Here is a 72,089-nt window from a genome sequence, read left to right as displayed (position 1 = left end):
TGCTAATAATTTTTTCTAAGTTTGAACTTTTAGATAATGGAGCATATTTATATTTTTATTATTTATTACCTATACATGAGATATTTTTATTTTTAACTGTAAATCAGATTTCTTCTTAACTATTATTTATATTATGATTTATTTAAAGTTGGCTACTTTTTACCACATACTTTTTTGTCAAGGTTTTAATAATTTTTCCTTTGTAAGTTTAAAGCTATATTTAAATATAATCTATTGTTTCTGTCAGAACTTTGTATTTTCTCATTTTCAATAACAATCACAATAACAACAACAATAAAAATATCACCAGGATTTTGATTAGGCTTCCTAGAATATGCACATCAATTTGAGAAGAATTAAAAACTTGATAATATTGAGTCCTCTGATATATTAGCATTTTCTCCATTTATTTAGCACTATGAAATTTTTTCCAGCAGTATTTTATAGTTTTCAGTGTAGAGGTCTTACACATATTTGATAAACTTGTTCTTAAGCTTTGTGATTTCTAATTTAAATTATATATATATATATATATATAATGTATTATAATATATATTTAAATTTCTATTTGTTTCTTGCAACTATGTAGCAATGGAATTGCTTTTTAGTATTGACATTGTTTCCTGTGACTTTACTAAACACAGTTATTGATGCCAGTATTATTATTTTTTTACCTTTGGAATTGTCTAGATAATCATGGCATTTGGAAATATATAGCTTTATTTATATCATTTTATCTGTATGCTTTTTATTTTCTTTTTTTGGTAACTTAGATGTGATCAACAAATTCTTTTAAAGGCAACCTACCAAACACACTCAAAATGAACTGGCTAACCTGAATAGTTTTATATTTATTCCAAAATTAAGTTCATAGTTAATTTTCTTCTTTTTATTTTTAATCTAGGACCTCCAGTACAATGTTGATAGAAGAAGTGAGAGCAGTCATCTTATTTTTGTCCTTAGGAAGGATGTTAGGAAGAGACAGTCTTTTACCACTAAGTATCATATTAGTGGTAGGCTTGTTCCTGATGACCTTTATGAGAATAAGAATATTTTAATTTATTCTTAGTTTGCATAGAGGGTTTAATTTTTTTTTTAATTTTTTATGATGAATGAATGTTGAATTGAGTAAAATGCTGTTTCTAAGTCTATTGAGATTATTTTTCAATCTGCTGGTGTGGTAAAACAATTACTTATTTCCAAATGTTGAACTAACCTTGCATTCCTGGGTTAAATTCCATTTGTTTATGATGTATTATATTTTTATATTTATATATTTTTAAATATTTCTGTATTTTACTTAATATGCTGCTAAGGTTGTTTGAGCCAATGTTCCTGAGCGATATTTTATTTATTTATTTATTTATTTATTTATTTATTTATTTATTTATTTATTTGCATTACCTTTGTGTGATTATGGTAACAGGTTAATGTTGTCCTCCACAACACAACATGGCAGTTTCCTTCATTTTTGAGTCCAGCAGAAGAGTGTCACTCTGATGCCTCATCTTTTTAAAAGGACTCAACAGCCTGAGTCAGACATATCCATCAGAATTTCCCTTTTCATTAACTCCAAGTCAATGATTAACACTTTAAATAGGGGAGCAATATTCCTCCACATTCTCATGTCCCACATACACTCAAGGGGAAAAGATTACAAAGGGTATATGTCCAACAGGGGGCAGGTCTTGGGAAGGCATCAGAGATTTCTACCCACAGCATAGATATTCCCATCTACTATAGAAGATATATTTTATTTTCTCATTAATCATATTATTTAACTTTCACATTGATCATGTTATGAGTGGAAGAGAGGACAGCTATTATTTTCAAACTAGAAATAGGGAATATCTTTTAGACACAATGTTTATGGAGGATGACTCTATAAAGTTTACGCATACTTGGAAAATAATAAAAAAAAAGCAGTCAGCTATTTGAAATGCAGGACATAGAGAATTTAAAGATTTAGCAGAGTATGCTAAGGTCCTGAGATGAGAAAGAACGTGGTGTATTTAAGCAGAGACCGTATTTAAGTTTAGGAGTGAGTCATGTGCCATTGCTAGGGAAGACCTTTCCAAAGAGAGTGAGTAAGTCTAAGATGGGAACAGCTTAAGGTATTCAAAGAATATTCAATAAGAATATTCAATAAGACTAATATTCCTAGAGCAAAACTGGCTAAGGGAAGGAGAGTGGCAGGGGAAGAAATCAGAATGGTCTGTGGGAACAATTTCATGAAGGATATTGTGACTATGGTTTGGAATTACAAATTATTTCAAAAGGTAATTGTAAGCAATTAAAATTTTTAAGCTGGGGGAAGTAGTGTGAACAAGTTAATGTGTTTCAAAGATTGCTTTGGCTGATATGTTAATAATGAATTAATTACAAAGAAGCAAGAGTGGAAGCTACTATAAGAGTTAACAGGCTATTTTTGTAGTGCAGGAGAGAGAAAAATCATGATTAAGACTATGGTGGAAATTAAGGGATATAGACAAACATGATGTGTGATTTTTGGCTTTAAAAATCTTTTCAATTCTTGTCTACTTTTTACCTTGAGTATTTATTTTTTAAATCTTCTAATTGGTAAGATTTAAAAAATATATTTAAATATATATGTCATATATTTATAGATATTTTTGCCTGTTTGCTACTTGATTTTGGAATTTATTCATGGTACTTTTGATAATGTCAAATCAACACTCTTCTTGGTATTAAGTTTTTATTGTTTAGCAATTGTACACCACGCATGTAGTCTGTGATATAAATTAAGTCATGTACTTAAAGGTACTATAATAAAATTATACAATATACTATAATATACGTTGTATCTAAGTGAGTTATAAACAAATACAAATATATGATATAATATTACATTGTAAGAAAAGCAAAAAACCTTATTTTTTTTGTCCTAAGAATTTTCACTGATGCAGAATCATCTTGCTTGAGTGGTTTTTTTTTTTTAGTTTTACTTTTGCTCATGAGAATAAAGTTAAACTTTTGTGGAATAATTTTATTGAACTATGCAATACATGCACACATACTTCCTTTGATTTTTAAATATGTGTATATTTGAAAATGTGAACTTTATTGATTAACAGTAGATGACAAAGTAAAGAAAAATCTCAGTTTATATTACATGTGTTTCTGGTGCCTCGGAACTCACAAATTAAAGGTTACTATGATCTTCAGCATGGTGACCTTTACAAAGAACTGAATAGACTCATCTTTTCATTTAGGGCTTCCCTTGGCAAATCCATAAAGATGGTCTAAGGTCAGGCTCAGAATCCTCCTCCCAGGAAGGAAGAAAATATATTTCCAATATTAACTGTAGTAGTCTTTAAAAGTTATAAAATGAGCTTAGTTACTATGAATGTGATAAATATGCCTGGGCATTTTTATCTTGGGGAAGTTATTAACTTTGGGTCCTAACACCCATGGGCAGCATATGTAGGGATGCTCCTCTTCTCAAGTTCTTTGTTTGGTTGGGCCCATTGGTAGAAATTTCTCCTTTGGATTGAGGTACTATTTAAAATAACATTTCCAATTTCTCTGCCGCATCCATCTCATTTTTCTTTCCAAAAGAATAGCAACTAATCCATTGCTAGAAAGTTTACCATCTTCAGATTATTGCAGTAGGAGCAGTTATGAACCTGTCCCTTGCATATTGTCTCTATCAATGACAGGGAGAAAGGGAGTGTTACCTTTCTCTCATTTATAGAGATCTCACTTGTTGAAATCACCTTGTGACAGACTCTACTATGTAGCTGGAGAGAGTAAATTATGCCTGAGAGTTCCCATTTGTCCTTCCGGATTAATTTTCAACCCTTCTCTGTCCTGCTCACTATCCCAAATTACATCATGGTTCCCATACCCTTTGGCTTACTGTTGGGTTTGACCAAAGGGCCACCCCTGCAGGATATTTAAAAGGAGTCAGGAGAATGAAGTCCCAACATTTATTTCCTTATCCCCCTCTGTACAAAATTGTACTGCTATCCTTACATTGAAGTTTACTGTTTCTCTCAGCGTTTCTTAACCTACATGATACTGTTCTGGTTTCTATTAATCCCTCTCTCTTTTTGCCCTTTGGGCCTGGGATGCTGATAGAAAATGCTAGCATGCCTAGGGCTATTTCATCATGGACCTTAATCTATACATTTTAGTTAGTCTCTTTTAAAATAAAACCTCCTTGACTGCCATATTTTGAATGTGGCATTATTTCTAATTGTTTTCTAAAACCAAGAAAGGGTGATTGCCCTTTTGAATCTAACTGCTGCCAACACTAAGATTCTTTTTGCTCATCAACACAGAGGATCCAAATTTTGTTTAAGGTAGGAGCTGGCTTATTAATATATTTGTTTTAAGAAAAACATTTGCAATGAAGCCTTCCTCTCCCAAAGTTGTCATTAAATAGTGAATAAAAGTGGAAACCCATTGTATCTTTGGGCTCTATTTCCAAACTTTCCCCTCTGCCAGTAAGTCTACTTATCAAAGCAAGGACTAAATAGACAATGCAAGGCTACAAGCCAGAATTGTAAGGTTGGATGTAAGGCTACACATAGTAGGAAAACAGATTATCTCTTTAAAAAAAAATACAATCCAGACCCTCTCTACTGGTAAACAAAGGAGAATCTCCATGTTGATCGGAAACCCTGGTCTCAAATTCCTCACTCTGTTCCCCTAAGGACTGGCTTCACTACCTTACTGCCCTGGGCTTGGGACAAGGGGTGGCTCTGCTGCTGGCTAGAGGCTTGGTCCAAGCTGGAGCTCACACCACTTCTAATTTCTAGAGTACAGCTGAGGATAGGTTAGTCCATCTTAATTCTAGTCAATTTACAAGGAATACTAAAAAAATAATGATAGCATAAAACTAAGTAAATATGTCATAAAACACTTCTCTTTAACTAAGGGAAACTTTAGAAAATTTTCTTGACTACTTATCAACATGTGGAAGAGGACTTATGTTTTTATAAATGTTGGGATGACTATCAAGCATATCCAGAAATTTAAAAATATATATTCTGGAAAGGTACACTCAGAGAGATTAAGATATTTTTTATCCCTAGTTTAAGGTCTACCTTTTACCCAATTTAGAATCTCAAAAATAGGAACCCCCTTCCAGCTTAAGTCCCAGGCCACTTCATTCACTAATGTCACACACCAGCTGACATTTTCTCAAATACATCAAGCATTCTCTCATCATGAGAACTTCGCCCTTAGTACTACCTCAGCCTGGAACTCTTTTTCACAAAAGATGTCCTCAGGGCTGACACCTTCACCTCAAAATAACACTTGCTTAGCTTTTGAGTAATCAAGAAAAGTTTCCCTGAGACACTCTCTAAATGAATACTCTCTTTCAGTTGTTCTCAGGCTGTTTCCTGTTCTTTATTTCTTTTCCTTTTTATTTTATTTTTTTGTTTTTGTCTTTACTTGTTTTGTTTCTTTTTGTTATTTTCCTGTCCTTGATTTTTCTTCATACCACTTTATCATATTGTTTATTTATTGGCATAGTATCTGTCTCCTCCACTAGAATGTAAGCCTCATTGGACTGAGACTCTTTTGTATTCCAAACTAGTCTCTGGTACATAATAAATCTTCAGCAAATAGTTGCAGCAGGAATGAATGATCTAAGTTGAGATACATACTGCCCATAGAAAAATGGTGATTTTATAATAATATTAAAGACTGAGAGGTAGCGGGATAGATGTGTTAATCTGAGTTCTCCAAAGAAACAAAACCGACATGGTGTGTGTGTGTGTGTGTGTGTGTGTGTGTGTGTGTGTGTGTGTGTGTGTGTAGAGACAGAGAGGAGTGTAGGGGGGGAGGGAGATGGAGGGAGAGAGGGAAGGAGGGAAAGAGAGAGATAGTTTTGTTTTGTTTTTAAGTAATTGGTTCATGAGATTAGGAAAGGTCCGTCTTTGTTTTATTAATACCTTCAACTAATTTCGATAAGACCCATCCATGTTATGGAGGGTAATCTGTTTTACTCTAAATCTACCAATTTAAATGTTAATGGCAGATAAAAACACCTTTACAGAAACATTGACAATTATATTTGACCAAATATGTGGGCTCTGTGGTCTCAGCCAAGTTGACACATAAAACTAACCATCATAGTAGACCTGAAGAAGTAGCCACAATGAAGTTGTTAAGGAAGAACCAATAATATGGAATCAGATAAGTTTTTAATACACAGATGTCTATGGTTTGGCAAAGCAAGCAGTAGGAAAACGTAATCCAATAATATAATGCTATAGTTACATAGGTTTAAGTAAAAATTCAGCTGCTATAACAAATACACATATGTTCTTAAAATGGATGGTGAATACACAATGCAATATATAGATGATGCATTATAGAAATGTATACTTGAAACCTACATAATTTTACTAATCAATGTCACCTCAATAAATTTAAAGATTAATAAAAAAATGTAAAAAGTCTGAAGACCTCTAAAAAAAGATAGTGGCTTAAATAAAATGAGAATTTTATTCAGGGGACGTAGGCAGAGTCTGCTCTCAATACTTATTTGGGAACCCAGGCTGATAGGTTGACATGCAGAACTTCCATTGTCAACATGCAGTTTCCATTGCTGGCCTTGAGGTTGCTCATCTACTTGTACTGATTAAATGTTAAAAAGGAAGCTCAGCAATACCATGTTCATGTTCCAGCACATGGGACGGGAGCAGAAAGAAACAGGATCAGAAGCTTCATCTTTAAAATAACCTGGAAATTGAACACATAACTTCCATTTAAATCCCCTTTGTCTGAACTTAGTAATAGGATTACACCTAGCTTCAAGGAAGGCTGGGAAATACAGTCTCAGGTTGAACACAGACTCATAGGTGGTCAGCTAGAAATCAGTGTGTGTTGGTGCCGGGGGTTGGAGGGAGGGAAGGGTTTGCAATTTCCACACTCAGGTTTCTTTGGTCTTAAAGGTGTCCATGTTAGCTGTTTTTTTCCTACATGAGATCACTCTCACTAAGGAAGAGTGGTACATGATAAATGCAAAAATATCTTTTCATTTGGACAGGAGAAACATAGGACACAGGGCAGTTACTAGTTCATATCAATGATGAAATCCTGCTGAACAGAAATTACACTAAGTTTCTGCCCTGGTAGAATACACACACACACACACACACACACACACACACACACACACATATACATACACACACATACATACCTACATACATATATTTAAATCAGATATCAGTTCTGTATTTTTGGAAAGTGAGTACTTGGTCCATTGTTCTCCGTAACCCCGGTCTTGGCCCTTTTTGATAGGTCTTCCTTGTTCATTATCTTCTGTGAACGTATTGGAGTGGGTATCACTGAATTGCCCAGCTTTTTCAGTCCACTCCCTGCTGATGCAGATTTGAAAATTCAGAAATAACTTTAGGACTCAAATAGTCATATGGGTTTTAAAGGCTTGGCTGACTCTTTCTTTGTCAATATGATTTCTTTTAAAACTTTTGACTTCAGGTTAATTTACTTTTAATAGTTTTATGTACCATCAACCATACCAAAGTCAACTTTTGGACTTATTTCTCTAAACCTATATGAAATCCTGGCTTTTATTCCAGGACCATCCCCTTTCTCCTCCATTTTAGTGGTTATAATCTGAAAAAAATTAATAGGATAATAGAATAAGATTTCATTAATCTCATCTTTATCATTAGCTTATTTTCCATTTTTCTAGTTGAGAAGTCATATTGAGAGCTATTTGAGAAATGTCTGGAGCATTATTTTCTACTATTTGAGTTAAATAAGCAGTTGACATTTTTACCCTGCCTACTATAATAAATGGACTGTCTAACTGAGGCCAAAGGTACATAAAGATCTCCCTTATAGTCTATCTCATCTGTGCATGCAAAAAGTTTTTGACTGGGCTTATCTTTTTCTTATACCTTGCCAAAAGCATTAAAGAACAGTCAACACACTATAGCATTCTACCTATTTTCATTTCCAAGCCCTGGAATTACATTCTCTTTAAGACGTGTAATCTGCTTTCCAAGTTATTGTAGATGACAGTTTAAGTGTTTGGCTATGACATAATAAGACCCATAGCTTTCCAGTTTGCAATATACATTTTCTTACTACCCACTGAGCCAAAGCCCTATATTTTAATAATTTTTGTAATTGTAACATGCTATTTCTTTTGCTTAGAGTTCCTAGAGGTCTAGAATGGGAAATGCAACAGAATAAAACCAGAAGATAACTGAGCAGAGACCATTGGATTTGACAGAGAAACGCCTACAGATGGCAGCTGAGAAAGAAATTTCAATACAATGACAGAGGTGTACGCAGAATACCAGGGATCACAGAGAGAGGCTGTGAGTAGAGGCAGTTTTTCAGGAAATCTGATTTTCAAAAAAAGAGAGAGTGAAGATGGCTCATCATTTGAAGGGGATCCAGTTTTGGTGTGTTTGTTTTGTGTTGTCTCTGTTCAAGTTAAGCAAACCCAAATGGAAAAAGGCAGTAGTCATTTCAAATTTGTCACTTCCCAAAGCTCCTGCCATAGTTATGCACAAGATGGATTTAAAGATTTTAATTTTCTCTCTAATGTGTTTTTTTTCAAGTCTTTTTATTCATGTGCTGATCTATGAAGTTATCCAGAGACAAAGAGTAGAAATAAGGAGGAGAATCCAAAGGCCTAAGTAATTCACAATTTGGAACACAGGATCCTGAGAATTGTATCCATGGTTTCAGAGCATTGAAAAAGAATCATGGCTGTCTTTTCTGAGGAGTGAAGTCACCTAAAATAAAGTTATACAATGTTGGGCCTACATATATGAACATAACGAATATTTCCTTCCTTCCTTCCTTCCTTCCTCCCTTCCTTCCTTCCTTCCTTCCTTCCTTCCTTCCTTCCTTCCTTCCTTCCTCCCTTCCTTCCTTCCTTCCTTCCTTCTTTCCTTCCTTTTTTCATAATAAGCAAATAGATATGCTGGTTCAAAACAAATAGATATGCTGAATTGGATGACACATTATATATCTATATCTATTTATCATCTATCATCTATTATCTATTATCTAGCTAAACAAGCATATAATTATGTGGTATGTGAAGGTTTATACATTATATACATATATATATATATATATATATGTATATAATGTATATATGTATAGAAAAACGGAGAGGTAGGGACAGAAACTTTTATAACTATCACCGTATTTTAAAGTTTGTATTCAACTGATGACTGACAGAATAATAGCAGAAAAGTAAAAGAAGACATATAGAAAAGTAATTTACTGAATGTGCCTGATGAAGATACCATAAAAGTGTCAATCATTCTAATATTGCAGTGTTACTTTTTTGTCATTACTTTAGATTGGAATGCCTATTTGAAACCTAGGATCAGCATAAAAATGGTAAATTATGACATTTTTATGAGCAATGCAAACTTAGTGTCACCACTTTTTTTTTGGTGAATAGAGAGATATCGGGCTATTTTAGGCTAATTTGCAGTCTCATAAGAGCATTTAGGGTAGGATGGGACATGGCAAATTGAACATTTATTATGCTCTACTTAAATAGCATTTCTTGGTTGGTGTTGAGCTATAACAGTGACTCAGTTTAATACATCATCAAGAATTTTTTTGCTGTCAGATCAACATCTTTGCAGAGTTTTATTATTTATTTTGTCAAAGAGGACCTGGAAGTTGAAAACTCTTAGCGAGCAGATATTTTGTCTCATGTTTCTTTGTTTTCTCCCAAATTGTCGAGTGCACAGCTTTGCCCATAAGAGTTATATAACAGAAGCTTATTTATTGATGGATGAATAAATAGAAATATTCCCTTATAAAGTCCCAAGGTAAAATAAAGAACAATTTAAAATCTTTAAAAAAAGCAAGCTAGTGATTAAATTTACATAGCTTCTTTGGTCAACTCTATGCACTTCTCTCTGGTTGATTCATGGATAGAAAATGTTATGAATTTATGACAAAGTTTTACACTGTGTGACTAATTAAATAGCAAGTCAGAACTATCACTCCTCTAAATTTTTATTTGTGCCACTTATACTAAGACAAAACTTTACCTATCACATTACCACCTGGGTGACTCTCAGAAAGAATTCTCAATAAAAACCTTCAATAGCATTGGTTTCTGTATTTCTAAAGTTACTCATTTCATCAACATTTGTGAAATAGTTGCTTATTTTCCCACAATTCAATACAAAACTGTACAAAGACAGGAAAATGTCTGATTCCTGTGGACATCCTCTGTAGTACTTCGCATTGAACAAAATATTTATCTGCTCATTTAGTCCATCCATTCAATCTTGTATCAGCTATGGATGGTTTACAATTTCCTAGTTTTTGCCCTAAATACTGGATTTAGATAGGGTATTTAATTGGAAGTTTCAGTATTTTATCTAGCTTGATCTCAAAGCCTTCTCACCATAAAATGCAGTATAGCACTTTCTCTTTTAAATAGAAGATCCTAAAACTCCCTTTTGACAAGTTATAAACAAATGTCATTAGTCCTTTTGAATTAACTGGGGATACCCTACCACATGCACTAAATCAGAGTTGACACTGGCTCATGTAGGATATTTCTATTCTAGTTTCTTTTGCTGTGGAGAAAGGGCTAGATTCAGGCAGTGATTTTCAACAGGGGTGCCACAGGTATTTTTGTTAGGACAATTCACAATTTAACTGGAGACTTTAAGTGCCCCTGCCCTTTCAAATGCCCTTAATGGGTTGAATTTCTTGAGGCGGGAAACCATTTAGCTAAAGTTTGATTATGGGGTAATATTGACAATGAAATGTTTGACTGAACTATATTTTAAACAGTTGGTGATGGATTATGGTTGTGCTTCAAATTCTCTGTTCAATTTTTGTGCTGCTCAGATGCCTCCAGGGTAAGAGACTTTAAAAATAATGACAAAATTTCAACATATTAAAGTTATTGCTAATATAACTTTATTTCTTTCTCACAATGTCAGTATACAGTGGGGGGTTGCAAACCTAAGTCTAGGTACTGGTTCCGTTGGAGACATATTCATTTAATTGATAGGAATAAATACTTTAATAATATCCAAATCCAGAGAGTATGCCAGGAGAAATTCTCATAGCATTTTAGAGCACTTGAATGATTTTTAGAAAATATCGGGGAACATTCAAGGCCCCAGGATGTCCAATATCAAATAAAATATATATGCATTTTAAAAATTATGGTTGTTTCCTTTTCTTTTATAAGCCTATTTTGGCTTAGAAAATAATTTTATTTATCCAATGTACCTGTTTGAGTACTTGCATATTATGAGCTTTCTTTTCATCAAAAGTTTGCTACTTTATTTCTCCCTGAGTAAAAATGAGTCACTCTTTTTTCTTGTCTTGTACCTCCTTTAATATGTGCCTGTAGACTGTGAGTGCCTAGGTTGACTTTTCTCTCTCTCCTATAGGGACATCACAGTCAATAACTTTAATGAGAACATTCGACGCATAAATATTACAAATCTGAGATCTAAGTGATGAGATGGTGGAAAAAGAAATAAATTGTGTAATTAAAGGAAGTGGGATGTTAATGGAACAGCAGGAGCTGCTATCCAGTTAGGGAAGAGAGTGGTCTGATGAAACTTTAGTTTTCCTGATCAAAATGGAAGCTTTTCAAGGACAGAAACCGTTTCCTGTAGCACATAAATAAAGTTGCTGTTTCATAAATACTCTTTGATTTGATTATTTGATATTTTTCTATTAAGAATCAAAGCAGTCTGAAAGAGGAATTAAAAAGTAAAGAGGCATCAACAATTTAAAACAATTATAAAATAGAAACTAGCACACACATTTTACATTTAACTTGACTGACTTTTTAAACAATATGTAGACCAAAAAAGAAAATAGAGCTTCCAACTGTGTTGGAACACATTTGATCCACATTTCTCCTTTAGTGAGTACAAAATATATAAACTAATGTGGGTAGACTTTCTTGGAAGTAAGCCCTTTTCTACTACATTATGTGTAATGTTTTTGCACCTGTTTTTTGCTGCAATTTTACCAACAAGGGGTCTAGGGAAGCACTGCTTTATACTTGGCCTACAGCCAAACCAATAAACAAAAATGTCATTAATCACTGTCACTTGTCAATTCTCCATTTAAGAAATTGTCTCTTTTCATTGTTGCTATAAAAACACAAGGAAGATTGATAAATTTTGTTTTGGAGAACTGAGGCTCAGTTTTCAAAAGTGAAATGTTTTTTTTTCAAAGGGAAAATATGGCATTTAAAGGTAGGTTACTACTGAGACTGAGCATATCTGTGAGAGTAAAACCTTGCATGTATGTGTTCTGGTCATCCAAGAGATTGTGCTGGAAGGAATTTGCATTTGAACAGAGTGTTGTTTCTGCAGCCATTTCTCTAGGCGTTGGTTGAAAGATCAGATATGGTGTAGGACAGCACTGTACTCATGCACCCCCACCTGGCCTCCTACATTAAACAATATAAAGGGATTACAAGCCAAGAGCAGAATGATCCTAAGGACTTCACAGTTTCTACTACAGAGTTTAGATCAACAGTCCTTGCCCCACTGTAATCAGAATAGTCCCATTATCATATGTGCAAATATCTTAATCTATTTAAAAACAAAAGCATAGACCAAACAAGGACTATATTCTCCACATTATCATTTTGTTCATCTGACAGGAATTACGTGACTTCAAAAGATGTTAAGAAGAAATATTCAAGCATTAGCCCATATTTCATTGTGTAAGTTTCAAATAACTTCGTAATGGTTTAGAATTGTGCTCCAATAGTGATGGAAGTGAAATGAAAAATGAAGAGGAAATAGGCATAGTGTCTGCAGACAGGATGATGAAGTGACTGAGAGTGTGGGCTCTAAAATCAAACCTGTCTGAGTTTGAATCCTGGTTCCACCACCTGAGTGCTTTGTCACTTTGGGCTGGTTACTAAATTTCTGTGTTTTAATCATTAATTAATGCTTTGCATACACACACACACACACACACACACACACACACATATATATATATATATATATATATATATATATATATACATACATACACACACACATAACTCATATAGCACATTGGTCAATAGTAAGTGTTCCGTAATAGTGCATCCATAAATACTACACAAATACGCACACATGCATATGTGCACGCAAGCACACACATGCGTGCACGCACACACACACACACACTCATATATTAGTTTCTTTAAGTATAAGGACCATAAGATTGGGGGTTAAAATTTCATTCTTGCATTTATTAGTGTCTATAAGCATCAGTTTGTTCAGCTGTAAAATGGTGATAATGACAACACACTTAGGAATTTTTGTAAGGATGAAGTGAAATAAATAATTTAATGTCTGGACCTAGCTCAGTATCTTGCACACAGATTTTGTTCAATGTTAGTTGAATCTGGATTTGACAGAGTCTATGAATAATGCATCTTTATCATGTGCACCACAAGCTGCTAGGCTCTTTGGGACACAAAAGCTAATATGTTAAAAATAAGTTGATTATGGATTACTTTGTCCTGGTGACATCTAATAGGATTTCAGTACTTGGATACTGTGAAACACCCAGTTCATCACACCTGACATCCTTGTCAGTTAAGAATCTGGAAACTGTGAGTGCACCACAATGTAGAAGCTAAGAGCTCCTTAAATTTGCAAAGTATGATAAAAAATACAACCCAGAGATCTAACTTGTCCATGATGGTACAGTTTTTGCCCTTCTCAGGGTACTGGAAACCATGATCATCATGGATCTGTAATGAGTGGTAATCACATTCACGTTTTGGTAGCTAGATGGGCTAATTAAACACAGTGGGAGAGAAAGTCAATGAGTCTTTAGTAGGAAGGAGCTCAAAAAGACTATATACTTTATTTTTGTAATAACCACCCATTGATAGAATCATAAAATTCTATATTTTAAACTGAAGTCTTATTGTAAGTCTTGAAAAGACAGGACAATGGTAAAAAAAAATTTACAGGCTTTTTTTTTTTTACTTTAAAATATCTTTTGAATTTAATTTTTTTCAAATTAAAAATATGCATCTTACCCCATTATGAGTCCTATCGAAAGCAACTTCATAACATGAGTTATTTGGAACATAGTTCATTTATCTTTAAAAAATAGAAGATGGAATTGATACTGGGATTTGGATTTGGATGTCTTTCTAGGAAATGAGGTAATCTAATTTTGATCATTAAGCCACCCCCAATAGCTCTTGGCTCCATTTCTATTGCTCTGTCATGTTTGGGTTTTGTTTGTTTGTTTTTGTTTTTTTTTAAATTATGATTGAACTCATCAGCTAAGCTATGCTGCTACTGGAGGTGGGGAGAATGAATATATTAGTAAAGTACTAAGAATAGTTTTTTATATTAAACTCATTTTTAATGAAGTGTGTACACATGACAATTTTGCCCAAAAAACTGCAATTGACTATATTTTCATGGTATTTATCTTACAGTGAAATGTTCCCTTTGAGCTCATTTCAATCTCTTTCCAGTACTTCTATTTTGGTGCCAGGATATTGATGTCCATTCGCTAGTCGGGTAAATCGCCAGTGTAAACACGTTAGAAATATTCCCAAAGGCCATAGTACCCTGATTTTTTTTTGAGATGCAAGGATGACAGTCAGTTCTTTGGAGAAGCCAGCTATTAACTACCTGCTGAGTTTATTTGCACATGTCCTTCTCTGTTATATTCAGGCATCTAGAAATTAATTTGTTGCTAGATTACATTTTTTGTATATATGATTATATTGAATAATATGAGATTTTGACAAAAAAAAAGGCAGGGCAATTCTAAAGCATTATTTTAGGTCATTCAGTCTCTAATCTTTCCCAGGGCTCTTTTGCATGTAAAGTGTCTTTTTATTAAGTTATGGAAATTGGAACTCATTTCCTAGTTTCTAAAAACAATTATTATTTGTGTGTGTACCAGAGGTGTTTATGTTTTCTCCTTTTCTATTATGATGCCTTTCTTATTATCATATTGTATGTTCTGCTCTCTGACTGAAAATATCTGTTTTTCAGATCTTGCTTTTATTTTTGTATTCTTTCATTTTCTCAGGTGCTTATGCTTTAATAAGGTTCCCCTGATTTGTGCTGCCTCAGTTAAAAGATTTTTCCTGCTTACCTCTTTGAGAATGGCTCTTTCATGAAAGATAATACATAGTACATTAACATATTTACTTTGACCCTCATAAATATTTTTATTTTGCAACTTTTCAAATATATACCATTTTACAATTTTATATTATAAAACACTATTTAGGAAATACTGGATGTTGGTAAATGCACTGAATGGCAATTGGAATTTTCTCCATCTGCCCATAACCGTGATACACACACACACACAAATTCTTTCATTTGGCTAGACTAAGAAGTAAGATCTTCTGTGTTTGAGATCTAAGTCTATGAACAGAAGAGACCCATTTTTCCCTTTTTGGTGTGACAACAGTGCCTCTGAGAAAATTAAGGGAGCACTATGGCTGTGATATCTTTCCTTTGATTTTGTTATTTCTTGCTATTACCCTGAAATAGGCATTCACCCTTTTGTTACTTAACTATTGAACCAGATTTCTCAATAATTACTCTGCTTTTTTATCTTTTCCAAATTCAGTCAATTCTATATACCGCTATTATATTATTTATTCTAAAACACTCTTTTGTGCAAGCTCTTCTCTGGTCTAGTCTTCATTGACTCCTCATTGCTTGGAGAAAAATATTCAAAATACTTAGCCTGGCATTCAGAAGTGAGCAAAATGTCTCTCCAGCCTTCCTCCCCTCCCTAAATGATACACATGCCCACCTGAGGGAATTAGCAGAGTGTTAAAAACAGTGGCTCTCGAGACCATCTTGTCTCAAAGGCTGCAAGAATATGGGCAAGTTATTTCTCTTTCTAAGCTTCCTTCTCCTCAGAGCTAGGATGGAGATAATGAATATTTATCTCATAGGATTGTTAGGCATTAAATGCGTTAATACATGTAAAGTTCCTAGAACAGAATAGGCACAAGAGCTTAGTGTGGGTTAGTTTTTAAAATGTTTTATTATTTATTTGGCTCAAGGTTTCTTCCCTACATTGTATGTCTTTATTCCCAAATTATCCTATGTCGGGTCCTACCCAAGTGAAATGCATTTCTGTTGCATAAGATGGTGATCCCTTCCTCCTGTGAACTTGGAACAGTTATAAATTTGTGCTAGCTATTTGATTTTTAATACTATGTCCCCTTTAATTGCTAATACAATATTAAGATATGTATTTTTTTTCTTTCTCCAAGCTACCCTTATTATTACAATAGTTACTAGGGTGTTTGCATGCAGTATACGCTCAACAAATGATTTTTGTTGAGGATAACCATTACAAAAGTAGCCAAGAAAAGCTGCAATAGAGTTATTATGTAATAAAATGTCCCATAACCCTGTTGTCCTCATTCCCCTGATTATCCCTCTGCATAGAGCTTTCTTGAAATAAGAGACAAATATATAAAACATGTTTGATGTTTTGTTCAAAAAGTATGTGTGTGCATCTGTATACCTTTACATAAAAGCCAGAAAAGATATACACCAAGTAGAAAATAATAATTAGCTCTGAGTAGGGTGGAGTGGAAATGTCAGCGGGTGGAATAGACAGAAACACTCCATTCTTATTCTATATAATTGAGACAAAATAGGGATGGAATTATACTTGAATATTACTTTTATATTGTATAAAATTTTTAAATAAAACAAGTATGAAGTGAATGTTTGTATAGGAAAGTTAGTTGTCTGTCATAAGTATAAAACACACTGTTAAAAATAACAGTTAGGATTTCCAACAAGTAAAGAGTTTGGAGGTCATCTGTCCTAATTTCACAATAAGAAAAAGTTGAACAAGCTGAAAATCAATGACTCTTATTAGATCTACCAGACAATTGCAGTCAGGGACAAGCTACCACCTTAAAACTTAGAGAGACAGGTGAAGACAGAATTACAGCCAAGATTAACTTACTTGGAAAAGACATTTTGGACCCAGAAACTGGCAAGAATATTTAAATGTTCTTGTTACCAAATACATCACGTAATCACCAGCTTGCAACAAAAAATTACAAAAAATCATGAAAGCACAATCTGAAGAGACAAAGCAGACATCAAGACCAGATTTGGATATGGCACACATTTTGGAATTATCAGATAGAAAATTTAAAATAGCTATGACTAATATGTTATGGCATTAATGTAAAATATATACAACATGTAAGAACAGATGGATGATGTAAGCAGAAAGAGGAAAACTATAACAATGGATCAAAAGGAAATTTTAGAAAAAAAATATAACAAAAGGGAGATTACCTTTGGTAGACTCATCAGTAGGCTGAACATGACCGAGGGAAGAATCAGTTAACTTAAGGATGTGCCAATAGAAGTTCCTGAAAAGAGAAAAAAGAATGAACAATATGGAACAGGATATCCAAGAACAGTGATATGATTGCAAAATGTGAGATATACATGTAATGGGAATATTAGAGGGGAAAGAAAAAGAGAAAGGAGCAGAAGAAATATTTGAAGTAATAATTGCTAAGAATTTTCCAAAATTAGTGACAGATACAAAACTACAGATCCAGGAGGCTTAGAGAACACCATAAAGAATATATATTTAAAAAAATATATACCTAGAACTATCATGTTCAAATGGCAGAAAACCAAATGCAAAGAGAAAATTTTGAAATAGCCAGAGGAAGAGAAAAAACACCTTACCTATAGAGAAACAAGTATAAGAATTACATAGGACTTCTTTTTGACATTATACAAGAATGAAGAGAGTGGAGTGAAACATACACTATTAAAAAAATTGCAACCTAGAATGCTGTACAGTGAAATAATTTTTCAAAAGTGAAGGAGACACCTCTACTAAAGTGACTACTATAGAAACAAAACAAAACAAAACAAAAACAAAGACAAGGGAAAACCCCTAAAAATAACAAGTGGGCACAAGGATGTGGAGAAATTTTTTTTCTTGTTCTTTTGTTGTTTTCAGTTTTATATACCACATATCCGTGAAATCATATGGTTCTCTACTTTTTCTGCCTGACTAATTTCGCTTAGCATTATAATCTCAAGATGTCGAGAAATTGAAACACTCGTGCACTGTTGATGGGATTGTAAAATTGTACAACCACTACAGAAAACAGTACGGAGTTTCCTCAAAAAAGTAAAAATAGAACTGCCGTATGATCCAGCAATCCCACTTCTGGGTATGCATCCAGAAGAATTGAAAGCAAGGCATCAAAGATATATTTGCACACCCATGTTCACAGCAGCACTATTCTCAATAGCTGTGAAATACACTAATACTTCTGTGTACTTCCGATGTTTCAGCCCATTTTCCCAACCTCCTGACTCATAAACTTAGAAATACCATATATTAAATTTATTAAAAGGGGACTGCTGATGGGTTTAAACTATGTCTTTGTTTTCTATGTTTCATAATACTACAGTATATTTTACTCTGCCTTTTAGAAGTTTTTTCCTAGTGCCTTAGCCCCTGGTGGAGGCCAAAATTAAGAAAATACCTAGCAGGGAAACCAGCCATGCATTTGAATCCTCTTAAGTTTCCAATTTATTCACCAACACCTCATAAGAGGTAAAGTGCTGTTGGTTATTCACTCAATAGGTTCTTTTTTACTAAAGCAAATCTGATCTTCAGTCATACCCAGAATTACCAAATAAATAAAACAAACAAACAAACAAAAAAGAAACTGCAACATATTATCATCTTATTTCAGAAAGTCCCTACTATTAAATTTGAGTTTTCTATTCTTTGGTTGGTGCTTCAAAAGATCTTGGGTTTCTTTAATATATGTTTAAAAATTTTATTCAACCTTTTCTCATTGTTGAAATCTGAGACTTAGCTTACCATCACACATTTAACTCTTTCTCTAAAGCAATGTCTTTATTATTAGTAACATTGAGCATTTTTTTATGTGTCTGTTGGCCATCTGTATGTCCTCTTTGGAGAAATGTCTATTCAGGTCCTATGCCCATTTTTTAATCTGATTGTTTGCCTTTTGGATTGTTAAATTATATGAGTTTCTTATGTATTTTGATATTAATCACTCATTGGATGGATGTATCATTGGCAAATATCTTCCTCCCTTTAGCAGATTGTCTTTTCGTTTCGTTGATGGTTTCCTTCACCATGCAACAACTCTTTAGTTTGATGAAGTCCCATTTGTTTATTTTTTCTTTTGTTTTCCTTGCCTGAGGAGACCTATCCAAAAAAATATTACTAAGAGCAATGTCAAAGAGGTTACTACCTGCTTTCTTTTAGAAATTTTATGATTTCTGGTCTTACATCTAAGCTTTAAATCCATTTTGAGTTTACTCTTATATGTGGTGTAAGAAAGTAATCTAGTTTCATTCTTTTGCATGTGTCTGTCCAGTTTTTCCTACATCATTTATTGAAGAGACTGTCTTTCTTTTCTTGGGTTTCATTAGGCAAAGTCTGTTTTTTGTGTTTTTTTTTCTGTGAAAATGATGGAAAGCCTAATGGTTTGTTAATAGTATAATTCTGTGTCTCATACTTTATAAAATTCAAACTTCCAAAATGTCTTTTGTCAAAGAAACATGTTATATAAAAAATGCAAAGAAATAAATTTAAAATTATAACACAAAACTAAATCTAGATATTTGTATATTTGTAGAATGTTATCATCAATAAAAATTTTGAGAACCACTTTTTGATTCTTAGACTTGGGTGTGAAATTTCTTATTGGAGAATCAATAAAGAATTTCTTAATATGTTTTAATATATGTATTTTAATACAGTACAGTTTACTGACCCATTTAATTTATTTATAACAGGTATGAATATTTATATTACTATACTGTGTTTTATATTAAGAATTGTGGGTTTGAAAAAAATTCTCAACCTTCTGTCATTTTTGTAATGATCAAAATACATATTTTGAAATACATTTTATATGCATAAATTAAATAATGAAATAATTTGTGGGAGTGAGTAGAAAACTTAGGAAGCTTCTGTTAGAGTAAGAATTCTATTTTTTAACTATATGGTTAATCAAAATAGCTAACTTTCATATAGCACTTATAATATGCCAGAAACTATACTATTTGTTCAATGTAATAAATGGTGACATTTAATCTTTATAATAATCAAAGATGGCAGAAATAATTATTGTAACTGTTTTAAATATGAGGAAAATGAGGCCTAACAAGTTAAAATAACTATTCCAAAATTACATAGCTAATAAGATAGGTGAGGTTGCTTTGGTAAATCATGAAATTATTTTAAAAGTATGTAGTTAGTTTCTTCCCTTTTTCTTTCTACTTTGGTTCAGTAAACTGAAGTCTTTGATATATATTATTCTGATAATGATGGATTTCACAGAATAATTTCCAATAAACAGATGGACTGATTTTCCCTTTCTCATTATAATCAGATGGAATAAAGAATTGGAAAAATGTGAAAATGGTTAATTAAAACTCTCAACCTTTGTCAGAAGTTTGGAAATTTGGGGCTGGACCCAGAGACCATATATCACTGCAGTGTAATCTGTTTTGCAAGGAGGATCAAAAGTATCAGGCAATGTTAGAAATCTAGCTTGACAATTGAAGAACAATTCTACTTTTAGCTAACTATATAAATAATATTCTATACTAGTTTGCAAATAGAATCATACATATACATTATTTATCTGTAATCTTTTAAAACTACAGGGTAGGTAAGTGTTATTATCTTCATTGTACAGAGAGAGTCACAGTTGAAGCTTGAGAAAGCTGCAAGTTAAATACTTTATGAGAAATCATTAGGAATGTATCTCTGAGTAAGTTCAAACCTCATAACAATTTGGTTATAACAAACAAATACTTGAAGGGATCAAAGTAATCTTATTAAAGGGAAGAGAGAAAGCAGCAAGTTGGCCATATCTACCAAAACAATTTCCAATCCTCCATTTTAACGACAGGCCTGAAACCTTATTCAATTGGTATTTAATATTTTTCCCTCTTCTGAAGGAAAAGCTAGGGAGGCAGGAGGAGGGACAAAGACCTCTCTTTATCTATGCTTTCATTGCCCAAGAAAATTAAAATGAATTCCTATCTGGAAATTGGGATCATTTCTTGTACCTAAATTATCTACCTATGTATCTATCTATCATCTACCTATCTACCATCTATCATGCACATACACACAAGCAAATCTTAAATCAATAAATAAACAGATGAAAGAAAGAATGAATAAATAAATAATGCCCATGTGCCATCCCGAAGCATAAAGTGGGATAGAGGTTCAGAGGTAGAGGATAGATCCGGGAAATCATTTTTTATAACAAGCTTTCCAAGTAATTCTTAAAATCATGCATGTTTGGGAACACCAGCTCATATTTCATAGTGCAGTAAATAACTGGCAGTAATAATACCTGAGTATATAGATCAATTAGTATCAGGTAATTGCTGTCTCCTAGCTTTCATTTCAGAACTAGCTATCTCTAACTCCTCTCTGTGTACACCTCTGTTTCTCTCTCTGTGTCTCTTCAAGTATTTCTCTTTCTAACGTCAATTTCTGTGCACTCTTCTTATATCTTCCATTCCCAGAGTAGTCTCTTATGTTATATTTACTTTTTTAATTTAAGATGGTAGTTTTTCACTTAACAATGTTCAGAAACCATTTTTTATTTTTTTCTAATCAGACACACCGATAAAATAGCCAAATGAAGCTTATACATAAAAATCAAGTGTGAGCCCCACGTTAATGAATACATAGTTTTAGAAGCATTGTACATTTTTTCCTCTCCCTTTCCCTCAGATTTCTTTTGCTCAGATGTTGTCCCTCCTGACTCTCCTTATATCTCTAGAACTCATTTACAGGCTTATGAACTTTGTGAACTTCCAAGGTAGTTATTTCTTTTGAGATAGAGGTAGAGAGAGAAATGCATTGGCCAGGCAGTCATCTCTCCTATTCTTTAAATTTGTAGTGAATGATATTATTGCAGGGGCAGTAGGAATTCTTTCTCTTGGTGCTGCATATATATTATTTGATCTGGTAATAAATGTAAAATATAGTCTTACATAAACATACATACAAGCTAACAATTGATGGTGGCAAATGAATTATAGAATACAAAACTAGTCCCTGGTAGCCCGACTGCCCTGTGTGTATAAAATTTCATACTATGTGAACAGAGCTTCTTTAAAAGACTTTTCCCGAATATTATTTCTAACAGTGTAAGAAACCAGGACCTTGAAGTAAACCTTTTCATTTTTGAAAGTGCATTTACTACTTTAAGATTCTGTCTGGAATCCTCTGTGCATTTATACACTGCTTCCTACTTCTTGCCCTATGTACCTGAGTTCTGACACAGTGGAACATGAGAAACCAGCTTATCCTCCAAAGCTCATTTCTGACTGCTGATAGGGTACAGGTCAGTGCTAGTGTAGACTGCTGAATCTTATTGCTTTCTTACCTGCACACTGTGTATTGAAATTCAAGTGAAATGCAATATTTTTCAACAATCAATCAACAAATGTTGATTGAGCACCCATGACGAGTTAGGTAGAGTAGGATATTAAAGTTGTATTAAGCAAGGCCCATACCCTCAGGGAACTTCACATTAGTTAGCTGGTCATTTTTTTAAAATATAAAAAATTATATACCAATAATATCAGAAATCATGTTTAAATGTAAGCTATAGTTTAAAAGATAATAGTTGGAAAATATACAGTAGACAAATGATGAGTATCCAGAATATTTGACTAGTGCCTATATATCAATGAGTAAAAGATCAACAATCCATATCAAAATGTGCAAATGATATGAACAAATAATTTGGCCTGCAGGCAGTTTTGCTGATGCTTAAGTTAGAAGGCTATTGCAATAATCTTGAGAGCATTAGTTACGATAAAGTGGAGAGAGTTAAGAGATAGAACTGCATATTTTACATACTTTGAAATTAGAGTCAGTAGAATTTCCTGATAAGTTTGATGTGAAGTGGGGGAGAAATAGGTGCCAAGAATGATTTTAAGATTTTGATCTGAGCAACTGAAGGTGAAGATTGCCATTCACTGAGCTAGAGAAGATGAAAGGAGGATCACTTTTGAAGAAGAAAATTAGAAATTCAGATTGGTACATGTTAACTTATTTGAAATCCAGGTGGAAATGGCAAGGACATAATTGGAAAAACAAATCTGGAGCTCATGACCTTTGTCTGAGATGGAGATATACTTTTGGGAGTCATCAGTATATAAATGGTGTGAAAGCCATGAGACTTGGTTAGATTACAAGAGAATGATCAGGAAATGGTTTTAATAATGGACTGCGAATTATAATCAAAGCACAACTAATGAGACATGAGGTGGTAGGGTATAGTGAACATTTATTAGAGAAAAAGGTATAGTTCCCAGCCAAGAAGAAAAATTGTTGAATTGGGGTTCTAGAAAATATGAGCTGGAAAAATCAGAGATTTTCTAACATGAACGATAACCACTGAGATCATGGAGGCATTTCAGTCACTGGTAGTAGAAGAATTTAGCATCTAACTTGGAATATATGATTGAGGTAGAGATAGAGCAAGATCATCAGAGAAGAGAAGGTTAAGAAACTGAAAGGTCATATTTGGACTGTTTTTGTGTTTATTAAAGTTACTAAGAATATTGGCAGGAAAACTATGAGAGTTATGAAGCTAAACCAATCAATAAATGAAAGGAAATGTTGAGTTCTGTAGATAATTGCAAAAAGAAAGAGCAAAGATTGATACAGATTTTTTTCCATGGATCTTAAAAGATTTTTCTCTCCATTTTTATTTGTAAATGGAATAGGGAGGAAAAGTGATTTGGAAATAACAATCAGAAATACCTAGCACACTTCCAAATTTGATAACTTGGAAAATATGTGAAAAACATACCACCTGAGAAAACTGCAAGGAAACCAGTGTGCTTAGAAAATTGTCAAATTTCAATTTAAACAGGAAGGTGAAGGGAATGCTCAGAGAAGGTGCTAAGTATAAAGGAGGTTGAAATCCCTAAATTTCAGGCCAAAACAATGAAAGAGTTTTGTGAGTTTGGGGAGGAGTGGTAGATGGGGTCACTATAGGCATGGACAGAACCTTATACAATGGGATTCTAGCTGATGAGAGATGACAGGACATCTTGGTGTTCTTTTGTGGAATGAAGGAAACAAAAATAAAGGGTGTGATAGACCTGACAGACTCAGGTTAGTGAGGCTATGGGCCACGAGAGAAGAGCTTGGAGCAGGAACCTTGCTTGAGATGTAGGGCTTTGGAATCTCCTGATTCTCTGATGGATGACATATAGAACCCAGGGGAGGAGCAGTGTTATCAGAAGCAAGTGGGGTTTTATATTCGTAAAAACAATGAAAAGATATATGATCATTTTTTTCTAAACGACAAGTTTTCCCAGTCCAATAGGTAATAGTAATCTGAGAAAAAATGTTTCTTGAGAAGAAATAGAGATGTTTAAACTTTGTTTAAAAAAAAGGAGGGGATAAATAAAATTTACCAAATCAACAGGAGACAAGTAGATGAAAAATAAGAATATATTAATCATAAGTTAAAAAAAGATATATTTTGATATATTAGCTATCATAATCACTGTAAATAAATTAAACTCATCTATTAATATCTGGAGTATATGAGGTTGATTTTTAAAATTAAAACTGAATGCCATCATGTATGCTTACTAGATACAAACCTAAAATATTAAGACATAAAAAAAATGAAAATTATTTTTTACAAGGAGGCAAATATTAAACAAAATAATGTCACAATATTAATATCTTTCAAAACAAAATTTCAACAAAAAACTCTATTATGGATAAAAAACAATGCAAAGGTAAAATAAAATTTATAAAGAAGATAATTCAATAATAAGTATATAAACACCTAATACTGTATTTGTGAAATATATCAAACAAACAAACAAATAAGAACTACAAGAACATTTCATGGTAAAAACTTGTAACATAAATTTGCCAGAACATTTAGGTGAAATGGTAAAAAAAAACCAAAACTGCCTAGGGTGTAGAATGTTTGAACTGTAATTGGATTTAGTATGTTTAAGTAGATTCTTGAGAAAGACAAAAAGAACATGTTCCTTTCTTTAAGCATTTGTGAAACATTAGCAAAGTTGAGAATTATAAAAGTCACAAAGAATATTTTATCAGTTTTCATTGAGCTTTAATAATTCAAGTCATGTCCTATGAGCACATTAAATAAAAGTAAGTATCACAAAGAAAATATGGCTTGAAATAAAACATATCTAGATACTAACATTTCATTCCTAAATAGTTTATGGATAAAAGTAGAAATTACAATGATTAGTATGAAATCTATATTTTACAATTAAGTGACAATGAATCATGCTTACGGATAAAGTTAAAATGGTGTTTAGAGGTAAATCTGTAGCCTTATGAATTTAATTAAAAGATAACAAGAAACATTTAGATAAAACTAGTTAAAACATTCAAGTTAAAAACATAAAAAAAGAGTTAACTAGAATAAAGAAATAATAAAACAAGGCCAGAAATTAATGAATGAAATAAAATCTAGAGGTCCAACCAAACCAATTTTTTTCAAAAGTCATGTTAATAATGATGATAAAATCTCTAGAAAGACTAAAAAAGAGAAGGCATAAATAAATTTATATTAAACTTTCAAAGGTAAGAGAAACAATTACAGATATGTTCAAGACTTTTAAACCATAAGAATACAGAATAAATACTCTATGCCAATTTATTTGGAAACTGGAATGCCATAGACAAGTTATGTACATGTTACATATGAAATTACGAAATAAAAAACCTACATAAAACAAAAATGATTTATAAAATTAAATATATAATAAAACATCTTTTTGAATGTAAAATAACAAATCTAAAAAGTTCTTACAGATGAGTTTTACTAAGTTTTCAAGTAAGAGGTAATTTAACTTATAATAACTATTTTCCACACTGGAAAGAGAGAGAAATGTCCTTCATAGCAAAACCAGGATAGAAAAGCACAAGACAAATATTATAAACTATCTTAATAAAGATGCAAAATATTAAACAATTAACAAAGCAAATACCACAATGTAGAAAAAATATTCCAGGTATGCATTTGATTATTCCAAGAATGCAAGGATTACACAGTGTTAAAAATTCAATACGTTAGACTTCCCCTACAAGCCACAATTAAATAACTTGGATTGGACCTACCCTCTTTTCTGAAACAACCTAAAAACCTGTATAAAATATATGACAAAACAGTGTGCAAGCATCGGTCGTCAAGGTAACAAAGAATTGCAATCCTTGAGAGAGGGAGCATGCAAAGTAAGACCAATAATGACCCCAGATTACGGTTTGGAGAGGCAGAAGCACAGGTAAGAGAGAAGCAGCCTGAGTGCCAGGGTTTGGAAGTTCAGGGAGACAAAGACAGAGTTTGAAGATCAGAATATGGGGGGGATAAAGAGTGCTGCGGACAGTGTACTCTGGGGATCTGTAGAGGATACCTCTTGAGTAGTCAGCACAACGCTGATCAGCACATGCATGTAAGAAAACTAGCTAAGGTGGGGACACCTAAAAGAACTAGAGGAACAATACTTAAGGTTCATACAGAGTCAGGGAGAATTTGTGTTCCTAACAACCAAAGTGGGAAAAGAAAACATAATTCATGGCACATCAGACAGAAATCTCAGAAGGATGTTGCCTCAGTAGTGAAGGACATATTAGCTCTAGATTAAAAGCTGCTCTTGCTCCCATCACACAAAGATTAAAAGCAAGCCTCAAAAGTGTTTCTAAGTAAATTAACTGTGCTCTAGAACAAAACTGAAGAACATACGTAGTCATATAAAAATACCCAGTACCCAAGGAGGTCAAATTTACAAATGTTTGTCATCCAATAAATAATGACCATCTATGCAAAAAGGAAGGCAAGTGTGACGATACAATGACTTTGATAGCTATTCGATAATATGCAGTGAAGCTGAAAGTACAGAAAGACTGTTTATAATATAGCACCTATATAGAAACGCTTACATACATGTATGATACATGTATAAGTGTGTTTAAAGTGTCCTTGTTATTAATTGCTGAAATTGGAGCAACCCAATAACCATCAGCAATGGAATGGATAAATACATTCTATTTATACAATGAGATACTATCTAGAATAAAATGAATTCACTATGTTTCCACCTGTTTATATCTTGAAAGCAGAAAGTTGAGTACATAAGCTTCAGAAAAATTATATTATGGGCATTTTAAGACATATATGACAACACTACATACTCTTTATGGTTACATATATGCACAGTAAAAGTATAGAAATAAACTAGATTTTAAAAAGCACGACAATAGATGCTTTTGAGAATAGAGCAAAGGGAATGGGACTGGGTAAGGCATTATAAGAGCTTTCAACTTTATCATTAATGTTTTATTTCCTTTAAGTCATAAAAGTTAGAAAATAAATATAACACAATTTTTGGAAATGCGTATATTTGTAATTTTATATTATGATTTGAAGTTTGTATATTTTATGTCAATATTTTTTAAAAGCAACAACCCTGATAATCAGAAACATACCAACTAATGTAACAATGATATGACATTTAATTAATCAGCCTGAAAAATTGATAAAGTCTAACATCATTGAAGATTGGCAAAGATGTAGGAAAAAGTGCACTCTCACACACTCATACACCAATGAAGATGCTATAAAGTGCAATATGACAATAGTCTAGTGAAATAAAAATGCTCACTTCCTAATATTCATCAATTCTGCTTTTACATATAATTTAAAGAACATTTTGCACAGATATACATTGGATGTATTACTAAACTGATCAAGTGTTGTCTATGATGATGAAAAACTAGAAACTTATTTATTCATCATTAGAAGGTGAATTCATAAGGATTGTTGTATTTATACATGTGAACATACAACAGATAATAGAAATGAACCACATTTAACTATCGTACACACATATACATGTGTTTGTGTGTACATGTTTCTGAATATATTTATTTCTAAAGCTGTTTCTGAAAGACCCAAGTTGAAATAAATAATTATACAAATAGTGAAATTTTTAATGTAAATATTGGGTTGTTGGAAAAGTCATGATGTATTTTGTCTATGTTTGTCAAAGATCATTTATTTATATAAAGAGCAAAGATCAATCAATGATATATTGCCCATTTTATCTGATAACCTTTAGCCATCTTTCAGTGAGCTTCCCAATTCCTCATTCATAGAAGGACCTATCTTTATTTGTGAAAAACTGAACAAGGTGCTGATTTACAGCTTCATCTGAATTGAACTTTGTACCACGCAAGGAGTTTTGAAGAGAGTGAAACAAGTGGAAGTCTGACGGCGCAAGGTCACGAGAGTTTGGTGGGTGTGGCAACACATCCCATCCAAGCTCCAATAATTTTTGACAGGTGATCAAACTTGTGTGTGGTCTTGCATTGTCACGAAGGAACACAATCCTTTACAATTAGCAAGCTTTGGGTGTTTCTGTATGATGGATTCGTTCAAACTGTCCAATTGCCAACAGTACACATTCGAACTTATTGTTTGGTTCCTTGGTAGGAGCTCAAAAAACACGACACCTTTAAAATCCAACCACACTAAGAGCATAACCTTCCTCTGATGAATGTCTGCTTTCGATGTAGTTTGAGGCGAATCATCACGTCGGGACCAAGACCATTCGTGCATCACATTGTTGTAAACAACCCACTTCTCGTCACCAGTTATCAGTCACTTCAAAAAAGGATCGTTTTCCTCACGTTTAATGAGAATATTGCAGATGTTTATACGCGCCATCAAATGAACTTCTTTGAGTTAATGTAGAACCCAAATATCAAGCTTGCTTACATATCCCAGCTTCTTCAGGTGGTCATGAACGCTTGAATGATGGATGTTCAATGTTTCTGCAATCTCTCGTGTCGTGTAATGTGGGTTTGACTTGATCGATGCCTTTATTTTGTCGTCATCAACCTCGGTGGGCCTCCATGACTGAGGAGCGTCGTTGAGATCAAAATCACCAGCACGAAATTTCGTGAACCATCATTGGCACTGACGTTCTTGTAGAGCATTGTCACCGTAAACTTTATGCGACTTTTCACAAGCTTGACATATGTTCTTCCCTGTATGGAAGGAAAACAGTAAAATATGGCAAAAATGCACAGTTTGGTTTTCCATCTTCAACTAGTAAAATCTCCAAAACTCAACCAAATCACTCAATTTTTTTTAGAATGAAGCTAGAATTGTCAGCTGTCAAATGACATAGCAATAACATAGATGCGAATGACTCTAGTACTTACAAAAATGAACTAGTGCCATCTGTCGCAAACATGTGTCATGACTTTTCCGACATTCTTGTGTGTGTGTGTGTGTGTGTGTGTGTGTGTGTGTGTGTATATATATATATATATATATATATATTACATGGATACAGATGAATATACTTATACAAAATAAAATGAAAAAAATTGCACAAAAATTGTGAACGGATTATCTCTTGGAATAAATGGGGGGCATGGAATGTATTGAAGTGCCGGCAAAGGTGGATTTTAAAATGTTTTATTAGTTATTCAACAATAATATGCCTACATTTATTTTTTATTAAATGTATATGTACAGATGTACCAGCAGTGAGTTTTAGAGATGTGTTCTGTGCAACCTGACCAGTGGACAGAAGACGAAGAAGCCTGAGCTGAAGTCTCCAGGTACTTTCAATACATATTCTCCTGCTGTTGATGTACCCCACCCTTTGCCTATTAATAAAGCTGTTCATGATTATAAACCATTTGAGTCCTGTGAGCCCTTTCAACAAAAACTAAGATCATTAATAGGTAATTAACATGTACATTTATACTTAAAAAATGTCATATTGAGACTTATGTCACATTTATAGCTTAAATTATTATGGTACAATAATATAATCATTCATCTAATTGTACCACCAGTACATTAATGGTTCTCTTCACATTTTTTACTTTTCCAGGGGTTAAACTAGCTTGACTTTTGTGTTAAGCAAAGGCTTACTTCCCCGCAGAGTTTTACTGTATTTATATGCAACCCTCAAAAAAACATCATTTAGATTTGTCTGTTTATGAACTATGACGAATAAAATCATAAAGTATTATTTATTTTCTGACTTGCTATTTTTCTGCTTAATATAGTATATTTGAAATTCATTTGTAGAGTTGTTTGCAACTATAGTTTATTCTTTTCAATGTTTTATAGTCCATTATAAGGCCATATCATAACTTATCTACTCTCCTGCTAATCGACACTTGGTTTATTTCCAATATTTTATTACATACAATGCCACATTTAATATTCTTGTGTATGACTCATGGCTGGATAGATGCAAGAGTCCTCTGGGTTTGTATATAGAAGAGGCATTTCTGAGTCACAGTGTTTATACATACTCAACTTTATGAGTTTATGTCATAACCCAAAGTTGTACCAATTTGAACTATTACCAGAAATATAATATAATTTTCCATAAGGGAGTTATTTGCTGGCAGCTAAAATAAATATTTGTAGATTCTTAAGAAAATAATTATTATATTTGTAGTAGTATGTAGCTTGAATGAAATATTGGGGATTTTTAGGAAATCATGTATTTGAGTACTTCTAAACATGTATTTACACTCACATATTTCTATGCCATAGGAATCAATGGAATTTAAATTAATTTGGAATATTTTAGAGTAAATATGAGATTTTTACATTTTAATGTTTCTACATACTTTTTAAACCAGAAATCATATTTATATTTTATCACATATGATAGGAAGTTGGAGATTTCCTATCATTCCTGATAAATGTGACAGAAACTAGTCAAGATATCTGCTTTATACTAACTTCATACAAAACTTTGTTATAATAATCATGAGTATATTATTTTAGAGCAGCTGGATGCTATACATAAATATGGGTGTCTCATAGGCAACATCTTAAGACTTAAAGACGCATTATTGTTCTTTATCAAAACTAGTACCCCAGAATCTACATGAATGTCATGTGTGAAAAGGTATGGTTTAATGATAAATACCATATATACTCATAGCATCAGGAAATTTAAGGATTAAGTCTGCTGGTTCCTAAATATAATCTTGGGAAATCAGGTGTCCTCTCTGACCACCAGGTCCTTGAACTGTAAATTGCCAATTGTCATCGTGTTACTCTACTGGCTTAGGTAAATAATATATAAGAAAGTTCTTCATAAACTCCAATGCTGCTCCCTAAAATTGGCAGGTGCCCAATTTACTATTTTTATTAGATGTCAAGGTTCATTGGTATAAGCAACATAAGATGATTTCCTTAGAAGATAAATCTATTTTGAAAGGCTTTGAAAAACCCAAAGTATCATTGGAAAGGGCAAAGGACCAAGAGGAAACTCCTAAATCATGAAGCAGAACTGGTTCGGCAATGTGCCACTTTCTCCCCTTATGTACTCCAGATGTCATGTGTGCATCTCTGAGAGCCTGGGTATCAGAGAGAGGGTGCTGCTGCCAACATCGCCAACCTCTGCCCCTGGAAAACAGATGTAGCTGCTGCCATTCCTGTGGGACTCACCACTTCTTTGCATCAGTAGCTGTAGAATCAATATCTAGGGTGACTTGGGTGATTGGCAAACTACAGATCAGGTGCCTGCATCATAGTCAGAAGGGAGAATAGAAGAGAAAGTAGAACAGCTTCAATTAATGGGAGTTAGGTCAGAGGCTGGGTGGCCCAAAGTAATGAGTGATGCCCACAGATGTTTTATTTAATCCCTCTAAAAATGTTGATAAAACAAAGGCACATAAAAGTTAAATAACATATTTAAAATCACAGAATTATTATGGGGCAGACACATAAATAGAAACCCACGTGTGCCCTGACTTCAAACAATACAACCATCAAGCTACTCTAAATTGTTTCAATAAGAAGTAAATCTGCTATCTGTCTGTGTTTTTATGGGGGTTTTTTTCTTTCTTTTTTTTCCCCCCCTTAATACCTGGGGACCAAGGAATAAATTGGATTTCTTATAACTTTACTGATGCCCTGGAATAGTTAATGATAGAGCTGTTAACTTTAAAAAAAAAAGTGATGTTTTTCTTGGTTCAGTATGGGTAAAGATTCTCTATGGTTTAAACTGTGTACTCTGTTATAAATACTATATTCTGTCATAAATCAAAAAGAAAGAAAACTCTATTATAAAGCCACTGTGATGCTGAGATGCCAGCACAGATTTGTCCATTTAAGAACCACTCAAATCTGTCTACATTTCATTGACCTCTTTCCAAATATAAAGTGCTGCATGAATTCTTAATGATAACAACAGTGACCTAAGTTACTGATGTCTAATGGCTTTCAGCTTTAATGTTGATGGTGTAAGTTCAGTTCATGAGAGACTAGTGCCTACACCATGGAAACCTCTATCACAATCACTACTAATTTGCAGTCTAAACAGAAAGGCCAAGGTTTGACTAAAGAGGCTAAATTTCCTTCTTATTTATTTATTTATTTATTTTGTGACTATTTCTGTTAGCTAGGCATTAGAAGCAAATTTTGAATATAGTCACTTTGCACAAATTCATATTTAAGCATGAGATAAAGCATGACAGATCCAATTTGCATTGAGAGGACAGTATTATACATTGGAATGACTTCATAGTTTAGTCAGAAGACCTAGGTTGGAGCACCAGCTAGGGCTATTGCTTTTTTAGTTTTGTAACCTTTGGCAAGTCACCTAAACTTTGGGACCCTCAGTTACTTCATCTGTCAAACGAGGATCATAATGTCTTTTGCACAAATTTGTTTATATTTCAAATAAAATGAATGAGAAAACTCTGTGGTTAAACTGCTATTCAGATGTAGGTCAGTATTTTATTTTTAACTTTCTGGTTAACTGATTTGCCATACAATTTGGTAGCCAGTATCAATAATGATTACAAAATATTTAAGAATGTTAGTGAAACCTGTATCAACTCAATCAATACAGCATATTACTTTTTTTTCTGGTTTATTGAGTTATAATTAACAAAATTATAAGATATTAATATTTAATTTATGTATTATGATGATTTGACATACATATCCATTGTGAAAGGATTCCCCCAATCTAGTTAATTAACATATCCATCACCATATATATATATATATATATATATATATATATATATATATATTTGTTTTTGGTGAGCCCAATATTACTTTTAATTTGGGAAAAATGCTGTGAGTCAACTTAGTTCTTATTGGGTGGGGATTTATTGTTAACAGTGAGAGATAGTTGGGCTGTTACCACTGAAGGGAGGATGCTGCCTTTATTATTATATTAAGTACAGTTTCAAAACTGGTTTAAGGTTTCAATATTGCCTAAAATACAGCCTTAAATACAGCTCTTAAATCAGCATATCCTATCAATTTCAACTGAAACTTTACTTGAAATCCATTTATTTTTCTCTATCTTAACTTCTGCTCTTTCTCACTTTCAATATATTCCTTACTCATCTGCCCTCGAAGTTTTTAAAAAAAATCAAATCATGTTTCTTCCCAACTTGAAACTATTTGATGCTTTCTTGTTGCATTTAAAATGAAATCCAGACACCATACATGCATAATCTGGCAACTTCCTCCTTCCACATTTATATCTCATGTCCTTTTCCTCTCTCTGATTTCAACCATTAAGGCTTTTTTTCATATCTTCAATTTGGCCAACTCTTTGTTGCCTCCAAGACTTTTGCCTTTCTCCTCTGGAATGCTCTCCTACTTTTCACAAAGTTAACACCTCAAACTTCAAGTCCCACGATAAATGCCAACTCTTCAGAGAGGTCTTTCTTGACTATGCTTTGTATGTAACTTCTGCCCCCGTTTAATTAACATATTAAGTAACTTGCTTTTGGTCTGGTTTCCCCACTAGAATGAGAGCTGCATGATGACAGGGGTCATGTCTGTGAAGTTTACCAATGTATCTCGTGCTCTTAGCAAACTCCTGGCCCATATTTGCTGCTCAATATATATTTACCAATGAATGAACAAATGGCTGCCTGACTGGCTAGCTGTCTGAATGAATGATGTATTATAACTTTGCCCCTCCTGTCCAAAAAAGAAAACTTGTCAATTAAGACATCAGTATTATTCCTGGGAGACTGCATGTGAATTGGAATTTTCTTTTAAAAACATGATTTCCCATTATAATTTCATGAATTATTTATCATTTATTTTAAGTGATTTTGGTAAGCATCTGTTCCTAACAATTGAAAAGTATCTATCTTCGGATTCTTTATTAAAGAACTGACTAATGGCATCTGGGAACCAGGAGATTTGAAGTCCATCGATCTCAGCTAGTACACCCCACCCCCTAATTCACAGGCTAGAATCCTTTCTGTGATACCTGAACCATTCAGTTTTGTCATGCACAATTCCATTGACAAAGAATTCACTATTTCCAGTGTCCTTGCATTCCATTTTTGAACAGTTTTGACTGCTGGAAACGTATTCTGTTTATCTGAGCTAAAATCTCACTTTTTTCCCACACATTTCTTGCAGTTCTAAAATTTTTAGCCATAGAAATTAGGCCTGATCTGTTTGATGTATGAATCCTTCCTATTTGCAGATAGACATGTTGAATCCTCCTTATCTCTTTCTTCTGGCTAAACACTATCTTTTCCCCATGCTATTAACCTCCAAATAAATATAAAATATAGTTTAAGAAAACCTTTTTCTATATTTCTGTAATGTAAAAATCATGATAAAATGAATAATGACATTCAATGACTATCTGGTCTAAATTTGTGATTATGATTAAATGGAAAACAAACTCACATTGCAAATAAATATTGAAACCTTCATTGTATAGCTTTCATATTGTATTAATATATTATCTTGTTTGCTTTTACCAAGTTTCCATATTTTTTGGCAAAGTTAGGCAGTTATTTAAACTAGACAGTATAAAATTATTCCTTATATAAAGTTTTTATGTTTATAGATAAGTAAGACAATATAAATTATTACTGCAGTTGCCTCTTCCTCGTGAATAGCTTAACATAATTCACCTCTTTGTTCTTATTCCATCTCTTCTTGTTATATGCATATATATATATGTTTTCACCATATGCACTTTGTAAACTTTGATTGGCTGCATTTTAACATATTCACTTGCCCATTTACAAATGTCAGTATTCTGTACATTAAATTTGAGAAAAAAAAGGAAATAAATTAACTTATAAAATTCTTATGTGGACTATAAAATTGAAAGCTACAAATGAACAAGACAAACAAACAAAACTCAGAGACACAGACAACTGTTTAGTGATTACCAGAGCGTAAGTGGGGAGGGAGGTGGTAGATGAGGGTAAAGGGGGTCAAATATATGGTGATGGAAGGAGACCTGACTCTGGGTGGTGAGCACACAATGTGACATATAGATGATGTATTATAAAAATGTGCACTTGAGGGCCGGCCGAGTGGCTCAGTTGGTTAAGAGCTCGCTCAAGAGTTTGAGCTCTGAGCAACAGCGGTTCAAGTCCAGCCCGAGCTGAGCAGCCGCTGAGCTGCCAACAGGTAGCAGGATGGCTCAGCTAAAAAAANCTCGCTCAAGAGTTTGAGCTCTGAGCAACAGCGGTTCAAGTCCAGCCCGAGCTGAGCAGCCGCTGAGCTGCCAACAGGTAGCAGGATGGCTCAGCAAAAAAAAAAAAAAAAAAAAATTGCACTTGAAACCCTTATAATTTTACTAATGAGTGTCACCTCAATAAATTTAATAAAAATTAAAAAATTAATTCTACCCCTAGAGTAACAAAACCATCTCTTTGCTATTTACTTGTTTTAATAATTTTATCCAAGAGGATTCAAGTATTAATTGTGGATTTATGATGACAGAAGACAAAGTGTATGTAAGCAGTTTTATGATTTTACTAATGTTAAAGTACAACCTTTGTAAAATATTAGAAACTGTGGAATCTTGTTTGGTGATAACATTTTGTACATGTTTCCATGACAAATCTCCTCTGTGTTAGGAAAGGTGATCATATAAAGATAACAAAAGTCGGTTGCAAATAAAAATATAAAATGGGAAGCTACATACATGCTTGTTGAGAGTTAAAAAAACAAGCTTTTTTCCCTTATACATTATGAACATATTTCCAAAAATAGATTCATTGGGAAAACTATCAATAGCAAAAGAGAAACTGACCAAGTCCGTGGGAATAAAACAAAGTTGAAAACAAATGAAGTTAAAGCTCTGTGTTGATATTTAAGTTTAGGCCTCTCTGGAGTTTCGACTAGAGGAGACTTAATGTAAAATTCATATCTGCATACCTCCAAATAAACTAGACTCTATTAATTTAAAACTAGATTACTCTAGCATTCCTGACCCTATCTACTTTCCCAAATTCTTTCTGGAGTCATACTTGTCCGACACAGATCGGATTAAGAAGGAACACGTGGCCCAAAGTGAGCCAATCGTGTTTTGGCTGATGTTTTTAAGAATGAAAGTACAATATTTTGTCCTTGGGATAGCTAGGGTTGCAAGTGGCCATCAAACCACAGAATGGGGAGGGTCTGCCTTAAAATCAAGGCAACAGACAGAAAAGCATTCCTCAAAGATGATAGATGAAAGAATAAGTAACATGATGACCTTATTTGAGCTATTGAATCTAAAAGCTCTTTACCAGATAAAGAAGCCAATACATTTGCTTTCCTATTTCTGCCAGTATAGGTTTGCTTTTTGTCACTTGCACTGAAAGAGCCCCGACTTTTACACATATTATATTTAGTGCATATTTCAAGTCTTCGATAAAACGGAATAATAAAAGGCTAGAATCCTTTCTGCCACCATAGAGTCCCACTTTGGAGAGCTAGGCTACAGCTTTCTCTATGAGTATAGCTCTCCAAATGCTTAACTCTGTCATTTGTACAGAAAATATAAAGGATGCCAAAAAAATGGATACACATTTTAAGAAAGGAAAACTGTATTATAATTGAAATACTCAATATATATCGATAACAAAAGATGAATACAAGTCATGTTTGACTTCTGCAACTACAAGAGGTGCTCCAAGTGGTTACCGTCAGTGGCTAGACACTTCTCTTTACAGCGAACTACTGTTTGAGCAACGTTGACCAAAGTGTCCACTTGTATACATTTTTTTGGCACCTCTCTGGTATATTTATTCTTAGAATTACATAACCAAATACCAGCTGATGTCTTTTTATAGTCTGAAATTTAAATTAAATTGACTAGACATCCCTGTTCAATATCTTGTGAGAGTGCCTGTCTTCCCCAAGTATGTTGCCAATTCTTTACGTCCTATATTTCCTCAAGGTAGCTATTTTTTCTGTTAATCTTTTAGTCTCCCTTATCTCATTTTACATGAATCATTTTGTTTCATGTGTTTATTATGTCTTCTCAGACTTGTAACTCAGGCTTTTATTTTAATTTCACTCAAACCTCTCCCACAAGGCAAATTTGCATAGCAAGCTTTTAATGGCATAGCGTGGCAGAGTGGTTTGCACTGCAATAAGGAAATTAGTCACCTTTTCCCGAGAGTCAGAACTTTCTTCCATATTGTCCAGATTTTGCTCTTGTTCTGTTTTTTCTTCCACTTTTTCTCTTTTTTTTCCCCCTCTCTGCCTTTCCTAATTCCTGTTCATTTTATTTGCAGGGTAATTTGGTTTCCTCCCTTCTCAACTCTGTTCCTAAAGTTTCATCTTCCTTACTAAAATCATTATCAGCCTGTTTGCCCAAATAACAACCCCCATCCTGAACCCTTGAGGTAACACTTTTGCCTTCTCGCTACACTTTAAAAAGATGCTCAAATAATAAATATGTAGCCTTTTTTGCATTCCACATATACTCTTCTCTCGTTTCTTATACCAAAGTAATTTAAGTTAAGGGGTTCAGGAGAGAAAGTTGATCTCGGCTAACTAATAAAAGGAAGAGATGTAATACCAGTGGACGTTCTCCAGGAGTGGCCACACCGATGAAATTTCACCCTGGGCAACGCAATTCAGATCTGGTGGTAAGAGGAGCACAAGCTTAGTCAATACTTGAGTCACACTCTAATTCTCTCATAAGCAAGGGCAGTGATTTTGAAGTGCTTTGATTAATATGTAAATGGGAAACTTGTTTGGGGAAAGTTCAGCTGTGTGACAGAATGGAAATTTTCTTCTATTTCCTAGATTGTTTATTGGAAAACCAGACTACTTTCCAATAAAAATTTGGCCAGGACATATAATATGAGAAATTATGTAAATCTCTCAACTGGCCAATTCTCAGTGTTACCATTCTAGAACCCAAAATGAGTTCATTTTTTTAAACACATAGACATAATTTTCTTCAGTAATGTTTTCAGATGATATCTGTAAATGTATACCAGCATGATTATTGGAAGTAGCAAATACATACATGGGTGAGATGACAGTATTGTCAAGGATCCGTAGCCACCTTGTGCTGCCAAAGCTACTTCTGTAAGACACACATTTTTCACCATGAGCAGAGCATAATGCCAATATGTTTCCTTTTCCAGCCTTGAAGGAACAATTAGATAGCATTTGGAAAATGTTCTGAGTTCTACGGAACACGAATCTGTGCTGTGACCTCCCTGAGACTTACTCACATAGAACATTAGTCCATTTCAATTGTTGTCTCTGAATTTAATTGCTTTTATGAATTTAAAATTACTTTTCATTTTCTAGATTAGCTATAAAGTAGCCACTGTACTCTTTAAACCTTGTAGACCAATGACTCAAAAATAAGTTGATAGTCTAAGTCTGTAGGGGTCTCTTTTATCTGACCAATGGAAAATGAAAGGAATCGTTCCAGACTTGAACAGAATCCCATGGTATTAATCATTATGGGGAAAAATTTCCTTCAAGTTTAAAACCAAATAGGTAGAAGCTGTCAGAACACACTAGCAAAGAATCTGAGAAGGCAATTCCAGCTCATTCTTTTTCATTAGTGCCCCTTTGGCAGCACAATCTTATTTCTTCCTGGTCCACTGTTGCATAAGATACTGAACACAGCTATGGATCAACGAAGTCGTTTACAGATCCACCTCATAGGTAAGATAAATGATGGATTAATCTAAGTTCCTTGGGGCCTATGTTTTTGGAACACATCCTAATGGTAACTGAAATCCCTTCCTGGAGCTTTCTCAAATTGTAGCTTTCTCTTTTTTTTCTTCCTAAATCTAATGGTTTTTGTTGGTGGTGGTGTTAACAGTTTCTTATTACTTCCACGTTAGTCCAATTCTCTAAGGGCTGTGCATGAACACTGGTTTCTATGCTTAGCCATGGGTCTTTTATACCACAAAGATAGAAGATGCAGATCTTTATCACATAGGCACCAAATGCTAAAAGAACCCCACAACAGGTAATTTATCTTTTGAGAACCATGGGAGGCACAACTCAGTTCTAGCACTTAATGTCATTAATATTGATGTTGAAGGCCAGAGAGAAATAAACAGAGGACAGAAAAACTGAGAGAAATTTAATGTTAATTTTTTTCAGGGAATCAAATTTCGGGGTAGTCATGATAAAGAGAATGAATTTTAAGGAATGTAGTATGACGGGTAGTTTGGTGGCCTCATTTCTTCTCAATCCTGACACAATCTGTGAATCATCATTTTGGTGGTGATGGTGGTGGGACCTAGATGAAGTGTCTTAAATGTTATTTAATGCTCAAGATAACCCTAGAAAACAGATGGGAATAATGTCCCCATTTTATAGAAAAGGAACTGTGGCTAAGAAGAACTTCTCCAAGGTCCCACAGCCAAAAAGAATTGAATTGCAGCTGGATTGACCGTGGGGATAACAACCTATAGGCCTGGGGAAATAATACTCAAAACACATGCACCATCTATTCTCATCAAAAGGTCTCACAAAAGGTCTTTTCTCTTATTTTCTATTCATTCAGGAGTATAGGAAATTATTTATCCTTAGAGTTAATTACGGAAATCTGTTTTCTTCCATAAAATCAGCTCTCCTTCCTCAAATGAAATTATCCTTTTTATGTGGGTTGTCTTTGAATATTGCAGATGACCAATTTCTTGATGCTATTCTATTTTGTGTATTCAGGTCTCTAAGTGCACCTTAGAAGATACTTTATTTTATGTCAGCCTAGGTTACTAAGAACTGAGTGTAACAGGAGAATATCTTATAATATGGGAGTGGGTTCCTGGGAGTTGTATAGCATCTTAAAAGGGATACCAGAACTCAATTCTGACATTCTGGGATTAATTGTGCTAGTAGGGGGTCTCTTTTAAAATGTTAATATCTAGCAAATTCTTCTGGTTATGCTTTTCAATTGTAATATAGGTGGTCATTTTGCTAGAAAAATCTTCTGGAAAAGCACCTCTCTTAACCACCTATCTCTCTTTAGAAAATTGTTATTCCCTATTAGATGATGTCTATCCTTTGAAGCAATTTAATGGATTATTATAAGGTTCAATCCTTGGCGTTTTCATGAAGACTAACTTAGAACATGCAACTCTATGAAACATTAGGTATCTTTTTAAAGGTTTGGTAATGTTCAATGCAACATTCATGGGGATATGTAGTCTATGATAATCACTTTTTGATCTTTGTGGTGTTTACAATAATATTGATTATTTAGAACCCAATCATGTTATTGCTTCATTGCTGTTAATTATTATAATTAAATGAATTAGTAATTGGTAGTTATATATTTACTGAAATATCAGGGAAAGAGAAATAACACTCCATTCTGCATTTCTTTTTGTGTGTATGTGTGAAGTTTTTTCCTTGTTGATGAAACTACACAGTTGAGCTCTTTGAATTAGAGAGAAGATCAGATATTTTGGTGAATTATCACAGTTGGAGTAGGAAGAATATTTGATTTTTAAAAATTATATTGTTAGAAGAAAAAGAAAATAGTTGAAAACTAGTTTACATTTGAATATATTTAGTATTTTATGCATCCTGAGATATTTTAAAAATCAATAAGAGACTTCTGCTTCACTTTATAAGCATTTACTACATATTTTCATGGCTTATAAAAAAATCTTTGAAAACTTAGGACCAAAACTAAGTATGATTATGGTCATAATAAGTATTGAATAATATAAACTGACTAATTTCAAAATATGGAACTATGGCTAGGAAAACATGTAACACTAATAAAATACTTAGAATTACAATATAAAATATTTGGAAAATTGTAAGGAAATTTTAGTTTTTGCATTCTATATACACTGATCACAATCATATGGTGGGTGAGAAGGATAATCAAAATTCCTTCGGGATCTCTGAAGGAAAAAAAAAAAAAGAACTCACATGAAAATCTGCCCACATCTCATATTCTTCCTTAAAGTTATATTTTTCAGGAAATAAAGACAGGTTTAATATTCAAAAAGATTTGAATGATGTCTAAAGAACTCATTCAATTCTTACAGGTAAAGAATAATCATATGCCTATAGTATTTGAATTCTGAGACCATCTTCTTTTCATGCTTAACTAATTTAAGTGAAATACTCATTTTAAGCTAAATTCACTCAGGCACATTGTCCTATGCATTATGAAAGGACAAAAGCAAATTTTTGTCTTGGGTATCTGGTTAATTGAGAAAAGATTGTATTTGGCATCAGAATTATTGACATGCTTACCAAATCTTCCATTTCCCTTTGATTGGTAGGCCTGACATTAGGCCATGGCACTGGAATACATATAGACTGAAATATAATTTATTTAGGCCCTACTTTGTCAAAGGAGCTACTCACCTTGTACATTTATCCTACACAGTTTAATTCTATGGGGTCCAGGTACTCCTAGTAATATTGGAAAGAATTACTTTTTATTGGAAATATTAAGAAGAAAAAAAAGGATCATTTTAAAAATGGCTGATTCCATACCAAGGAACAAAATCTTTACCAATATAAAAAAAAAATCATTTAATCATTACTAGTTGTACTTGTGTGTGATCAGATATAGGTATATAAGCTTTGCTTGAAAGTGAACATATGTGATAATCATGTCATGATCCTGCCCAGATCCTCATTTTCTATCCTCCTTGGTTCTGCAATGCACGCTCATGCCCTTCTCCCTTAATGCTGATCCATGCTCTGCAGGAACACGAGAGGGAGGGGTCACTTTCTTGTATAATAAGAGGTCCTATAGTTAATACAGAAAATCCTCAGTATCTACTGTTGATCAAAGTTTGGATTTAAAATTTTCTCTTTATATATCACATGGCTACATCTCTTAATATTTTGATATTGCTCTTTATTACCACATATATTTCCAGAGTTTGTGAGAGATGTGTCTTCGAATGCTGTGTTTCTCAAGCATTGTGTGCTATACAAATCGCTGGGTAATATGCTAAAATATAGATTGTGATCTAGTAGATCTAGGGTTGCTCCTAAGTGCCTGCATCTCTAACAAGGAAATGGCAGTGCTGCTGGCGGTCCTGGTTTATACTCTGAGTAGCAAGATTATATGCCGCTCCACACAGCCCTCTGCTGCTGCTCCCAGGGGATACCTTTTCTCTGTGCCTCCTGTGATGAGGCAGTAAATATATGTGTGTGCATGAGTCAGAGGGATTCAAGTAAGAGAAAATTATAGTTGACCCTGGTGTTTGGCATTCTGCAATAATTACTGTATTTCCCCATGTATAAGATACACCCTTTTTGGAAAAATTTGTGGTCTAAAAACTGGGTGTGTCTTATAGAGTGGTTGTATGAGCGCAAAAACAAGTGCGAAAAAAGTGGGAAATGCAAGTAAAAAACATCTACAACCACTGTATAAGACGCATCCAGATTTAGACCCCAAATTTTTTGAAAAAGGGTGCATCTTATACATGGGGGAATACGGTACTAGTATCAAATGTCTTGCTTATTTTCAACAATTTATCTACCTGTGAAGCAACATCTCTGGTTAAAGCAGGTTGAGGTGATACTAGTTGATCCTGTCATGCTACACATATACCTTCATTCATTTATTTACTTGATATTCACATATTAGGTACTGCATAAGTCCTCATTTAATGTCATCAACTGGACTGGTTCTGCAACTTTAGAGCAAAACAACACATAACAAAACCAATTTTACCATAGGCTAACTGTTATAAACGAGATTTAAGTTCCTATGGCATCTCATCAAAGTTGTTATATTGAAACAATGTTGAATGAAACACTTTTTGAGGACCTGCTATATAATATTTCAGAAAATTCATTGGGCAGTAGCTATAAATGGTGAGGAATAGTTGACTCCTTCATTCAAGGAGCTTACATCTAAGTGAAGAGACAGACTGTTGAGGGAAATGGTAACATTGGGTTAAATCCAAAGCACTACATAACCACAGAGGAAAAGGTAAAAAAGCTGTATCTTTGGGATTCTGTCAAGTTTCACAGAGGATGTGACATTGTCCTGAGTCTTCATGAGTGAGGAAGCACATTCAGACAACATGCATTAAGACAGGACATTCCTTGCAGAAGTAACAGCACTTGCAAAGGCAAAGAGACATTCAAATGCATGGTGTACTTAAGGAATCCCAGGTAGTTTGGGGTGACCATGGGCAGTGGTGAAAGATAAGGCTAGAAAAGTAGGCAAAACACCACGTCCTGAATGACCTTTATTCCAAGAAAGATGGATTTTTATCTTATAGATGATTTGGAAATATTGATTGATAGAGTTTTAGGTAATAATTTCAATAGCAATATAGTATGCTTAATGGCAAAAGGGCACATTTGGAGTGTATCCAATTAATACAAGTGAGAAGCAATGGATTCTGAACTGCGGTAGTGTCAGTGAGGACAGCGAAAGGTATTCCAGAGGTAGAAATGACAGGGCTTTGTGATAAATTGGACTTTGGAGTAAGACTGAGGAAAGACTTGGTTTTCAAGCTTCAAGCCTGGTTAATTAGGCAGAATATAATGGTATTTGTTAAAGAACTCTGCATGGGATCTATTTTGGAAAGAGTGATAACGACTTTAGTTTTTATCTCATTGAGTTTGAGCATTTCCTAGGAGGATCAGAGAGCTATGGGGCAGGTAGTTGAGAAAATCTAGCTTAAAAAAAATACATATGGAATATGGAGATTGGTTCTTTCTATTAGGCTGGATAACCTTGTATCTTTTCTTTGTATCTCAAAAATGCTGCTTTGGTGAATGACACCTCTGGGCAATCTACAATGTCAACATTTCTAATTGCTGTTCTTCTGACTTGCTTTGGAATTTGATGAGACCAAAGACAAAAATGACAATAGCTCTCTTCATGGTATTAAAAAACAGAAAGAGTGATTAGCTATTTTAGAGCAGTACTAGTAATCATTTCAGCTGGAGGCATTTTCTGATGTCTTTGACATGTACATAGTTTGTTATTTAAGAATTCATTACCTTTTTGTTATAAGACAAAAAAACTAGGTCTGACATTTTTTAAAAAGGTATATTGCCCTTATTGACACTTAATGCTATCTGTAAATAGATCTTGTATCTCAGATCAGAGATTTACACCAGTTTATGGTATCAGGAAATTTCACAGAACTAATATGTGACATTAATACATGACATTACTTGATCATATATAAATAGATGAGAATGAGCATGATTTAGTCTCAGCTAATAAATGACCACGTAGAATGAGAGCTTAGCAATTTTCCTTTTCACTTCCTTCTAGAATTCAAGAAGAAAGTTGGCTTCTCAGATAGTAAATAATTGGTTTAGATAGATATATTAGATAATATTACTTATACAAAGGCTTCTGAAATGTGTGGCTGGTAAGGTGATTCCATTTAAAACTGAAAGGAAATTGAAAATGGGAATGGCTGCAGGTAAGATTGGATATTTTGGGACAAAACACAAGGGTTTCATACTAGTGAGCTAGTAGCTCATCTGCAGTCATCATGTAAAGCAAAGTGTTATAGCTTGTGATTATTTTTATTTACATACACATCAAACTGATGAGATAAGGTTTACAGTTGCTCTACCTCTTTGTTTCCATCTGACTATCGGTTACTTTCAAGATTAAATAAGAATTTTTTGAACTGTAACATCAAATACTTATTAGTAAATTGCTGGGTATTATATATTCATATTTATATATTTATACGTATCTTAACCTAAATCTGCAACCAAAGCCTCTAGTAACTTTGTATAACTCTGCACCATTAATTTCTTCAGAGTGACATTCTGATGTGAGCTGAACAGATGGAATTGCAGGATTGTTCTAGCAAATTTATCATAAAAAATGCATCCGACACCTGTGTAATTTGCCTAATCATTTTCCTAATAAGCTCCCACCATTAATTATGCACGATTTCCACAATGCAATCAAGATAAAAGTAAATCTGATGACTTAATACCCTTCAAAATAATTGGTTCACCCAACACAAGGCCTCCTTTGCTTTCCATAGCCATTTTAGTTAATTAGAAAAAGGGTGCACCCTGTTGGAGTCAGCAGAATGGAGGCTGATCGCTTGGTGGGAGGGAGCCCTGCTGGGTGTTTGGGCAGGAGTCAAGGATATTAACTCGTGAAAGAATAGAAGAGTCTTTTGCCCCTTCCTCTTCTCTCCTTCCCTTCTCCCCCTCCCCCTCCCACCCTACACCTAACTTCCCTGCCTCCCCCCACCCCACCCCAGTAGCAAACAGATGCGATTAGTGTTCTCTAGCCATCAGAAATCTGACTGCAGGACTCTGCGGGTCTAATGAGAATCAACTTTTCCGAGGCTGCTGTCTTGCGGTGCAGTCCACCTGTCACATCATTAGGTGCAGCATGTGCCTTGAATTCACTTTGCTAAATGAGATTTACAGGCCCCAGTGAAACCCATCCTGCAGCATCCCTGCTTCAATTAGCTAAAGATTAATTGTCTGAGAAAGGGAATGAAAGTTTTACTTCAACTGACCTGAAAAAAAAAAAAGATAAAAAAAATGTATGGTTCAGGTATTCCACATAGGCCCAAGGCAGTGTGGAAAAACGTGATAATTTAAAGGTGCTGCAAATTTCTTACACCTCGCCTGGATGAATGAAATTAACTAGCACTAAAAGCTGTCAAATTAAAGGTTGACTTCTAGATATTAGCACCTTAAATGTCACCGAATATTCTCTTTCTCTCTGCCCCCCTCTCTTTTTTTTTTTGGCAAACATTCACGTCAGCACACCTGCACATGCACACAAACATTTCTTACTGCTGTTCCTGTTAACTGCTTGTTCGTGCCCAGCCCAGAGTTACTTGCTATAAATCTTTGATGTAACCATGACTACAGAACAACTGGCAATTACAAAATTTCCTCCATTTTAATGTTATACTAATTATGTTTGAATATGTTTTAATGGAGATGAAGAGTTGGAGGTGAGGAAAGCTTCTGGAAGAAGGGCAGAAGGGGGGAGGAAATCTCTGCTTCCATCTGCCACACTTTCCCTGTGCTTCTCAGACACCCACAGTTTGCAGGTGGAGGTATATCACCCAGAGCTTGAATATCTTAATTTCTAAATCTTAATGCAAATTATAGAACTTAAAAAATTTTAACATTATGGGGAATGGCCTAAAGTAAACAGGCAATTTAAACAAGTTTCAGCATTGTGGGACATGCAGTGCTCTATCAGAATTTGGATAGAAAATATGAAAACTTCTATTTTTAGCTAAGGCTTATTTTTAACTAATAAATAAGAAAAAAACAGCATTCTTAATTTTGAGCATAAGGACTGGCACTGGCAGCCTTATCTGCTAGAATGTCAGACACAACAGAATACATGTGGGAAGAGTGGACATCCCTCACATTTCGGGGAGCAAGGGTCCTTTCATTCTTCGATTCAATTCTAACAGAGTGCAACTGACCATTACTTCTTTGTCTTGTCCCAATTTAAATTGTGGGTTATAACACATAGTTTTAACTAAAAATAATTTCACAAACTATAAATTCACCTGGGGAAAATCTTTTGCAAGAGAGCACAGAAATAATATAATATTAAATATTTAAGCACAAGAGAGCAATATGAAAGTAGAACTGACATTTCTATACTCTGAATGTAAGTCTCCTATCACCCACACTAAGAGATCAAAAACAAAAACAAGGAAAAAAAAAGATAATCTAGTCATCCAAAACTTCTTGAATGAATGATTTTATAGCACAGTTTGCTTAAAATATGCATTTGAATCCATTGTCATTAACAATGACTCTCAATCAAAGTATATATTTTACACGAGTTATTAACTAACAATACTATGAAGCATTGTTTGAAAGTCATCTAAAAACATTGTTTCTTTTCTTTTTAATTTGTACTTATGTTTTATAATGTATATGATTTATTAGCACAATTACATAGTGTACTTGCAAATATATGTGTACATATACTTAAATATTTTTAAATAAATGCATTTTTAAGTTTAAATTTAACTCTTTTACCCTTAGTAGGATACATATCAAGAAAGTTGAGAGAATCTTATTCCAGGATTCCACTCTTTAGTTATACAATTTGACAAAAGCTGGAAAAACTATGTGGCTGCTTTGGGTTATAACCTCAAGGCTATGAGTTTTTCTGTGTCTATGGATCTTTCATAGTTGGAGATTCTCCCTGACTTAAACCCAATAGGTAAGAGTTAATCATATAGGATGATACACAGGGAATACTCCTCGGTGCAAAACCTTTCTCCATGTTCTCTTTTCTCTTTTCATGTTGGTAGAATCATGTGCTATGTTCTTAAAGAACTCTTAGTGAAAGGATGCTTCACACTGGTTGCCCTTTTTTTTTGACACCTATCTGCATGTGTACTTAGTCTAGCCATTAGTACTCTGATTTAAAAGAAAGGGGTTATACTTTCTGTGTCCCCTGCTCCTTCCCTAAGTGCCAACATTAATGTAATATTATCCAACCTGCATCAAACTTGTACTACATTCCAGACTCTGCTGTAAATACTTTTACAAGTATTAGTTCATTTTATCATTAACACAATTCTATTAATTTTTATTATTTTGCCACTTTTACTGATAAGTAAAATCAAGGGCACCCTGCTCAAAACAAGATTAGGATGCAAACATTCTATAGCCTAAACTCCACGTTGGCATGGCAAAACTAACATCAATAAATTGTTTTTTAAAATTAATACCTTGTTGGACCTAAAGAGTGTTATGCTAAGTGAAATAAGTCAGTCAATGATTTTACTTATATGTGGAATCTAAACAAACAAAAAACCCCAAATGAATAAACAAAACAAAACAGAAACAAACTCATAAGATACAGCAAATAAAATTGATGGATGCCAAAGGGGAAGGTCATGAGGGGTTGCACAGAAAAGAGGAAGGGGATTAAGAAATACAAACTTCCAGGATAAAATAAGTCGTGGGGATGTAATGTACAGTATAGAAAACAGAGTCGATCATACCATAATAATTATGTATGGTGACAGATACTTATTAGACTTACTGTTGTGATCACTTCCTAAAGTACATAAATGTTGAATCACTATGGTGTACACCAGAAACTACTATAATATTAAACGTCAACTATAATAAATAAATAAGTAAATAAATAAATAAAACATGCCTGTTTCTATGGGGATTCAAGAAAGTAATAAAACTAAAATGATTTTTATTTTATAGGTTTGAATCCAAACCAATGAATGTATGTGAGTGAGTGTGAGTGTGTGAGTGTGTGTGTGTGTGTGTGTGTGTGTGTGTGTTGTGTGGTGGGTAAGTGGAGAGGCTAAGGTGCTTATATGTGATTTACCATGTAGATAAATTGATATTTAATTGAATCCTGGGTGCCATTACTTTCATAGTTATGATGTAACATACATGGTTAAGAGGCATTATGAGATTTGCCACAGCTTAGGTTTGGCTTCAGCTTGTATCTGAAAAAGCTACGTAGCAAAATATACACAGATCCAATCTTACAAAATATGATAAAAACTATATGAACAAAACTATATAATTTTACTGAAAAACACCAAAGAATTCTGAGTATTTTAAAGGTGCCAATTCTTCTTCACTAGAGTATATATTGAATACAATTCTGACTAAAACCTTAGTAGAGGTTATTTGGGTCTTGGCAAAATAATTCTGGAGCACATCTGGAAAATTAACTTAATGAGGCCAGTCATTAGCATTTTGAAAAAGAAAATAGTGAAAATAAAAGATATTCCTTACCAGAAAATAAATCCTACAAAACCGTAAAAATAATAAGATGGTACTAATTATAAGGAATTGACATAAAGACCAAAAGAACAAAACAGGTAGAAAATCACATATATAAAATTGTGCAGATGAATTTATTGTCAAAATTAATCAGGAAATAGAAATATAAATCTATACACAATGATGTGATGATTAGTTAGTGACAATTTTATATTAATACTAAAATTGATTTCATATTATTTGAATAATCAAATATATTAGACATAAGTCAAAGTGGAATAATTGATTTTGTCTGAGGGAAGAATTTTTAAGTACAGAAATAATGTAAGCGATAGCATAGAAAAAATTGATAAATATACCTGCACAAAGGCTAAGTCTCCTATATTCTACCAAATATGATAAAATTAAAAGCCAAAATTAGGCAGGAATTATTTATTTTTAATCTATGTGATAGAAAAATGTTAAGGTTATAAATGAAAAATTGAAAACAAATAAATCTGAAAGAAAAACTGGGGAAAAGACATAAACAGGCAATTTACAGAGATTAAAACAGAAATTAAAGATTTAAAAATCATGTTAAACATAAAAGTTAAAATATTAAAACATAATCTTTCACCATGAAATGGGATTTAAATAAAATGTTAATGTCAAAAGACAATCAAAATGAATGCTATTATAAACAATGTTTCCAGGAGTAAAAAATTATACATTTTGAAAAAAATTGGCAACTGAAACTGAAGTTTTAAAAATGTTCATACCCTTCTACCATACTGAGCAGTCTTGCTTCAATCATACTACTGTGATAAACTAACCAGTGCCTCCCTGCATACTGAAAAAGAGAAAATAATCTGTGTCCAATAAAAAGGGGACTTGTTAAATAAATATTATTCATCCACTTAAAGATGAAATTTTGAAAAAGATGTAATACCTAAGAGAATGCTCAGAGTCAGTGTCATAACAACAGTATGAAAAACCACAAAACATCTAAAATAAACAGCATGGAACAATCTGCATATGTGTGTAAAGCAGGCAAAAATGTTTTAATAATGTAGTATAGGGTTAAGAGCTAAGATTTGTACACATTCTAAGCTTGTAACCTACCCTTATCACTTTAACTATACGCCTTTGGAAGGTTACTTTCTCTACTTGTATCCCAGCTTTCTAATCTAAAAATGGTGATAACAATGTACTTTATGGTTTTACGTGGTTTTAAATAGATTAACTATGTGATGTATTTAGCACATGGCCAGGCACTGACCAAGAGTGCAATAAATGTTATTAGCTATTATTATCTCTAGATGGTGGGATGGTATTATGAATATATTTCTCCCTTTTAAATGCATATGAGATATTTTTACAATAAATTTTTGATGACCTTATTTAAGTTTCATTGAAAGACAATATGCATCTGCCACTCAAAAGTACAGGTGGCAGCACAACCAGGAAATAATATGTATAGATGAAAATTCTTCCTCTTTCTTATTTACTTAGTCCTTTATTTATTAACTGTAAGTCTATTACATATGATTATTTCATTCATTCATTTATTCACCCCATAAATAATTATTTAATGTACTAAGTGCTGAGCAATAGTCTAAATTCTGAGAACATATCAGTGAACAAAACATTTTCTTTTCATTACACAGATTACAGTCTCTTGGAGGAGATGAAATTTAAAACAAAACAAAACAGATATATTTCGTATGCCAATAAATGCTAAAGAGAGAAATAACTAAATTGGAAAATAAGTTTTTATAGAGGTGGCTTTAAGTAAAGACCTGATCATTTTGTTGACACTTACCTTCTTAAATCAAGAAAACAAGAACTGTCCAGCTGTCCGAAGGTCATAGTTAAATCTATAAAGGAAAAAATATAATGATAGAGTAAAAGTATAGTATGAAAATTAAAAGAGATGGTAATTATAAGAAATATTTCAGTTGATTTAAATGTAATTTTAAATATACTTTCTATAAATTCATCAAATCAAACTTTTAAATGTTGTCTTTCCGTTTGCATGTAACTTTAGGTAGACTGATGTATCACACACATAACAATACCAACCACAACCAATAATATTTATTGAACATATGTTATCAGCTAAGATCTGCTAAGCAATCCTCACAGAAACAGTCTGAGGCTGTTGCCAGTATTATCTCTGCTTTACAGGACAGGAAACAAACAGAAAAAATAATTTTTTTCCAAAACCACCAGTTTCTTTGTAAGTGATGGCATTGTGATTAGAACCAAGTCTGTCCAATGTCAAAATCAGTTGCTAAATCTGTTAGCTGTACTGCTTTGGGTTTGGACATCTGAATGCATATGAGATGTTTTCATTTTAACTAAATCTTTCCTAATTATTTTTAATTTCAAAAATTCAAACATTAAACCAGTCATTTGAAAAAAAATTAGTAGATTTGGCTGCAATACAGAACTGGTTCATTGGCTTCAAATATCCATAAGGGTTTCAAATAACTCAAGTGTTAGTTCATTCAACCTAATGCACCACTTCTAAGAATTCCTGAAATTCTAGCTTTTAAAGGGAAAAGTTACATATATTTTCATATTAGAACATAATATATTATGTACTAACATGCCCTAAGCATTTTATTAAACATATTATGTAGCAGGGGATTAAATAATCCAATTAATATTTTTAAACTAGTAAGTACCTCCTAATAATTATAATAGTGTCATAATAATAAATAGAAAATGCTTACATTAATTAAGTTTTCACTGTGTGTAAGCAGGTGTACTTTTCATGGTTGGCATGAATCCTTTCAAATTCATAACTCCATGAAGTAGATAGTATTTACCAATATGCAAAGTGAGGTATTGAAAACTTAAACAATATGCCCAACTCCTCCCAACTACTTAACCTAAGAGTCAGACTTTAAACTCATATCTGCCTAGAAATAATAAAACTTCTAGAATGAAATCCACTTCTAGAGATGAAGCATCATTATCCAAATAATTTTAAAAATTTATGTCATATTTACTCCTCTAGTACAAAAGATTTCATAGTGTCATGTTTAGCTCTGCTAATTGAAAGGCAGGAGAATAACTCCAAGCACACCAGGTATTATACTTATGCCTTAATGATCAGATCTCAGACTTTGAGCAAAGGGTCAAAATATGAGTATGTCGATGGGAATGTGGAATGTCTGTGAATGGTACTGGAAAATTATAGTAAAGCATTCATTTAACCATAACTTTTTTACAGTGATTAATATATAACGCAACTGACTTTGGTTGTTTAGATGACCATCTGTCACAAGTGTTAGAAAGCACTTACTGTTTTGGTATAAATTGGGTTAAAGTAGTCCACATAGCATGGCAATATTCTGCAAAAATATTTGATGTGGAACTTCTCTGTTCCTGCAGAGTTGGGTAGTATTTTGTATTTTTTGCTTTTAATTTTGGAAAGAAGCTCCGATACTTTTCATCACGCTTTTATTGGAGTGTTTAACTTTTTGCCCCCTGCCTACCTGTTTCTAACTCCTAGCTCTGAAATAGGTATAAATGTATCTGGTAAGTAGATATGTGGTGTTAGATTCTAGGAATCAGTTTTTATTTTCAAAACATACCATCCAAGTTTCCTCTAGTGAGCCTTACTTTGATCTCAGTCAGTTTTTCACAACAGCTAAATCACCAAATGGAAGTGAATTAAAAAGCCATTAAATGGGAGCATGGGTGTGTAGGGAAACAAAGAAGAATGGTGTTTTCTTAATACCCAGGCTAAAATCCAGTGGTTTGGATCCTTGAATGGCACCCCCGCCCAGAACTGAAGACACTAAATATAAACAACAACACAAATTCATTCTCAATGTGTCCATTGTATATAAAATGAGAGAGCTTGATCACTGCACTGTGCACCTGAAGCTGATGCTGTATAATATTGTATGTCAACTATAATTGAATATATATATATATATATATATATATATGTATGTATAGTGACAGCACGTGGAGTATAGCGTGGGAATGGAGTCAAGGGAATTGTAATAGATAATGTATGAAATGGGGGTGAAGTGGGGTGGCAGGTTGGGGGGGTTGTCACTTTGAGAGGTAAAAAGTATAACTATTGCACTGTGTACAGTACAGCTGAAACTAATTTAAAAAAATGTTTATTTCACAATAAAAATAATGAGAGGCTTCCTGAATAGTATTACTACATTCCAGCACCCTTTTGGAATATTCTAATAGACTTTCACATTGAGGAAAAGGATTTTAAGGTGATGAGTACCAAGTAGCCTTATGTAAGTATGTCCAAAGCAAAGTTGAAGGAGTGAGAAACAAAGTGATTTTTAACCTATTACACATTTATAAAAATAAAAAAAGAGAAACATGCTACTTTTTGAGGTATTTATTTGTTCTCTCTCTTTGCTCTCTTAGCAGGGAAATTCAACACACACACACACACACACACACACACACACACACACACACTCGCACACTCGCACACCCCATGTCCACTGGTGACTGTGGGCCTGGAATACAATTACAAGTTTCCTCACAGCAGTGAGCTCTCCATCCCAGCTGTGCCCGCAGTGGCATGAGCCAGCTTGATTATGCTAAAGCACCCCTGGATTCCTTCCTCTTTTGTTTCATTCCACCCAGGGTCTTAAAGCTTAAACATTTGACATGCTTGGGCAGTTTTCTCTCTAATTTCACCCAAGCTGACTGTGCAGTGAGTTTAATGTGTAGGTGTAGCCTGTAGGTGCAAGTAGCTCCTTCAGTGTTTTTTTCCCTTCAGCCATCTGAACATGGGATGCATTCCAAGCTGAAGTGAATCTATGTTATGGTAAAACGTTAAACCACATCAGAAGAGAAATCATTACCCTACCAAACTGATTTAGATCAGTATCAATGCAGGCCTAGGTGGACTTTGAACCTGCTGGTAAAATGCTTCTGGCTGCAACAACATAAAGGATGGTGCTCCCTAGAAAATCAACATTACTTCATGTATGGGGTGTATTAAGTTCAGTTATAACCTGAACTTAAAACCATGTGACAAGAGGACATTCAAGCTGGCTTGTTCATACACCAATTTCCCAATATTTAATGTTAATGTTAAAGAAAATACCTTTTTTTTAAATTTGGAAAATAAAACAAAAACTATATAACAACAAACTTGATCCCAAACCAGATTCTGCAGCATCACTTTTCAATCCTTTATCTTTTTGAGGTGTTCTGGAACTCTCTGCTACTTATTATGAAAATACGATGAAACACATTATTACTGAAGTAGTGGATATTTTAAGTATTCTGAAAAATAAGTGTCTAGATCATTGAGGGACTTTCTCATATCCCTGTCAATACTGAAGAATACATACCTTAGACTCGATATTATGCCTGCTGTACTGTGAAAAGAGATTGCATTGATTTTACCCTGGCTTATTTCTTGGTCATATTAATTTCTTTATGGATTTATTTGGCATTTATAAAAATCTATAGGGAAGATACAGATTTTTTGGGGGTAAAATTTCAAACCTAGAATAAAATATTTCAGAAGTGGGAAGATCCTGATGGCAATTTATAGCTCTAGATTCTGTGATCTGTGTGTGTGTGTGTGTGTGTGTATGTGTGTGTGTGTGTGTTTGTGTATGCATATGTGTGTGTGTGGGTGTGTGTGTGTGAAGTTCCATGAGTAAGTAGCCTGAGAGTAGTGTGTCCCAAAAGCAAACTTGTCAGAACGTCCTTTGTGCTGTAGTTCTCCATCTCTTATTGTCTAGACATATAAAGAGTGACAATAACGTGCAAAAAACTCTCCTGTACTGACCTGGAAAATCCACTTCTCTCTCTTTTATTCAAAAAAGCATATTGAGTACAAGTGAGAGGGATAATTTCGTGATAAACTTGTTTCATATGTAATTTATATTTTAAGTAATTTGTTTGCAAACCTTGGTATTGTGAATGTCATTGTGAACTTATTTTGGATACTCTATGACAAACCACGCAAACTATGATGCCATCACCCCTCGGATGAGAATTGCTGTTTTTGAGCATCAGTGGGGAGAACACTTGTGCCATGTAGTATTACTTGAACTTCTTAAAATGCTTTATTTTAACATCATGATAAAAATTGCCTTAGTTCTTATAAAAGTTTCCCAAAGATCATGGGTAGAGGTTCTTAGCTTTCTTATGGAAACATTAATAGAGTAGTGACTGTCCCCTTTACCTTATTTATTTACATCCTCTGATTAACCAGGTCAGGACTGCCATTCTGCGAGAGCCTCCATAGTCAATACTGACGAGAAGGCTGACTTTGAGGCACCTAAAGTGGTGTTTTAAAGGGAATGATAATGAGAGACAGAAATTATTCCCTGTCACAGTGCATTGGAAGTAAACCCTGTATCCAACAGAGCAATGAAAAATTCCCCAACTAAATTTATGAAGATCTGACTGCAGTGATCTAGACACAGTTGAAGCTTGAATGGAGAGTCAGGAGGAATAATATTAAGTTATTTCATAAAGAAGAAGGAAAAGAACATCAGACAAAGAAAGGAGACCCAAGTTTTGGATTTGATACTGCTGTTATTAAGATGTGTGACTTAAGTCAATGACTTAACTTCTTTGACCTTTCATCTTCTCTTTGGTAAATGAGAATGTTGGGCTAGAACAGCAGATAGCAATCTACGTCAAGAAGCACGAGTTAGTAGATCGTGTAAGAATAAAGGTTCCCTGGTAAAATACATTTGATAAACTCTTGTGAATGAAACATACTCCACCATGAGACTCTATCACAATGAATTGTAACAACTGAAGGCTGTAAAGTATGCTGCCATAAAACTTTGCTTAACCCTAAGGGTCTTGACTCTGCCTGAATGAAACACCTAGGGGGCTAAAGAAATACTCAGGACACAATTATAGACCATTAAATAAGAACCTCCAAGGGTGGGTTATGGGAATCAATAACTTAACCCCTGTCTACTGTCCCCCACCCCACCCAGATGAAGACAGTATCAATCTTGGAAGCCAGAGCAGAGGTTCTTATCTAATCATTTGAAGTCTTTAATATAAAAATGACTGAACTCCCCCAAGGAAGAGAGAATTCTTCTCGCTGACCACAAACTCAACTGAAACATCAACTCTTCCCTGAGTCTCCAACCTAACAGCCTACCCTGTAGATACTGGACTTGTCAACTTCTGCAATCACATGAGCCAAGTCCTTAAAATCATTCTCTTTTTCTCCCTTTCTCTTTTTCTCTCCCTCTCTCTCCCCAACCCCAACTGCGCCATTCTACCACCCACAAAGAATATCTCTTGATAACCTTGCTCATTGTTTCTCTTACCAACATAAACATTAAATACTCGTCTGATTCTTTAATGCAACTAGTATCACTGTTAGAAATATACATATCTCCTCTCAGATCTATTTTACTTTTCCGTACCATGGGTAAAAGAAGTTTATTTTATTTTTTATTTTTTTAAGGAGGGCGCAGCCATGCGGGGATCGAACAAGGTTTTTTTTAAAAGGGACAAATTTCAAACATTTTAGGTTTTGCAGGCCATATGGTCTGTGTTGTAACTACACTAACTCTGTACTTGTAGCATGAAAGAGCCATAGACAATACATAAATAAGGGGCATGGGTGTTTTCAAACAGCTTTAGGTCATATAAGGATCATTTTTTTAGGTCTCTACAAAGTCTAACTGTAATGTATTTAATTACCATTTATGAATTAGTGCATTTATAAACTATGGCTCTGTTTTTCCCCATACCCACTACTCACATAATTCTGTCATTATATCTCATATTTGCCACGTTTATAGATTTTCTTTTAAGAATCTACAGGTTTTATTCTTAATCCAACCTGAACTTCAAATAAAATATTAAATTTTAACTTTTTTGCTACATTTTAAAAGTTTTGTACATCTTTGTACTCCTTAGTAGTCTTTTGGTTTCATTGTTGATTTCTCCATATTCATTCCTAATTCAAAGGTATTATATTATTTCTTTTCCACTTGTTAATAATTTTCATTATTATAACAACATTTAAAATATCCTGCCAAAATAGTTGATTATCTCTTATCTTTTGTGATATTACTTTCTAAGTCTTAAAATTGATTCTGTCTGGAAGAATATCAGCAACTTTTAGATCATGTTTATACATATTAACTCTCCTCACTATCAGGTAACACATATCCTGGTGTAAATATAACAATTCATCATCTTCAGGTATAATTTTGTGACTTGAAAAGAGAGACTAAAGAAAGATATGTTATTTGGCATTTTGAAAAGCATATTTCATGGCAGAGCACCTTGGAATTTCAGCAGTTGTATATTTTTAGGCCCCTGATATCACTTCTCTTACATGAAGTCCATTAGACTCCATAAATATTAAATCAACTGAAACTTTTACTTTGGCATAAGCAAATATTCACAGTTTCATTTAACTCTTCTTTAAAGTTTCAATTTTGCTCATTAATGTGTTATTTTTTTAATGGGGTGACTTTTTGTGTTGTTGAGTTGTATTTTGTATTTTATTATTAGTTTCTTATGTATTTGGATATTAGCCCCTTATTGGAGGCATTGTTTACAAATATCTTCTCCCATTTGGTTGTTTGCCTCTTTGTTTTGTTGATGGTTTCTTCTGCTGAGTAGAAGCTTTTTAGTTTGATATAGTCTCATTCATTTATTTTTGCTTCTACTTCTCTTGCCTTTGAGGTCAAATTCATAAAATCCTCTCTCAATCCAAGGTCCATATAGTACCTGTGCTTTCCTCTATACAATTTATTGTTTCAGGTCTTATGTTTAGGTCTTTGATCCATTTTGAGTTAATTTTGGTACATGGTGACAGATAGCAGTCTAGCTTTATTCTTTGCATGTGGCTTTCCAATTTTCCCAGCACCATTTACTGAAGAGGCTTTCTTTTCTCTTTGTTTTCAGTGACTTTGTTGAAAATTATCTGTCCATATATATGTGAATTTATTTCTGAGTTCTCAATTTTATCCCATTGGTTTGTGTGTCTGTTTTTCTGCCAATACCATGCTGTTTTGATTATTGTCACTTTGTAGCATAAATTGAAGTCAGGGGTGTGATACCTCCAGCCTTATTCTTTATTCTTAGGATTGCTTTGACTATTTGAGGATTTTTGTGCTTCCATACAAATCTGATGATTTTTTTTGTTCTATTTCTTTAAAAAAGTGCCATTGGGATTTTGCTGTGTTATGTTTTGGTTTAAATACTTGTACATATTTATAGTAGTTTTAAGTCCTTGTCTGATAATGCAATCATCCCTATAATGTCTGGTTGTTTCTACTGACTGATTTTTCTCCTTTATATAGATTATATTTTTCAGCTTTTTTTTTTTTTTTTTTTGCCTATTAGTAATTATTCCTTGGAAGCTGAGCATTTTGAATGTTGTTGATCTTGCTATCTTCCCTTAGTAGTTTGTTTTGTTCTGGCAAGCCATTCATTTACGTGGCAGTCACCTTCATCTTTGTGGGGTCTGACTTTATCCTTTGTTAGTGCATATCTAGAGTAGTCTTATACCTCCTCTTGTTTCAGACTTGTTCTAAGGCCTGGTATTTCTGAGGGGTCCACTGACTATTCTGGGTGTTCAAGGAAATGCCTTTCAGACTGTGGGATCTGAAACACGTCTCAGTGGGTGTGAGCTTGTGAGCTCAGCTATTAGTTCAGTTTCTAGTTCCCTTGTAGGTGTTTACTCATAAGTTGCTTTGCCTGGCCTCATAGAATATCATAGAGTATCAGCCGTTGTGTACCAAGTTGAATATTCAGCCAGGGGATTAAGTAAGCTCCTTTTAAAATTTCTGAGTATATTTTTCTCTATGTAGCCACCACCTTTATTGTAGAGTGCCCTACAAATTCTAACCACCTTAGCCTTCTTTATCTCAGCAAGGTATTCTTGTTGTGCTTGGATTTCCTTTCCCTGAATTTTGGTGTGAGAAACGCCTCCAGAAATAAAGTCTGGGAGTTATAGGGAGTACTTGTTTATTTTTCTTTCTCAGAATTCAAGTTCTATGCTGTATGTTGTCTAATATCTGTGAAGAGATTTTTAAAATATTGTTTGTCTAATTTCCTAGAATTTTGTTGTTGTTGTTGTTGTTGTTTTGTTTCATTTTGTTTTTAGTGGCCATAGGGCTAGTGTAGTAACAGCTAGCTATTCAATCTTGGCCGGAAGCAGACGTCTACTTTTGTTGTTGTTGTTTGTTTGTTTATGAGACCAACTTACTTCACTATGGGAATTCTTATGGTTGTTGCTTAGTTAAATGTTTCTTTATATTGTTTCACTACCTAAAGATGTTTTATTATAGAAACTGAGTGTGACAGAACTGCTATGTACCTTTCCACAGTCCAGTGGTCTTGAGAAAACAGGTTGGGAATCACTGATTCAATAGCAAAGGTTATTAAGTCAGAATCTGTGCATTAAGACTCATCAAAATGAATGAAAAGTCTCAAATTAAAAAAAAAATCATTTAGAATTTAATACCACTTAATTTCTACTTCATCTGGTAGTTTCTAATTGCTTTACAAAAGTAATAAAAATAGTAATTAGCATAACAAGTGTATGAAGATGTTTAAGAGGGATTAAAACATCTTGTTCTACTAAAGATGGTAATATGCTTTTAGAGTCTTAAACTATTTACACTATTTTTTTCCACATCCATTACCCCACACACATTTTAGTTTGGAGAGAATCACCTATAAGTGAAACCATGCAGTATTTGTCTTTGCTATCTAACTTATTTTACTGAACATAGTGTCCTCAAGGTCCAACCATGTTGTTGCAAATGGCAGGATTTCCTTTTTTTTCTTGATCGAAAAAAATTCCACTGTGCCTATATGCCACATCTTTTTGTTTTGTTTTTTGTTTTTTTGTTAGGTGAGCCATCCTGCCACCTGTTGGCAGCTCAGCGGCAGCTCAGCTCGGGCCGTGAATCAAACTGGGGACCCTGTTGCTCAGAGCTCAAACTCTTGAGCAAGCTCTTAACCAACTGAGCCACTCAGCCGGCCCTGCCACATCTTCTTTATCCATTCATCTGATGACTGACAGGTTGTTTCCACATTATGGCTATTGTGAATAATGCTATAGTAAAAATTGAGGTTCATCCTCTTTTCATTTCCTTTGACTATATACCCAGAAGTACGACTGCTAGATCATATGGTAATTTATTTTTAATTTTTTAGGGAATCCCATGCTGTTTTCCATAGTGGCTGCACCAATTTACATTCTCACCAACAGTATACTTGGGGTTCCCTTTCTCAACATCCTTATTAACACTTGTTTGGTGATCTTTTCTTCTTGATGATAGCCATTCTAACAGGTATAAGGTGATATTTCATTGCAGTTTTGATTTGTATTTCCATGATGAGCACCTTTTCATGTCCCTGTTCATTCTTTGGACATCTTCATTGTAAAAATGTCTATTCAGTTCTTCTGCTCAGTTTTTAGTTTGTTTTCACTATTGGCTTGTGTGAGTTCTTCATATATTTTGGATATTAACTTATCAAATATATGATTTGCAAATATTTTCTTCCATTTCAAATGTTGCCTTTTCATTTTGTAGATTCCTTTGCTGTGCATAAGCCTTTTAGTTTTATATAGTCACTTTTTTATTTTTGTTTCTGTTGCCTTTGCTGTTGGTTCTAATTTTAAAAATCATTTCCAAGGAGCTTACTATCTGTTTTATTTTAAGAGTTCTACAGTTTCAGGTCTTAAAGTCTTGAATTCATTTTGAGTTGATTTTTGCATGTGCTGTAAGTTAAAAATTCAGGTTCATTGTTTTGCATGTGGCTGTCCAATTTCCCAAAAACAATTTATTGAAGAGACAGTCTTTTCCCCATTGTATATTCTTGGCTCCTTGGTCTTAAATACATTAACCATGTATGTGTAGGTTTACTTTTGGGCTTCCTATTCTGTTCCACTAATCTATATGTCTGTTTTTAATACAGTACCATATTGTTTTGATTACTACAGCTTTGTACTATATTTTGAAATCAGGAGGTGTGGTACCACCGGTTTTGTTCTTCTTTCTTAAGACAGCTTTGGCTATTTAGGATCTTTAGTGGATCCCTACAAACTTGAACATTTCTTTTTCTAGTTCTGTGATACATGTCATTGGAATTTTTATAGGAATTGCATTGAATCTGTAGATTGTTTTGGGAATATGGACATTTTAACAATATTAATACTTCCAATCCATGAGCATAACATATCTTTTCATTTATTTGTGGTTTCTTTAGTTTCTTTCATCAATGTCTTATAGTTTTCAGTGTAAGTTCTTTCACCTCACTGGTTAAATTTATTCCTAAGTATTTTATAATTTTTGATGCTTTTGTGAATGGGATTGTTTTGTTAATTTCTAATTCTGATAATTTGTGATTAGTGTATAGAAATGCAGGGGATTTTTGCACATAGATTTTGTATTTTGCAACTCTACTGTATTTATTTATTAGTTCTAACATGTTTTCAGTGGAATCTTTGAGTTTTCTATATATAGTAGTATGTCATCTGCAAATAGAGAAAATTTTACTTCTCTTTTGATTTAGATGACATTTATATCTTTTTCTTACATAATTGCTCTTCCTAGACTTCCTGTACTGTGTTGAATAAATGTGGCAAGAGTGAACAACCTTATCTTGTTCCTGATCTTAGAGGAAAAGCTTTCAGCTTTTTACCATTGAGACCAATATTAGCTATGGGTTTCTCCCATAAGGCCTTTTTATGTTGAGATTACATACCCTCTACGTCCAGTTTGTTGAAAGTTTTTATCATGAATGGAATTTGAATTTTGTCAGGTTTTTTTTCTTCATTTATTGAGATCATCATGTGATTTTTATTTTTCATTTTGTGAATGTGGTGCATCACAACGATTGATTTACAGATGTTGAAGCATACTTTATTTCCAGAACAAATCCCACTTGACCATGGTGTATGATTCTTGTAATGTGTTGTCGAACTTAGTTGGCTAATATTTTGTTGAGTATTTTTGCATCTATATTCATCAAGGATATTGGTCTCTAGTGTCCTAGTTTTGGTATCAGGGTATTCCTGACCTGATAAAATAAATTTGGGAGTGTCCTTTTTTCTTCTTATATTTTTTAACAATTTGGGAAGGACTGATATTAATTCTTCTTTAAGAGTTTGGTAGAATTCATCAGTGAAGCCATCTGGTCTTATGCTTTTCTTTGTTATGAGTTTATTTATTACTGATTCAATTTTCTACTAGTAATTTGTTTATTCAGATTTTCTATTTCTTCATGATTCGGTGAATCATGACAGATTATATATTTCTAGGAATTTATCCATATCTTCTAAGTTGTCCAATATGTTGGCATATAATTGTTCATTTTAGTCTCCTATAATTCTTTTATTTCTGTGTTATCAGTTGTAATGTCTCCTCTTTCATTTTTTAATTTAATTTATTTTAGTCTTCGTTTTTTTTTTTCTTGGTGAGTCTATTTTAAGGTTTATCAATTTTGTTTACCTTTTCAAAAATATACCTTAGTTTAACTGATTTTTTTTTCTATTTTCTTTTTGGTCTCTATTTCATTTATTTCTACTCTGAGCTTGTTATTCTCTTTTTTCTATTAACTTTCGGATTAGTTTATCCTTTTTTTTTTCTGTTTCCTTGAGGTATATAGTTAGATTGTTTATTTGAGATGTTTCTTGTTTCTGAATGTAGAAATTTATTGCTGCCATGTGGAGATAATCTATCTGAATTAAAGCAACATGAAGAGAAAAATGGAGCCAAATACATGCATACAGCCATGTCAAAACCTAATACATGACTGAGCTTTCCAGTTATATAAGTCAAAGCTTTTTCGGTTTTATGTAAAATATTTTCAATTGTGTATCTATGAATGTCCACAGAAATTCCTGAATGATATAAAAAGCAAAGTGAGACAATGCTTTAAATCCCATTTATGATTTAGAATTTTATTGTGGTATTTATGTTAATATATTAGTATTTTTATCATTGATATTTCATGATATATTTTTCACATCTCTTTATGTTTCATTCTGTTCTAGGCATGTCTTTTGCAAATAAGAATATTTTAAAATGCAGTTTCATATCTGACTTTTTATAACTAAATTTAATCTACTACTTTTGTTTTACTTACTCATATATTTGGACTTATTTTAATACCTCATTTGATATTTCTTTTCATTATCATTTTTTTCTCGACAATTTTTTTCCTTTCTTAGATCTTGCCATATTGATAAAGATTTCTATACTATCCTTCTAGAGGTTAAGAAACTTGTCCAAAGTCACAGAACTAGGCAGCATGCAAAAGGGCTTTGGAACCATGTATGACTTGAATCCAGTATTTCACACTTAATGACAGATAGTATTGCTGCTAGTGTATAGACGGATAAGTATGTGCTTAAAACATTTGCAGTGGGGATGGAAACTGAAGGATAAGCAAAAGAGATGGTATTAATTTGAATTGATTTGACTTAAAATGATTAATGTTGAAAGTAAAAGAGAGACATGTAGGATGACTGACAGAATTCTTTTTTAACTGACTAGATGTATGTTGTCCAAGTTATCAGAGAAACTATATATAGAGAAAGATAATATTTTTAGCTGAGATGGCAGTATGTCATCCAGGTGGAAGAGAGGTTTGCTAGGTAGTTTGTGAGGAAATTTCCATTTCCTAAACATTACATATGCTAGAATTTAAAGATCCGTCATGTCTAAATGTGTAGGTAAGCCATGGAATTAGATAAGGGCACTTAAATAGACTGTATAATAAAGTAAATCCAGAGGAAGACAAAGGATGGTACTATCGATGAATACATAGAGTCCTGTATTGTAAAGTTTAAGTGAATTAGTCGATGCAGAATACTGGAAACAACACCTGATGTAGGGTAAGCACTAAATAAAGGTTAGCTGATGAGGGTGATGATGGTGATGATGATAATAATATAAACATGCTTCCATTGTACTGTAATTCTTTTTGGTTTACACGACACTGTATTAGGTTCAAGTCGAAAACCAGAACTTAGAGAATTAGTCTATTATTTAACTCACACAATAAATACTCTCCAACTCTTATTTTGAGCTTGATACCCCAACTATGTTTTGCTTCTGATGAAAGGAGAATGAATATTAGTAAAGTGACGAGGAGAAATAATTTCTCTCATCGTGATTTCTCAGCTTCTGTAAAAAACTACACTAATTTCTAAGGCTGCTAAAATAATCTTAAATAGTGGGACGTTTTATATAGTAGCCATATAAATTTTCTTCCACATAAAGCAGGCTAAGATTTATCTCTTAACTTTTTTTTTTTTTTTACATTTCTCATTAAGTTCCATTGGTATAATTTGGACATGTTCAACTATATGTGAAAAGCACTTTTTTTTTCCTTTTTTCCCCCAAACACATCTTCACATAGTGAAGGTGAAATTTGTGCATCCCTGGGGATTTTATGAAAACAGAAAGGTGGAATGAGAAGTTGAAAGGCAAAGAGTAAGTTCAAATTGTCAAGCCATGAGCTCTGTCTGAATTTTACCCAGGGGATTACCCATTCTTATTGTCAAAAGCTGAGAGATCTAGGGAAGCAAGAAAGACAATTCAAAAGTGATGGGAAAATCCCAAGCCAAACAGGAAAAATGAATGATAATATTTTACAAGTTTTGAAGCAGTTTTATTTCAAAGGGCTTTTTAAGAACAAGCGCAGTGTCTCAGCTATGTACAGTTTTGGGCTGAGATAACCTTCATAACAATTGAAATAACACCAGAATGAAATGGAATTTCTGAATTAAATTAATTTACATTTAATTTTTAAAAATTAAAACCTGTATAATTGTACGTATTCAAGTTTAAATGAAATTATGTACATTTTATACCTACTCTGCTCCCCTCCAGACACTTTTAATTTTTCATACGAGTATATTTTTTATCTGATTCTATTTCAGGATCATTTTAAGGCAGCAGCCCATTCTAACATGCTCAAATGATAAGTATTTGCCCTGCATTGTATGTTGAATTGAGAATAATCAACATTTTATTAATTGTACTTTGCAAAATTACTAGGTGTCCATTTTGCAGATTAAAAAAAATGCTTAAGGTCACTGAGTAATAGAATTAGGACTAGAATTATCTTGCTTCAATATTCAAGGCATTGTTAGTTTGTTACATCAAATTCTTCCTGGTTTAAGTATTTTGAATGTCATGGTCAGAAGATATTATCTAATAATTTATTAAGCAGGGCAGAAACCTGAATGTAATTGACAAATTGCTGGAGGGCTCAATGCAGGCAACTCTGAGAGTTAAAAACTCCAGGAGGACCCAGTCATAAGAAGGGCTTATAGTGAGGTTTACCTCCAAGAGCTGACCAGGTTTGCACAGTAAATATGGGAGAAAAATACCCTTCGGCCTCTGTCAGAGGGTGGAGAAACAAAACAAAACAAAGCAAAAACAATTTGAAGTACTACAGAACACTCTGTTCTTCTTAATAAGGCATACCCTAAGTGGGGGCTACTTAACTAGAACCTAACCAGCTGTAGTATTATCAGAGCCTAACCAACCTGGCAGCAGGGAAATACCCAACTCTAGCCCGTTTTAGCTGTCCTGTCCAACCTAACCGGAGAAAACAACAGAGAAACACTTATGAAGTTCACAGTCCAGAGGCATAGCTTCACTAAAACACTGAAACTTAATCACGGGACTGTAGAACACTTCCTTCCCCACTTCATTCATGAGTACATTACTAAGATCTATTTACAGCAGTTAATTTCTACCCAGTACATCATGTGATACTATCTATCAATTATTGCTTTGTTTTGTTTTTATTGGTAGTTTCAGGTGTACAGAACAATGCAATAGTTATCCTTTTCACCCTTCACACAGAAGCAATCCCCCTCCCCCATCTACTGTCCTCCCACCCCCAATATCATACTTATCTATTACAATTCCATTGACTCCATTCCCACACTCTACTCCACGTCCCGCGACTATATGTATATATAATTATAGTTGAGGAAGGGGTCGAAAATGGCGGTGGTGAGGAGGGCTCCCTGAGTTCTCCCTTGGAAATCACCACAATTTGAACAGCAGGAGCGCAAACTTCTACCATGCACGATGAGCAGTGAAGGGACTGCCACACCGAGTCAATTATTGTTTTAAATTTGAGGTCTGATAATTCCAACTTTCCTGCATTCCTGGTTCTCATGCTTGCTCTAGCTCTTCAAATTGTGTTTTGTTTCCTTTGTTTTTCCTTTGCATATGTCTTTCATTTTTTTTTCCTTCAAATTGGGAAGAACTAACATCTTGACAATATCAAGTCTTCCGTTCCATAAATATGAAACATCTCTCCTTTTATTTAGTTCTTTTTTTTATTATGTTGCTCAGAGTTGTAGTTTTATAGATCTTATATACATTTTGTTAGATTTATACTAAGAGTATTTCATTTTGGAGGGGTGCTAATGTAAACGGTATTGTGTTTTTAATTTCAAATTCCACTTGTTCATTCTTGGTATATAGGAAAACAATAAAATTTTATATGTAATATTAACCTTTTAGCCTACAACTATGCTATAAATAGCTTATTAGTTCCAGGATTCTGTCAATTATTATGGATTTTCTACAAAAAAGATGTCATGTCTTCTCTGAACAAAAGCAGTTTTATGTCTTCCTTACCAATCTGTATACATTTTATTTCTCTTTCTTATCTTATTCCATTAGCTAGAACTTCCAGTATGATGTTGAAAAGGATTTGAAAATCAATTAATATAATTCATCATATCAATAGGCTACAAAAGGAAAACCATAGGACCATAGTCATAGATGCAAGAAAAGCATTTCACAGGATCCAACACCAATTCTTGATAAAAACTTTAAGTAAAAAAGGAGTAGAGGGGAAGTTATGAATATGTACAAACCTATAGTTAATATCATACTTAATGGTGAGGATGAAGTTTTCTTATGAAGAGCAGATGCAAGGTGAAATTCTCCTCTTTACATTAATTTTTTCCTCAGTATTCTTTCAAGGTGCTTTCTTTATCTTTGATTTTCTGTAGTTTGAAGATGATATGCCTAGGTACAGTTTTGTTATTTGTTTTTTGTTTGTTTGTTTGTTTTATATTTTTGGCATTTATCCTATTGGTGATCTCTGGGATTCCTGAAACTGTGGTTTGGTGTGTGACACTAAAATGAGAAAATTCTCAGTCATTATTGTTTCAAATATTTCTTCTGTTTATTTCCCTCTTTCTTCTCCTAGTATTAATGTTATTGCTTTAAATTTGCAGTCTGATAATTCCAACATCCCTGAATATCTGGTTCTGATGCTTGTTCTATCTCTGCAAATTGTGTTTTGGGGGGCAATGAAGGAGGAACAAAGAGGTGGAACACAGAGAATTTTTAGGGCAGTGAAAATATTCTGTATGATACCTTAACAATGGATAAATATTATTATGCATTTATATAATCTCATAGCATTTACAACACAAATGTAAACTATGGACTTCAGATGATTAAGATACATCAATGCAGGTTCACCAATTGTTAACAAATGTGCCTCTCTGGTAGGGAATTTGAATAACAGTGGATGCTGTGCATGTATGCGGTAGGGGATATATAAGAAATCTCAGTCCTTCTCATTTTTTCTGTAAAAAAATTAAAACTGCACTAAAAAAAGCCTTATTAAAATATATTAAATATATTTGCATGCCTGGAACTCTAGCTGATATTTGACACTGAAAATTATACAAGGAGGTCTTTAGGCTTTGAATGTTCATAGTGTAAGAAAATGTATATGCTGGATTCTGGTATATAGATACAATCTAGTCAAATAACTGGAAAACATTAAAAAGTAACTTTTTAAAGATATAAACATAAGTAAATTATGAGCTCATTTTAAAGATAATAGTTGAATACTGATTTCTTTGTAGTTCATGTTTGAGTCTAGTGTTTTGAGGAAACCATTAAAATTATTCCTATTAGATCAGACATGAAAACTTTAATGGAGCATGATATGGTGGTATGATCTGGAACATGTTACATGCTGAGTATTCCCATCTAAGTTTTAAAAGGAAAACAGTATGTAGAATAAACATACCCAAAAAAACATTATTTGCATCATTAGGATATGTAGAAATTGGACTGTGAATGTCAAACACTGATTTGTACTGAGATGCCTCAGTAAAGTGTTTTTTTCTGTCTCCTATGCATCTCATCCTTGAAATTTTCTCTTTCCTTATCCATCTGGTATTAACACTGGCAGAGATTATTACCCAAAGTAATATACAGATTTAATGCAATCCACTTCAAAATCCCAATGACATTTTTTAAAAGAAATAGAACAAAAAGTCATCAGATTTATATGGAATTACAAAATACCTTGAATAGCCAAAGTAATCCTAAGATGAAAGAAGAAGTCTGGAGGTATCACACTCCCTGACTTCAATCTGTACTACAAAGTGACAATAAACAAAACAGCATGGTATTGGCAGAGAAACAGACACACAGGCCAATGGAATAGAACTAAGAACCCAAAAATAAACCCATATATAATTGGGCAGATAATTTTTGACAAAGGAGCCAAAAACATACAATAGACAAAAGAAAGCCTCTTCAATAAATGGTGCTGGGAAAGTTGTAAAAGAATGAAGCTAGACTGCTATGTGACACCATATACCAAAACTAACTCAAAATGCATCAAAGACCTAAACATAACACCTGAAACAAATACATTGCATAGAGGAAAGCATAGGTACTAAACTTATGAACCTTGAGTTCAGAGAGGACTTTATGAATTTGACCTCAAAGGCAAGAAAAGTAAAAGCAAAAATAAATGAATGGGACTATATCAAACTAAAAAGCTTCTGCATAACAAAAGAAACCATTAACAAAACAAAGAGGCAACCAACCAAATGGGAGAAGATATTTGCAAACAACGCCTCTGGTAAGGGGGTAATATCCAAAATACATCGTAACTCATACAGCTCAACAGCAAAACAGCAAACAATACAATTAAAAATTGGGCAGAGGACCTGAACAGACATTTCTCCCAAGAAGACATACAAATGGACAACAGATATATAGAAAAATGCTGAGCTTCAGTAGCTATTAGATAAATGCAAATCAAAACCACAATGAGATACCACCTCATGTCTGTTAGAATGGCTATCATTAACAAGACAAGAAATAACAAATATGGAGAGACTGTGGAAAAAAAGGAACCCTCATTCACTGCTGGTAGAAATGTAAATTGAGATAGTCATTATGGAAAACAGTATGGTGGTTCCTCAAAAAATTAAGAATAGAATTGTCATATGACCCAGAAATCCCTTTTCTGGGTATCTACTCTGAAAATCTGAAAACACTTATCCATAAATATATATGTACCCCTATGTTCATTGCAGCATTATTCACAGTGGCCAACATATGGAAACAACCAAAGTGTCCTTTGATAGATCATTGGATAAAGATGTAATACATATATACAATGGAATATTACTCTGCCATAAGAAAAGATGAAATAGTGCCATTTGTAACAATATGGATAGATCTTAAGACTATTGTGCTAAGCAAACTAAGTCAGACAGAAAAAGTTGAGAACCCCTATGACTTCACTCATATGTGGGATATAAACTGAAAGCAACAAAGGAACAAAATAAACAAAGAAACAAAAACTCATAGACAGAGACAACAGTTTAGTTTAGTGGTTACCAGAGGGTAAGGGGGAAGAGGGGTGATAGAAGAGGCAAGAGGGGTTCAAATGTATTGTGATGGAAGGAGAACTGACCCTGGGTGGTGAACACACAATGCGATATACAGATGATGTATTACAGAATTGTACACTTGAAACATACAATTTTACTAACCAATGTCACCCCAATAACTTCAATAAAAATTTTAAAAATAGAGAAATTATTCTGGATGATCTGTATTTAGCCAGTGTGTTCACCTTAGCCCTTACAAACTGAAGAAGTAATGGGACTCATTACATTTTAAAATACTATCATATACCGGGGGTTCCAAAAAACGTATGCATGTGACTTGTATTCATCGTTTGTTAACTGTATATGTTGAATATTACAAATTTACTACAGTTTTTTTTCCTTTCTTAAAATGTATATACATGTTTTTTGGCACCCTGTGTATTTTTGTAGGTTACAGTAATACATCCTTTTATAGATTTGATCCATTACTCTTCATTTTTCCTTTCAGCACAAAATAACTTTCTATACTTATATTTTCTCACTTTACATATTTACAAACAATACTGAAGTATGAAATGAAGAGTTTTACTTTGTTTTTGTTCATTGCGTCACCAAGTACTGACCTTAGCCATTTGTGTTCATCATTATACTCTAATATAACTTCAGTTAATCCTTTCTAAAAAACCATTTCAAAAGCCCATATGCATTTTGCTTTTAGTATATTTAATTCTATTCTTACCTATTTATAACACCTTTTTTCCCTTCATTTATAGTTTGTTTTCATTATTGCATTGAATAGTAATATATGTCCATTAAAAAATGAGAAGTACAGAAAATCATCAAAATGAAAAGAATTCACAATTCAAATAACCTTTTCTATTTTTCACTGACATAATTTTTAAGTTTTGTACAATAATATTTTGTGAGATTTCCAAAGCAAACTTTAAATCTGTCTGAAATCTTTCCTGAAGAAATTCCTACCTGTAATTATACTTTTGCCATAATGAGAAACATCAGTGTGTAGCATGTTTTTTTAAAATTTCAACCAAATGTCATTTTGAAATGGAGCACTGACCCCTCCACATTCTTAAACAATTTTTGATGTTGCTATTAATATCAGGTATGATTCGTTTAAATTGGCATTGTTTTTTAAGGATATTTTTGAGAAGTTGTATGTAGTATGTCAGTTCTCTCATATAGTAACTTTCCTATTCTTAACTTATTAACTGTAATTCACATCCCTGTAGCCTAGAATACATCTGTGAAAGTATTAATATTTTAAGTTAACCTCAATTTTTTTTAAATTGCATTGATTTTCATAATGACACAAAGAATTATAATGACCATTTATTAAAGATTCTTTTATTTACTTTATGGTAAGCATTTTAGCTATACCATGAGTTTAAGTTAGCATTCTCACTATTTCCTCATATTGCTGTCTTCCTCCTTCAGTGAATTAAAGATGTTGTTTAAAGATATCTTCTTACCCTCTCTCCTATCATCCATCATATTTGGTAACTTAAACATCTGCATTATGGACATAACCAACAACCAGGTCTTACCTCCTCTATCTCTTCCATTTCAATACCTGTTTGGAATATTCACCAGCATTTCATCATTTTGGATCTTAGCAACGTTAAGATCTATATAACTTAAAAAAAATCCCAAAATTAGACCCTGTGGTAGCCCCCTAAGACAATAGATTCTCTCTCTCTCTCTCTCTCACTCACACACACACACACACACACACACACACACACACACACACACACACTCATGAACATCACAAATCTAGAATATAGGATTTGTGACATACTGCAATAGCCCAAAGTATACGTTGAGAAGATGCCGAATTTGCTTTGGGTATATTATTTAGTTATGAATAACATGGAACATTGATTTGGGAAGCCCAGAAGAAAATTAGAAGTATGGATCTCGAACTTCTTAAGAATATCAAAGCTATACATATTTGAATTAATCTTTATGCAGGTGAACTTTAAGGTTCTGAGTGAGTTAAAGTTTTCCTTTTTTCTTGAAGGCCTATTTCCTTTAGTGACATAATCATTGCCATTTTGAGTTCCTATGAGAGGTTAAGAGCTGTTAAAGTAATGACTATCTGACCGTGGGGTGGGTCATATTTTGTACCAAAACATGATGCTAATCATGCACTCCACCTCATTTCATCATAAATGGAATTTTTAATTCTGTAAATCTAAAAATAACGTCACATAAAATAATTATTATGATTTTCAGTTGATCACAGCTAGAATTTTTAATGTGTTTCTCTGAATCTTTATATGTTTATATTTTATTTATACTTAAGTAGATATCAGAAACATCATAACTTTATTTATCCAGTAACAACTCCTTCATTGAGATTTAGATTGTGAGGTGCAAACTTCAAAT

The sequence above is a fragment of the Hipposideros armiger genome, unplaced genomic scaffold (assembly GCF_001890085.2).
Source record: "Hipposideros armiger isolate ML-2016 unplaced genomic scaffold, ASM189008v1 scaffold_554, whole genome shotgun sequence".
Taxonomy (NCBI): domain Eukaryota; kingdom Metazoa; phylum Chordata; class Mammalia; order Chiroptera; family Hipposideridae; genus Hipposideros; species Hipposideros armiger.
Note: the sequence above shows the minus strand (reverse complement) of the source record.